The following is a 72,089-nucleotide window of genomic DNA, read 5'->3' as shown; positions in this document are numbered from 1 at the left end:
GCGGTGTTGACGAGGCCGCATCATGGTACGTGCTGACATTTTTAAAAGACTTGGCGAAGAATGAGCCTAGGTTCTTGAGGCGACAACTAGTGGTTGTTGTGGGTTCAATATTGGATATAGCAAAGGATGAGAAATTGCAAGAGGAGACGAGGCATGGGGCGGTTGAATTTTTGGTAAATTTGGTTGAGGCAAGCTGGGAGAAGACACCTGGGATGATGAAGAGGTTGCTCTCGTTTATTAGCAGATGTTTAATGGTGTTAGTGAACTTATTAGCCGATACAAATGATGACCCCGGTTGGCATAGTGCCGAGACCAAGTATGATAGTACAGGGACTACAAGTAACCACAGCTTTAGTGTGCACTTCTTAGAACGGTTTTCTCGTGCATTAGGAGGTAAGTCTTTTGTTCCTATTGCTAAAGAGCAGCTGTCTGCTTACTGGGATGCCCCAGAGTGGGAGAAGCGCCATGCAGCTCCCTTTGCACTTGCTCAGATTGCTAAAGGTTGCTCGAAGCAGGTACTTTGTATTAGTTGTGTATTCGTTATGGCTATATGGTTTGATTATAAGGGATATAATATTATTTCAACTCGTAGCATTTTAGAGGTGTTTTTTTCTGGCAAACTGCTTAAATGTATAAGATATATTTTGCCCCCTATTACTCTACCACTATGCTTTACACCGTTTAATTATTTGAAGTTTTCTCTTTGATTTTTTTTTCTTAGGCAATTATGTACCTCGAAATCATGACTCTTTTTGCTATAATAGGTGATGATTAAGGATCTGGAGCAACCAGTGAAAAAGGTTTTAAATTGTCTCCAAGATCCTCATCCTCGAGTCAGATGGGCTGCTTGCTGCGCAATTGACAGGTTGTCGACTGTCTACCATCCAGATTTTCAAGAACAATACCATAACCAAGTAGTTCCTGCATTAGCTGCAACTATGGATCATGTTCATCCACGAGTGCAGGTTTGTCCTATGTGATATATACTATTTAGGGATGCTGCAAGTTTCCCAAAGAATAGTTGCCAGCTAAAAGAAGATTAGATGATCATTGATACATGAAACAACTAACAAAGTTTTTGTTCTTGCTGCACGTCTACAAGGTGGTCTCATGTACCATACAGTTGAAGTTCTTTAACCTTGCCTAGGTCTACCCCTTTATTTTCTATTTTTATCCATAAAGATAATAATTGAGTATTAATATACCTTTTATATTCTAGTATATCTGATTCCTAAGAATCTTGGGCTTAAAACTAAATATTCCACAACTGTCGGAGTTGGCTCTTTATTGATCCACTCATCTTATTGCATTCTGCTTGATTTCTTGATGTAATTTTGAGATTACTCTAAGAAGTCTCTTCACTATATATTGCTTCATTTGCTTAGTCGCAACACTTGTTACCAGTTGGTCCTCAACAGTCACTTTTGCTTTTCTGCAACATGACACAAATTAAGGATGTATTGTGTAACATCCCTTCTAGAATTTTGTAATACAAACATTTATTGGCTTCGGCAGTGTGTTTCTGAAAAATCTATTTTGTGACTTTATTTTATTTGCAATAAGATCTTTCTTCTGACTTACAAGAACGTTGAATGATTGTAATAAACTATGAGATTATAGGGGAAGTAATTATTACTAAATGTCAGGGAAGGTATCTAAAGTGCACCCGTAAATAAAGTTTGGAAATAAGCATAAGCCTAAAGATTTGGTAGATGTGAATCCATTCAGTTGCTGATGCCAACTAATATGGTCCTTTTACCTTTTTGGCATTTTTATAGGCATCTGCTGCTGGAGCTCTATCCTTCTTCTGTGTCCAACAAGTCAGATTTTTTGATACCTTACCTAGATGGAATAGTTAATAAACTGCTTGTACTTGTACAGGTGTGCAACTATAGAGGCCACCAAATTACGAAGGTATGTTACTTCTGACAAGTGCAAGAGACTAATGATGTCTTTTTCGGCATTTTGTTGCTTTAAATGCAGAATGGCAAACAAATGGTCCAACAAGAAGCATTATATGCATTGTCTCGTATAACTGAATCTGCTAAGGTATTAACTGGGGCTTTTATTCCTGACTAAGTTCTATTTTTGATTAAATTATCAATCATGAAGGCTGATATATTATATGTAAATAGGAGTACTTCCGGACCTATTATGACACTGTTATGCCACAGTTGAAAGCTTTCTTGAGAAATGCAGATCTTACATCCGATCTCATTCTTCGTGCCAGAGCGATAGAGTGCATGAGCTGTGTTGGGTCTGCTGTTGGCAGGGAGAAATTTAGAGAAGACGCAGAGCAGGTCTTCTTCCAACTATGCCCAGTACTGAGCTTCGATGCCATTGATTGAACACATATATATTGATGCCATGCTCATAGGACACATCTCTTTTAGTTCCTTACTCATGGAATACTGAACACGTATATAGATGCCATCGATTGGGGTTGCTTCGTTCTTGTTTCATTTGTTATGCTTTGTTTCATGGCTTTACCGTGGTCAAACCATAATATAGATTACTCTTGTTTGAGTTACTATTTCTTTCAACAATTATGTGCAACAAAACGTATGACAGTGATATCTCTCCGTTATCTCTTGGCATTCTTTTTCTTGTCTTGGCCTGTGCTGGTGTCACAATTATAGAGCTTACTTTTTTCTGTTGTCATTAAAGGTCATCAAAGTGATTATGATATCATTACAAGGAATACAAACGAAGGGGGATGATTCTCCAACTGAATACTTGCTAAGGGTATGTGTAAATTACTTCATTTTAAGATCAAATTTCTTTCTAGATTGGCCTCTTTTTATTTTCTTAATTTCATTGCAGGCATGTGCTGCAATTTGCGATTGCCTAGGACAGGATTTTCTTCCTTATATCCATAAAGTCATGCCCTTTTATTCAATGTGCTCAACTTGAACCTGCTATAACCATCTCTGTGAAGCGGAACCAAGTTGCAGCCTGTTTTATGCTATGCCTCTTCGCTGAGACATTAAAGGGAGACTTCTACCCATGGGTTTCCCAGGTTGGCCTGAATGATCATCTGCACGTTTTCGTTTTTGTCATGTGCTGTTGAGTGATGTCAAATTAAACAGGTCATATCAATGGCTTAATGCATTAAACAGGTTGTTCCAGTCTTTATTCCACTTCTGAAATTCTATACCCACAATGGTCTCAGGAAATGTGCTGTTATTTGTGAGAATTCTCGTGATTTCATATGGTTTTTAATTTTCTAATTTTTCAATTGCTGAAGCAATTTTCTAAATTTTTGCTGTTTAAGCCATGTATATTTTGTTGCGTTCTGCTAAACTAGCTGTTGAGAAAGGGATCGCACAAGGTGCAAGTGAGACATATTTCACAAAGTTGTCAGACCATATAATGCAGTCTTTGCTAGATGCTTTGCATGAGGTTGTTCTTGACCTATTATTTTGCTTCTTTTTTTTTATAAATTATTTTGGTTCGGAGATTGTTTAACTTCGGTCTATTTGGATAAAAGAGAAGTGACACTTGACTTGTTATCTCATGCAGGAGCCTATGACGGATATATCTGCAGTCATGTTGAGTACATTGAACAATTGCCTGCAGGTTCGGTTATGTCGAAGACAATTTCCTTAATATTCTTGATCCAAGTTTGCATTTTTTCCTACTGTGGTGGTATGTTGCCTTTTAATTTCTTATGTTCCAACTTGATCATAATGTTGGCCTTTACGTAATCACACAGTAAATAACTCCAATTTCTTTTCCTTCAATAGAGATCTACAAAAACACTCAGCCAAACTCATATCAGTTATATTATACCAGAAACAAAGAAAGCTTAGTACATCTCTTATAAAGAGGAAGACATGGGAACAAAGAGCACGCGATGGCTTGCATGCTAATATGTTCAGGGGATCAAGTAAAGTAGGAGCTCCTTATTCAATTCTTACTAAGTGTGCATTTATACCTACAGTTTACAAAGACATGGTCAAACTTTATAAAATTCTTAAAAAATTGAAATGTGGAATCAAATTTATGACAGATAGGGAAATCACAAAAGTTATCTTGACCAGGTAAGACTAGTGAGTCTGACAAACAGCTTAGTAACTTTGTATTAGATCGACTCCATTGGGAAACTTCTTTCTAGTAAACCCCCTGTTAATCCAGCTTCTAGCTATTGCTTGAAATGTTCTATTAGTATTATAAAAGCGAGAAACAGCAAGAGTGGCAGAAAGTGAGTTAGAAGAGCAAAATAGGATTGTCATTCTTGTCCTTATGTTTCTTCTTTCAGATCAGTCCACTTCTCAATGAAGGTCAGCTTCGTAGAATAGTGACTGAGGTAAGGCATGTCATTACAGAAAGTTCAAACAGAAAACGAAAACTCAAAGAGAGAGCTAAATCAGAAGACTTTGATGCTGAGGAGGGAAAAATGGCAAGAAGATCATATTTTGTGGCAGGTATGTTCCATTCTAAGAATGAAGTTCAGATATAAATGACACCCTGTTGTACTCTTTATGCAAGCTTCACTTTGATTCTACTTTTACTTATCGAATAACCTGAGCTTTTTCTTTTATCAGCTTTGTCGAATATTAAAAACATTGATCAAAATGGTGAAGGCAGCATTCTTGCCTTTCTTTGACGAGCTGGCATCATTTCTGATTCCTTTGTGGGTGAGTTCAGGACATGATAACCACCTTCATTCTAACACTCTACTTATTTATTCATATCTTTATCTTAATTTTTTAATTTACATTTTGAATTTTTCCTGCTTCTATGAAGGGCAAAGATAAAACAGCTCAAGAGAGATGTGCACCAACTGTTATCTTTGCTAGCCTAGTGAGGGAGTGCCCTGAAGCGGCTCTAAAGTGGGTTTGTGTGTATGAGTTTTTCTTAAATGGTTGGGATTACTGTTTTGATAAAAATTATTTCCTTTGTCAACTAGGTACTGTGATATATTTCTACCTTTGTTTTTGGATGCAAGCAATGACGAAAATCCAAGAGTTAGACAGGTTTGACTATCTTAGTGGTTGCTGTCAGGTTCTTTATTCTAGTTGCTCACGATATCATTTAACCAAACACCATCGATGACGTGTCCAGAATGCTCTTTATGGGCTTGGGCTTTATGCGGAATATGGTAGTTCTGTTTTCAAACCTGTTGTTAAAGGTATAATACCGTTGAATATGATATTGAGATCCTTCTCATTATGAAAAGTGGATGAAAAATGATACTACATTTTTGTACTTACTACTAAATCTCATGACATGATTCAGAGGTTATTTCAAGGATCAATGTAGTGATAATGCATTTATGCGCTCGTGAACCTGAGAATGAATGTGCATATGATAATGCTGTTTCTGCACTGGGTAAAATATGTCAGTTCCATCGGGAAAGTATCAACTCGGCCCAGGTTTGTCCTTCTTGAAATCCCTAACATTTATTTGTCTATTCTTTCTTAAGCCTACAGGTCATATATGCTTGAGTTGGAATTCTGATATTTAAGGTGTACCTTTAGGTCTTAATTGCAAACTTCCTTGCATGCATCAAATAGTTTGAGAGCTGCAATTATTTTTTTATGGTTCATCCTAATCTTTGTCTCATAGCCGCTGATTCAGTTCGATAAGTTAAATTGCACTAGAATGGGAATATAGTAATGTGATGACCTTCTTCATTATTATACACATGGAGACTTAAAAGAGGTTCCAGTAATTCCTGTCTTATTTATTTATTTGTTTATTTCATCCTTTATTTGAAAAGTGTCTACTTAACCCGACCAGAATATTTATATACTATGCAACTTAATTTGATAAATAAGGTAATTAATGATTGGTATGCTTGTACTTTCCACGTTTCCTAAAAATTAGTTCCTAATTGCTTCAGTGTTGCCATTTCCTTAGTTATTAAGCCTTTTTTATTTTCTCTCTTTCTGTTATTCTCCGGACTATTTAATACACTGGTACTGATACTCCGTGCAGAGTCCTTTTCCTTCATTTCATTAAAAGGGGAAAAATATCTATTACTATACATGTATACTGAGATTCCTCTGTTTCCTTTTTAAGTTATACTTGCTAATGGAGATCCCTTTGAGTTTATTTCCTTTTTGACCTACTCCTTTTGTCTCATATTGTGTGACAGTAATTGACTTGTCTAGAGTTTGAAATGTTCATTTGACTTATGGTAGTGGAAGAGAATATTACTCCAACTAATAGTCGAAAATCTAGTTTGGTTGATATAACATCGTATGACGTATCAAAAATTTAAAAATTTAGTTTTAAATGAATTTGAAATCTACAAAATTGTGAAAGTTGTATGGTAAATATTATTAGTCAAATGGTGTCAAACATTTTAAGATGCCCTTCAGATAAATTGGGTTGGAGAGAGCATTTGATTTAGCCTTACCTTAACATAAGATACTTTACTAAGCTCAAAAGTGTTTAAAAAAGGAAAGAGAAGAAAATACTCAAAGACACTTTTACATTTTCAGTACCTTTTAAGAAGACTGCAAACAATTGCTAACATGGTCGTTGGTGCAATTGTTTGTGCCTTTTGTTAATACCTTCTGATAAGAGTCTGTTTCATTGTGCATGCGCTCACATGTCGAAATATGGTAAAGCGTATAGCTTTTGATCTTCATAGATAAAGTGATGTTCCTGCAATGTACTATTTAACCTTGCTATAATTTCTTCACAATTCTAATTCCAAATCCTTTGGTAGATTATTCCGGTTTGGTTGAATTGCCTGCCTATAAAGGGTGACCTGGCTGAAGCCAAATATGTTCATGGCGAATTATGTTCGATGGTTGAAAGGTACTGGATTAGTTTGTTCTAGTTTCATTCTTATCTGGTTTTCACTTTACTAATTTAAATCTTTGGTTTTTATCTGTTTCACACATTTGTTTTGTAAAATTAGAAAAGGAATGATTACAAAATGGCGACATATGATTAGAACTTTTCCCTGTAAATGAAATTACAAGCGTTCTTAGTGCTAGCATGTTTTTTGATTTCACATATCGGTAAAACTAACTAATCATGAGCCAAACTAACTCTTGAAGTATTATTTAGCATTGTAACTAGTTTACAAGTTTGCAACAGTGCAACAACAACAACAACAATAACTATGACTCAGTCCCAAGCAAGTTGGGGAAGTTTATGACAATAATTGCAACAATGTTTATATTATATGTTTTAGAAATATTTCATTAGGATGTGCAATTCCAAGTGTAGGCTTTCGTGATAAGAGATCACCAGTTGCCTTCTGATGTATATTAAGTATATGATCTTTGTAGCATTTACAAGCTCTCCTGATTGTAGCAGTTAATGAGTTTTTAGTCTTCAATGTTTCACCAAATTTTCTCATTTGCAGGTCAGATATAGAACTTATTGGTCCCAGCTATCAATACATTCCAAAAATTATTTCGGTTTTTGCAGAGGTTAGTTTGAAATCAGAACTATTAGATACTAGATTAAGTTGTTCATTCTTGACTGACATAAAATTTCCCAAGAAGCTTACAGGTATTACTAATGTACTGGTAGAGAAGGAGGTAACCCTCACAATAAGAGTCTCTATCTTGCCTAGGCTGTTATGCTATTTTGGATTACTTAGTAATCTCCAATATAGCTCATTAAAAAAACATAAAAAATGCATTGGAAATCTTATAAAACGTTAAAAATTACATTTGTCACTATTTCATGTTTTTGTTCTACTTTTTTTGCATACTAATTTGAGTATCAGTTCTATAGCAGAAAATATAGTGTTAATAGCATCTAAAGTAGAGAGGTAAAAAGAAGTCCACCTACAGTCAAACCTCTCTATAACAACATCGTTTGTTCCAAAATTTTTCGGCTTTTATAGTGAATGGTTGTTATACACTTATAACAGCATTTGACATTTAAATATATTTTGGCTGTTATAGACAAAAATTATCCAAAAACTAATTGTTTTTCTTTATAATATTATATATAAAAGATTAATAAAAATTTTAAATTCAAAATATCGAAAGATATAAATATTTCACGAATTAAATGCTAAAGAAATCTAATACATTATTAAAAAATTCTTAACTAAATGCACAAATATTTAAACTCTAAGGCACACAATAAAAAAATACGAATAGATTACCTTTACATATTATTGGTAATTGTCCAATAAAAGATATATCATGTGTACATCTTCAAATGAAAAAAGAATGATATGCATATCTTCAAAAAGTATAAATAGATCTTTTAAATATCTTTTGGCATTTTTCTAATGCAAGATATCATTTGTAGATCTTTAGTTATAAAAATATTTGATGTGCATATGTTCATGGAACATATTGCTATCTTTAAGATAATACATATAGCTATTATAAGTTGTACATTAAAATTATAAAATATTTGCTTAAATATTTGGAATTATTATTAGTAATAATCTTAGAAAATCTGCATGGCTGTTATAGAGGGGTAACTTTACAAAGAGCGTATTGTCATAAAGATGGTTGTTGCTGTTATAGGCAGAATGCTATTATAGAGAGGTAAAATATAACATAAAAAATCGGTTCTGAGAAAATCTAGGCTTTTATAGTAAATGACTGTTATATAGAGATGCTGTTATAGAGAGGTCTGACTGTAATACTTTTCAAGCATCCAATGTTAAATAACATTCTCGTGTTCAAATCCCCTTTGCTTTAAATTTCATCGAGATGGTTGACTGATTATATTGTGGATGTTGCCGGTGTGAACGTATCATTATATTGTGGATGTTGCCTATTAACCAAAACTTATGTATATATAAACATTCGATAATTGAATGTTACTTTTTCTACAGGTTCTATGTTCTGAAAAAGATCTTGCTACAGAAGAAACCAAAAATCGCATCATTAATATATTAAGGCAGCTTCAGCAAACTCTACCATCAGCCACCTTGGAATCAGCATTGACATATCTTGTACCTCGGCAGGAGATGGAGTTGAAATCAATTCTATCACCTGAAGAGGATGCTGGCTTTTAATCAGTACAGTGAAACTACTAGTCCGAGGATCAAACATCTGATGCTCAATATTCCTGTAAAAATCAATTATTTGGAGTGAAGCTCTATATTTGCCTACTTAAAGGGGAACACTTGGAAACATGAACGGTGGAAACTTGTGTGTCTGTGTGTTTATGTGTAACATGTGTATAACAAAGCAAGTCCTTTCCTCAATAAGGAAATAGGTGTAAGTTATAGCTTGTGAGAGTCTGTTACTTAGATAGCTTTGGTGGTACCCTACCACTGCCCTAGAATCTTCTCTTTTCTAAAAGGGATTATTTTTATCAATAGTTTATATATAAATTATTTTTGCCCTATTTATACAGGATAATTTTCTTTAATTGAACCCTTTGCTATGCATAGCTCCACCCCTGATTGGTTTCATCTAATGCCACTTGCATATTAAAGAATATAGGTTAAGACCCTAGCTACGACCTTACTTGAACAAGATCTGTTGTTTAGGCTCGTACCACTGTATCCTTGAGTTCTAAGGAGACAGGAAATCAAGTTTGGGTACCTTTTATAATTTTGTAACCAAAAAGAGGAGTTGACCTTAATATACATAATATTGGAGAGGTATCTCTTCCCATGTCATTGATTTCCGCGAGTAAAATGTTCTGTAGTGTCCTTGATCTTACTTCATTGCCCTAATGTTACTATCCTCTGGTTTAAACTGGGACTTACTCCATATAGTTTCCTATTTAGTTTAGACATTTCACCGGTCTTATTTCTCAAAGCACTTATCATCAACCCAAAACACGCAACCATATTCCAATCCTTTCTATCTATGAAATAAATACTATTAGGTTAACCATAATAATATTTCAATGGACAAACGAATCCTGTTGAGACAGATAATATTATTTTTAAAGCTGCCGAATACCAATGTATGTTAAATGGAAGTTTTCCCAAAATGTGCAATTTGGCTACAAAATTTTATTAGTGTGTAAATTTTGTAAAAAATCCAAAAATATGCAAAATGTATATGTGAAATTCGATTTACATGCGTTTTAAGTTAACTGAGGTAATAGACGGTCAACGAAACGACGTTAGATTAAATCGCATTTTAGAAATGCAGCTAATAAAGCTATGTTATATAGATGGGCTACCCTGTGAAATAAAACGGGCACCAAGGAAGATTGCCTCAACGATCAGTGCCTGCTGCTAGGAGGCATTCTTCATAGAGAAGAGCCCTGAGAATAACTGATAAGGTTTTGCGCGTTGTATCGAATTAAAAACTCAAACTTTCTATTCTATCTCGGACCCAGCTGCTACTGAGAAAGTATCAGGAAATACGAAGGTTCAAGAGGCAAGAAAGGGATTGGATAAAGACTGGTTCCAGTAGGGGACATTTATGCCATTACTACATGATAGTAGGAAGAAGACCCCTAAAATGCTCGGTACTTTAAGGTGGGGAAACAAAGCAAGTTCAGAACATAAGGATAATGAGCTTGTCAATTATAAGTTATTAGTTTATGGAGCTATCAAATTCGTATTTCTAAAATGCAATTTATAATTCGCATTTATGAAATGCAACTTATAAGTGCCCATTCTAATAAGGATTAACTTACTTTTTAAAAATTTTAATATTCATTTTTTGTTATGTATTTTTGTGTTATTGTGTTATTTTATTAATTTATAAATTAAAATATTTAAATATCTATGGGGCTTACACCTCATGTGTCAGGACTTATATACGCCTCGGCTCGTATTAAATAAAAAGAAACGTTTTATAAAAGTATGGTACTAAATGAAAACAATAAATGAGTGAGTATATTATTCATCGAGTTTAACTAATAATATATATTTATAGTGTGAAAAATCTTTACACTAATAGTATATTTTAACTTATTGTATCAAGTAGCATGCTTATTTTTCAGATTAGTATTCTCACTTTTTATGATGTAATGTAATCTACATCTACATTATATTAAAAATACGAAGCCCTTAGCGAAAATTGTCCATCTTTTTTATCCTTTGAAATTAGATTTACATTAGATAAAATTATCATTTAAATTAATTTAAAATACTTAGGCTTTTAAATCAACTAAATTTTAGTTATTAAATCTTTCTTTATTGACCTAGCGGTAAGAATTACTAATATTTATGAGTTTAAAATCAACTAAAATTTTACCTTATATGATATAGTAATGTCCAAAAATTTTCATCCAAGCATGCATTTTGAGCTTCTTCTTTGACATGTACAAACTGGAGTTTGCTTATAGATAGTTTACCACTAAGCTTTTCTAGACAACCCAACTCTTCAATATGACAACTATTTTCAGAACTGGCATTGAAAAAGTTCAGTATTTGCAGACATGTAAGCTTTCCTATTTGACTTCGAAATAGTGTTGATAACTCAAGATAATTGATGAAGCAGAGATGTCTCTAGTTTACCAACTTTTTCATTTTACTTGGAAGCTTTTCTAAGTTGGGTATCTTCAAAATTTGCAAATGATATAATTTGGAGATGCAAGGGGGTAGTTCAGCAAATCTATTACTTAACAAATCAAAGTATCTCAAGTGAATTAACTTGAAAATTGAGTTAGGTAATGTCCTGAGGTCACCAACATCCAGAGTCAATGATCTTAGGCCTTTAGCTTTCAACAGTATGCCCTCACATCTTGTTTTTTCAGAACCAATGTGTGTAAATAATCTACTCCTCTCATTTCTTTATAACTAGCAAAACCAAAACTACGGACATGTGAGCGCAAGATGGAGTGGGCCAGATCATGCACATGATCATGCATTTTACATGAGCTTAGGTTTCCATACATATCAAATTCAGGATATTGTAATAAGGAGTGGTGCAGTAATTTATAAAATATCCATTATCTATGACTTCCATTTCGGGGTTTCCTTTTTGGAAAGGTAGTAGCTCTTCTACCATCCAAAGAATGACCATTTCTTTCCGGTCTAATTGGCAGCCTTTTGGGAAAAGGGAACAAAGAACAAAGCATCGCTTGAGAGATGCTGATGGCAACTGATCATAGCTCAACTTCAATATCTGACTAAGGGTATGTTCCGCTTTGTGTACTTGAGAAAGGTCTATTTTTAATATAGATAGCCATGCCTCTTCTCCCTGACAATGAAGAACTCCTCCAACTAGTTGTGATGCCAGAGGTAAACCCTTGCACTTTTTGGTAATTTCTTTTTTCTCCTACTTTGTCTGTTATTTATCTATTGGTTCTTTCATCTACACCTGCACCAAAAGGTAACATATTAGATCATAATTCAAGCAAAGTTCTCATCACATTAACCAGATTAAAGACAAAAAAGGGTCTAATATGTCAAGCAATATTGAGCTCATCACGATACATGGTTACATACAACCAATTTCTTGTTAATGTACTAAATAACTAATAACTTTTGATTTAAGGATTGTGATAAAATTTTCGTGACATGCTTGTCTTCCGAAGCCCTCCCATTACATCAATGGAGAGGATAAAAGAATATCTTCTTACTGGTTAGTCAAGATTTCAACTATTTAATATACACTTTTATCTCTTCCAACAAAAATTTGATCAGTAGTGAATGACACTGACTCCCTACTTCTACCTCCATAAATTGTTTGGTTGAATAAACTATTGTGTATTAATAAGAGGCCTTAAAGTTTGTATATATGTGCAAAAAGTTAGTTCTACCTTTTATTTTTTTGTTCTTATAGTTTACAGAGTGGTATTCTTACAAGACATAAACCTTTTAACTTCACAACAAACATTTATTAGTACTGTTTATTTATATTAGTAAGGATCAGTTTTGGTTAATAAAATATTAGCCATGTATTTGCGATACATTACCTTGGATCTTATTACAAAAAACTTTATTTACCAATATGAAAATTTAAGTAGTTTAATTCAAAATTCATTCTACTGTTAAAAACTAGAGAGATCGATATAAAAGATTAAAAAAGATTTAAAGTCAAGCAATGAATAAAAGAAAATAATGGTGCTTTTCAACTCATTTGATCATTCCATATGAAATTTTTTTACACCCCCCGAACTTTGCTTTAAAAATAATCTCCCCCTACTTTGAGTAATTGTCATTCTCCTCCTTATTTCGCAATTGGCATTTTAAAATACCTACTTTAACTGCTATATTATCAATATTTATCGCTTTTTTATTTTTTACTTTTTAGCTTTTTAGTATCATGATGTTTTTCTCTTTTCTATTATCTATGCTAAGAACTTACCTACATAACAACTAAATTTTATTTTCAAAATAAAAAATGAAAATTCATATTCAAGCATACAAATTAATAATGATAAAGAATGTAAAGGATGAGCGGAACAAAAAGTCAAATAAAATAATTTTCTCTTATTAATAATTTTATTAATAGCAATCAAATTTCAAAAATCTATTTATACAACCGAGAATAAAAATTTGTGAAAAGCTTATTTATATATACTCAATACAAAACAAAATTTTATAACTATTAAATAAGGTATATTTTATAACTACTACAGAGAAAATAACTTGAATATATACTTAATGCATATTATATCAAAATAAAAATCTTAAAATTATGGGTTTTCTGATAAATTTATAAAAGGACTATTCTATTTATAATTTTTATAATTTATCATAAGGTACAATATAATTTAAATTATAGGTAAAATCATAAAAATAGCATATAAAATAAAAAATTATTATAAATAAAGTTATATTCAAGGTGAATGTCTATCTTTTAGAGAGTTTTTAGAGTTTGGTACTTTGTGGCAAAGTTACTTTTCTCCTATAAACAGAGAGGTTTTATCCCATTGTAATTTATCTAAAAAATAATAGAATTTTCTCTCTTTCTTTGCAATATTCTTCTTTTATTTATTATTTTATTTTACGTTATCAGCATGAGACTCTACCGTCTCAAGAAGCTCTTTGAGAAGACTAAGGTATAATTTTTCTCCTCTTTTAATTATGACTGATATTATGAAACGAAAGTTCGTTGTCCCTTGAAATTTCGGGCAAGAACTATATGTCATGGGTGTTGGATGTTGAAATCCATTAGATGCAATGGGTCTTGAAGACGCCATTAAAGATAAAAATAAAATATCTACCCAAGACTGTTCTAAGGCCTTGTGTAACGATCCGATCGGTCGTTCCGAGAGTTTTAGCCCCCCATTTCTTCTTCATTTTGTGTGGTTCAGCTCTTTTATGTGTGTTGAGTTAGTTGGATCGGGTTCGGAATGATTGTATAGAGGAATGAGACACTTAGTCTCTTAAGTTGATTATAAAGTTGGAAAAGTCAACCGAAAGTTGACTTATGAGTAAATGATCTCGGAACTTGGTTTTTATGGTTCGGATAGCTTTGCGAGGTGGTTTGGGACTTAGGAGCGTGATTGGAATGTATTTTGAAGGCCCGTGGTAGATTTAGGCTTGAATTGGCAAAAATGAAATTTTGGCATTTTCCGGTTGGTAGTGGAGATTTTGATATAGGGGTCAGAATGAAATTTCGGGAGTTGGAGTAGGTCCGTTGTGTCATTTGGGACGTGTGTGCAAAATTTCAGGTCATTCGGACGAGGTTTGATAGACTTTTTGATCGAAAGCGGAATTTGGAAGTTTTAAATTCTTAGGCTTGAATCCGAGGGTGATTTGGTGTTTCGACATTGTTTTGAGTGTTCCGAGGGTTGGAACAAGTTTAAATAGTGTTATGTGACTTGTTGGCGTGTTTGGTTGAGGTCCCTAGGGTCTCGGGATGGATTTAGATGGTTGACGGAGAGTTTGGATTTTTGGAGTTGTGCTGCAGATTTTCTGCTTCTATTATTTCCGCACCTGCGGATTGGGTACCTCAGGTGCGACACCGCGAATGCGTAGAGGAGACCGCAAAAGCGTATTTGGGTTAGCTGGAGCTTGGCCGCAGTTGCGGTGCATTGGGCGCATCTGCGGGACCGCATGTGCGGTTCCTGGACGCAGATGCGACCCTCGGGTATTTGATGAAGAACCGCAGATGCGGTTGTCTTGATCGCAGGTGCGGTCCGTAGAAGTGTGATTTAGGCCGCTGGTGCGGAATCCCTGGGCCAATACCTATATAAGGTTTCCTTCGCGATTTTCAGTCTTATTTCACCATTTTTAAGTCGGATTGAAAGCTTTTTGGGAGATTTTGAAGAGGGAATTCAAGGGAACTTCGTGGAGGTAAGATTCTTGGAACTAAAACTCACTTATATGGTGATATTTTACTGATTAGGCATGGAATTTATGGAAATTAGTGACTAAAATTTGGGGTTTAAGGTTTGAAATTGGAGACTTTGATTTAGGGATTTGAGGGGTCGTTTGTGGTCGGATTTTGAAGTATTTGGTATGTATGAACTCGTGGGAGTGTAAGGATTCTAGTTTTGTGATTTTTATCGAAATCCGAGACGTGGGCCCGGAGGTCGGATTTGGTCAATTTCGGGATTTTTGATGTAATTTGATTATTTTCGCGTGAGATTTGTTCCCTTAGCATAATTTGATGGTATGAATCTGATTTTGGTTAGATTTGGAGCATTCGGAGGCCGAGTCGAGAGGCAAAGGCATCGCGGGCTAGAGTTTGGACTAGATTGAGGTAAGTAATGATTGTAAATGTTGTCCTGAGGGTATGAAACCCCGGACTTCACATCATTGTGCTACTTTGAGGTGACACACATGCTAGATGACGAGCGTGAGGTCGTGTACCATTGGAGATTGTGACTTGGTCCGTCCCGTACACTGTTAAGTTGCATATTTGTTTAAAACCTATTTGATATCATTGTGTTTTGGAAATTATTACCATATTTTGGGCTGAATGCCATATTTGGGCCTCGTGCCAACTGTTTTGGACCCTTAGCGGGGTTTTACTGCTATTCCTCACTATTTTGACTTAATATCTGTACTCAGTCATGTTGTATTCTACTGTTTTCATAACTCAGTTGTATTTACTCCATTTTGATATTTTAAATGATATTTTGGCCTGAGCATCATGTTTTACCGTTGCCCCGAGTGGCTTGAGAGGTTTCTGACTGAGTGAGGCCGAGGGCCTGTGTTGTGAGAATATTATTGGATCGGGCTGCACGCCGTAGCAGGTTGTTACCGATTCATGATATTGTGAGGCCAATGGCCTGATTGATTTATGTCACGAGGTGTCTTGTTGTTATATGAGGCCGAGGGCCTGATGGATTATGCCACAAGATGGCTTGTTATAGCACTTGGGCTCTAGGAGCCCCTCCAGAGTTTGAACACCCCCAGTGAGTGTGGGTACCCAGTGTGAGTGATGTGATATAGCCCGATGGGCTATTGTTGTTTCATATTGTTGCCTGAGGGGATGTTCTTGATTCATGTTATGCTCGAGGGGCTGATTACTAGTAATTGTGAGGTAGCCCGAGGGGCTGGTTCTGTTGATATTATGCCCGAGGGGCGGTTTATGGTACATGTTTTTCCCGAGGGGATGTTTACATTTCTATCATTTTTACTCACTGTTTTATCATTCATTCGAAACTATTGGAAGATGTTTTAGAAAGGAAAGAGTTTTTTTACCGAAACTGAGTTTGATTTACGAAATAAATAATCTCTGTATTGTTTTGGAAATGTACTGTATTTGCTGTAGCGTTATGACGTGGTTTACATGTTTTCTTACTGCTCAACTTTCATTTACTTTTATTACTTACTGAGTTGCCGTACTTACATTATTCCCTGCACTCTGAACCCGGTAGCGGGTGTTAATCACTCAGTGGTAGATTCATCGGAGATAGCAAGGTAGCTGCCCGGTGTTCGCAACCTGCTCTCTCTCTCTCTCCCTCTTATCTTCCTTAGCATGTTATAGTATATTTTCAGATTCTTCGTTGTATTCAGACCTTAGTAGATGCTCGTGACTTGTGACACCCCGATATCGGACTTGTGATATATTTTCCACACTGGCTATTTAGACCTTTATTATGGGATTTTCTTGTTAAATTAATGGCTTAAAATGACTTTTATAGAAAAATGGTTTGATTTGAGAATTGTGTCGGCTGGCCTAGTTTCACGATATGTGCCATCACGACGGGTCGATTTTAGGGTCATGACACCTTGATTTTCTTGCGCCATCATCATGATGAAGGATTAAAAATAAAATATCTCATAGTCAAAGATATACTTGTTTTGTGGAATGGCTTAAAGGAAAGATATGACAACTTTAAAGTTGGTCACACTTCCACAAGCACGATATGATTGGACTCCTATGAGGCTCCAAGAATTTAAAAGGGTGTTTGGATTGACTTTTAAGCTAGTCAAATCAGCTTTTAAGCTCTTTTTAGTTTTTTTTTTATGTTTAACAAAGTCAAAAAGTACGTAAAATAAGTTAAAAACTGCTTAAAATAGGGCAAAATCAATAAGCTGGGCAACCCCAACTTATTGCTTTTCGCTTAAAAGTTATTTCTGTTGAAAAGCCACTTTTTAACCTATCCAAACGACTCTAAGTCTGTTTCTAAACGTAATTCGGCGATGTTCAAAATTAATTCTAAGTTGAAGCTCTGTGGAGATAATATTACTGAATATGATATACTTGAAAAAACGTTCACAACGTCTCATGCCTCCAATATGGTCCTAAAATAACAATATCGAGAAAAAAGATTTCAAGAAGTACTCTAAGTTGATTTCTTTTCTCCTTGTGGTTGAACGAAACAATGAGTTGCTCATGAGAAATCACGATAATCGACCCACTGGGTCTACACCATTGCCCGAAGTGAATGGGGTGTATTCCCGTTATGCTAAGCGTGGAAAAAGTCATGGCCCTATTCGTGGTCGTGACTATGGCGAAGGAAGAAATTTTCCCGGTGTTAATGATCCCCCGAAGAAAAATAATCACCAAAAGTAGAAAAGGAAAGATGAGAAGCCAAAAGCAAAAGGTTCAGAAACTGAATACTATTGTTGCGGTGAAAAAGGGCATTGGGCAAATATTTATCGTACACCAAAACATTTGGTTGAGCTTTACCAAGCATCTCTAAAGAATAAAGGTCCTGAATCTAATTTTGTCTCTCATAATAAATTTGACATCACCCATTTGGATGTGGAAGACTTCTTTGAGCACCCTGATCGAAAAATAGACCACTTGATCGGTGCCGGATCCGTAGTTAAAGATGATTGTGTAGTTTTTTTTTTTTTTTGCCTATTTGTAGTAGCCAGTGAATAAACATCATGTAATCACAATTCTTTACATGAGTAATAGTCATTAGTGTGAATTAGTATTATTTGTTCTATGAATAGTGTTAGTTTGTTTTTATTAAATACAGTTTTAGTATTTAAATCATGTTCCCTTGTTTATTACCATGCAATTAAAGTTGGGTAATGAGTCCCTCTTCTAAATCTTGAATTTCTGGTAGTTGTTATGATAAATTTTTTCATTAAAAGTTTCTGCCCACCTATATACAATCATTAAAGTCGTTGAAGCATATTTAAAGTCGATTTCTTTTGATTGTTGATTTATTTATACAATTGCATATATACAATCATTAAATATGCCTCTTATATATCGACTTCTATCGATAACAACTTCTGAACTATATTTTTATGAATTTTGGTTAATATTTAGTTGACAATATTTGTATCAGCATATTTTGCTCCAGTCTTGAGAATAGATGTCTTACAAGCTACAATTTGTTTTTCACTATGCAAATACCAGCGACATTCCGCGTGAAAAATTCTAGCACTACTATTTACATTAAAAGTATTTATCTAAGTCTTGTTACGTTCTCTGTTTTGCCCTAAAGTATTCTTAGGTTTCTTATAGATAAAAGTTTAGCATCTTGTTAGGCTACTTGCAAAATATTGTGCACAACCTATTCAGAGTTATATGAAGAACTAATACTTTTGTGGCTCATAAGCTAGAAGAATAGATAGTAAATAACTTATACATGCAAATAAATTTGCTGCAGTTGTATTAGTCATATGTGTAGTGTAATTATAATTGAATTATTTTTAGCTACATAATTATTTGTATCTTAATCAAAGTTTACTCGAAATTGCATTAAAAAGTCATTATTGAATCATTGATTTAACTTTGTTTTTTTTCCTTTTCTCTGAAAATACTAATATTTATTCGTATATTTCTTTTTGTATGTCAAACCATAGAAAGCGAATATGGATATTTCTCAGAGGAAACTTGGATCAAAGTTCAATTGTAAAAATATTTGTTTAATTGCGTCATGTACGATAAATACAATATTCAAAGACATGAAATATTTCTCTTATTTAAGTATGTGTAAGGCAGATGTTACTATAATTTATGATAATAGTAATTTAATTGAAGGCTCTGGAAGAGCTACTATTACTCTGCCTAGGAGAACAATACTTATCACAGATAATACAATATTCTCCTCCAAGTCCAGGAGGAACTTGTTGAGTTTTAAAGATATTAGCCGAAATGAATATCATACTGAGATAATAGATGAGAATAATCTTGAATATCTCATCATTACAAAGAATGTCTCACGCCAAAAAAAGGTTATTGAGAAGTTCCCTTCTTTGTCTTGTGGCCTGTAATGGACATGAATGAGTGCAATTGAGGCACATTCTATCATAAACCAAAAGGTTACTGATTCCAATACTTTTGTACTTTAGCATGATCGATTGGGACATCCTGGATCAATTATGATGAGACAAATTATAGAAAACTCAAATGGGCATCCATTAATATAACGACCTGACTGGTCGTTTTGAGCAATTGCACTTTACTCGGTTGTTTGAGGGCATGAGTATATCCGTATGATGTATATGACTTATGTGAATCGTCGGTTTTGGTTTTCAGGTTATCCGGAATTTGATTTGGGAGAATGATTCTCAGCTAGAAGCTTTAAATTTGAAAGGTTTGACCAAGTTTTGAATTTTTAGTATTCGATCTCGGATGTGAATTTTGATGGTTCCGTCAGCTCCGGTCGGTGATTTTGGACTTGGGAGCGCATCTGGAATGTAGTTTGGAGGTCCGTGGTAAAATTAGGCTTGATTTGGCCAAATTGAAAATTTGGTGATTCCCGGACGGAAGTGGAAAATTTGATATCGGAGTCGGAATGAAATTCCGAGAATTGGAGTAGGTTTGTAGTATCTTTTGTGATGTGTGTGCAAAATTTGAGGTTATTCGGACAAGGTTTGATATGTTTCGGCATCGTTTGCAGAACTTGGAAGTTTAGAAGTTCTTAGGCTTGAATCTGAGGTTAATTTGGTACTTTGATGTTGTTTTGAGATTCTCGAGGATTCGACTACGTTCGTACATTGATATATAACTCGTTGTCCTTTGATTGAGGTTCTAGAGGCCTTGGGTGTGTTTTAGGTGAGTTTAGAGGGAGTCCGGGCATTTTCGGAACTCCGGCATGGTTCTGGTGCCTTGAAAATGCGAACCTAGGCAAAAATTCACGAATCCCGGAGGAGGGGGCGCGGACAGCGAAAATTTGGTCGCGGAGGCGCTCTAGGGAAGTTTTGCAGATCCGCTGGTCCGACTTTGGAAGCCTATATCTTTTGATCTATAAGGAATTTTGAGATGATTCAAAAACAAAAATTATAGCCCTTCGTATCTAGTTTCTAGAAAAATAAATAAATAATCGTTTTGACATATGTAGAGAAAGTTATGGCCAAAATACTAAGGCCTGTCAGTGCAGCCACCAGAAGCGCGGACCGCGCTACTTTTTCGCGATCACGGTGGTTGAATTTTTGCAACCGCGCTTGGATTTTCGCGGACCGTGTAGTGGAGATTAGAGAGTGCACTTTATAAACGTGGTTTAGGGTATTATTTCATATTTTGGACCTAGGGAGCTCGGTTTTGTGGCGATTTTTCGAGGTTTTTTTAAGAAATTCATCGGGGTAAGTGATTCTAGCTTGAATTTGGTTAATATACATGACCATATCACTGATTTCATCATTTAGTTAGTACTTTGAGGTGGAAATTTGGGGAAAATTATAGAAATTTCATAAAATAAATTTTTGAGATTTGAATGTCGATTTGGAGTCGGATTTGAGTGAAACTAGTATGGTTAGTCTCGTAATCGAATGGGTTATCGAATTTTATGACTTTGGTCGGATTTCGAGACATGGGATCGGGGCCCAGTTTTTTAGTTGACTTTTTTTTTACTTTTAGTCTTAAGCTTAGCATTTTTTATGGGATTGATTCCTTTAGCTCGTGTTGGTTGTATCAAATTGTTTATGGCTAGATTCGGAGCCTCCGGAGTTCGATTTGGAAGGCAAAGGCGTAGCATAGTAGGAGTTTGCTTGGTCAGAGTTAAGTAACTCTTCCAAAATTGGTTCTAAGGGTTCGAAACCCCGACCTATGTGCTATATGATGGTATTGAGGTGACGCACATACCAAGTGACTGGCGTGCACCGTAAGAATTGTGACCTGGTTCATTCCATGGCACCGATTAGTAATTCTATCTTGTTGATATCTATGTTTCTTCATGTGATGAAGTAAGTGGACTATAAATCATGCTATGGCTTTACGTCGATACTGTTGGGACACCTAGTGGTCGTTTCTTGCTGTCATCTCGCTGATTTTATTGATATTTTGTACTCAATCATGTTCATGCATTTCATATCACATCTCAGTCTCAACTGTTATTTATTTGCACATCATATCATTGTCCTGGGCTAGTTTTCATGGAATTGTGAGCCCGTGGGAGAGACTGGAGAGTGATGACTAAGTGAGGCCGAGAGCCTGATTATGAGTGACAGTTACGGGTCGGGCTGCACGTTGCAACGGATTATTGATATATGCCTTCGTTGGCTTGTGATAGCGCTTGGGCTGAAAGAGCCCCTCTAGAGTCTGTAACACACCCCCAGTGAGTGCGGTTGATTATATTCAGGGATGGATCTTCCCTTGGTATGGAGATGGATCTTTTCCATAAGGCTGGATTGGCCTATTCCTCGGTACTGGAGACTGATGGTCTATGATGTGTATATATTCCGGGATGGATCTTCCCTGGGCCTTGTGAGCCATATACATTACCGAGTGATTGTGAGGTTGTTATTATTATTATTATCTAGAGATGGATCTTCTCCATAGGCTGGATTGGCTGTCCTCAGTACTGAGTGATTGCTGTCAGAGATGTATATATTCCGGGATGGATCTTTCCTGGGCCGCATGAGCATATACAATAGTGAGTGGATGAGCATATGAGATTGTAGTCACATGAGGCACTCAGCATGGTGCATTTCATACAACATGTGCATTGGCATGTAGATGTAGCAGAGCTACACTTCTTTACCTTATTCATACTTGCTTTGTTTTACTGTTCGAGCTATTTATTTAACTGAAATCATGCCTATGTTTTTGTACGTTATTTCTGTTATCTTTGATGAGGTTGAGTTCGTCACTACCTATTAGTCCGTAGGTTGGACTTGTTACTTACTGAGTTGGTGTACTCACGTTACCCCCTACACCTTATGTGCAAATCCAGGTACTTTCGGCCCCAGTGGCAGCCATTGATCGAGGTTGCAGGCTTGGGAGATTGTTGAGGTATCTACATGACGTTCACAGATCTTGACCCTCCTTCTTTATTCTAGTTGTGTTTTAGTGGTATTCAGTAAACATTGCAGTAGACTATGTTATTTTTCTAGACGCTCATGTATTTCGTGACACCCTGATTTTAGGCTAATTTAATCGTGTTATGGATTTTGCTTATGTTATGAATAGTCTATTTTTTAAATGATAAAAGTACTCTTTCACAAATATTCTAAATTTTAGTATTGTGGTTGGTCTTTCATTGAGTTAAGGCTGGCCTAGTTCCACGATAGGCGCCATCGCGACAGGTTGGGTTTGGGTCGTGTCAAGTTGGTATCAGAGCCTAGGTTACATAGGTCTCACGAGTCACGAGCAGGTTTAGTAGAGTCTTGCGGATCGGTACAGAGACGTCTGTACTTATGTTCGATAGGCTGCAAAACCTTTAGGAAACTTCACATTCTTGAATTCTTATCGTGCGACATTGATTTAACATGAAGTGTAACCCTTTGAATTCCTTCCACGCATTCGTATGTGCAATTAAGCGCTAGGTATCAGTTGTGCATCGATGGCTTGTGAGTTTCATAGTTGAGGTGCGAGATGTGATTTTGGCATGTCGATGATGGGCCGTTTTGGAGGACTTGAGGCCGGGTTTTGTCTTTGGCTTGAGTACTGAGATTTCGATTGTGTGAGCATGTGCATTAGGGACTTATATGTCTGTTTGTGTTCTTATTGGTGGGATTTGTGATTGGATGACTATGGGGTGAGTATGATTTGATTGCGAGATGTGTTCAGATTGTTCGAATGTGATAAGAAGAGTTTGATGGAGATGTAGCAAGGATTATTTGGGTGTTTGACTCCTGTCTTGAGTTGGCGTATGGCCTCGAGCTATGGGGGTGTTGAAGGACCTCTCATGTAGTTTAGTTGTGGAGTGAGGTAGATCTTCATGTTGTGTTATGAGTTCAGACTCAGGAGGATTAAGTGATTGCCTGATGTTTATGACAGTGGAAGGGTATAAAGAGATGTTAGTTTGAGGCAAAGCAGGTGGGTTATCTTCTGCAGGGTGTCCTGAGGGTGTGTGATCCCTATGTTGTTTTGTAGTGAGTCTTCTTTTACCAGTGAATTATATGTGTTGCAGTTCGAGTTTGGATCGTGTATGAGAGTTGGCTTGACTGTTACGAGGGTGAATGTGAGATTTGCAAATAATTTGAGGTATTAGATGGGTTGTGTTGCATGAGCTTATGAAGGATTTAGCTGAATCTCACTATGGAACTATGGTAGTAATAGAGTATGGGCATCGTGAGTATTGTGCGTTTTGATCTATGGCTTTGAGCCAAGTGGGGGAGTCTGCTATAGATCAGTTGGTTGTACGGTTATGTGTTGTATTGGTTTCAATTTGAGGTATACTAGTAAATCAGTTGTGGCTTACAGAGGTTGAGGTCAAGGATGACTCGAGTAAAGGAAATTTTGGATAAGGGTTGTGTTATGCTTTATAGGTATATGAGAAACATTGGATGATTTAGTTGTTGTTTGAAGGGATGTAATGTGTATGAAGTAGGAAATCGCTCGGCGGCTTAGAAGAATAGGTTACTTCCTTAGGTATTGCTGTACTAATGGAACACAGTCGTTCGGTTCATTTGATCAGTTAAATGAGACCTAAGTAGAGTGGATGACTCTCGGGAATGGTTCTAATGGATTCAAGATTTATTGTAACAATCGGGGATCGTCAGGATGTGTAATTGGTTAGAAACTGAGGTTTACATTGGATGGTGTCAAGACTTGTGGCATTTTTATATCATTATAGATTCTACATATCAGTATCAGGAGGGTGAAGGTGATGACTTTAGATTCACAGGAAGTCTCTTCATGGTAAGTATTTTGAATGTGGTACTTTTGGAGATATTTAAGAGAGTATTCAACAACTTATGAGCCTAGGGCGGTATGGTTTTATTTTAGGGTCTCGTGTGGTGAGTCGGGGTTGAAAATTGTGGTATTATTGCGAAAAGAAGTATCAATTTGGAGGTAATTCAAAAAGGACTCGGATAGATAGGACATCTTGGTAGTAGGTTGGATCGGCATGATAATGGGTATGATTAGTTCTTTGGGTGTGTATGAGGTAATGAGTTTCTACAGGTGTTTTGTGGCAATGCCATTGGGTTTTTAGTGGCCTGCATAGCTTGGCTGAGTTAGAAGGATTCAATCCTGACGGTTTGGTTTTGTGCCAATGGGGTTCAGAGAGTTCTTGATGGTTTCTACCATGGTTAGAGATGCGTAGTTTTTACTGGCGTGAGGAGCATGTGATGTATAGTGATTTTCTCCTTGGTGGGATCAAATGGTAAGTTCTTGGTTAGGTGAGTACGTAGTTGCTTGTGACTCAGAGTGGATTTATGAAGTTCTCACATTTATCATAGGATGGGATGGTATATGCAGTATATTGTGTAGAATTGAGATTTGCATGAGTAAGGTCACGATTCTGTTCTTAAAGGAAGGTCATAAATTCTTAGGCAATATAGACAGTTTCAAATGATGAGGTAAATGATATTACTAATTGGTATGGTTTAATGAGAGTATACATTCAGAAAGGGGAGAAGTGTTTGAGTTATGGATACTTCATTGGTATTGCGGCACTCTCTTATTTGATCGATTGCTAAAGTTCAGATTTTGCCTTGTGGCACAGAAAAATTTCAAAAGTATTCCTTGTGGGATGATCGTGTAATTGGAGAAGTATGGACATTCAGGCGGTGGAGTTGAGCCAGAGATGGTGATTCATATGTTCTATGGATTTGGAGACTGAGAGTTTTCGTGAGTAGATTGTTTCGTGGTTGTGGACAGTGAAAATATAGCTAAGGTTACTCAAGGGGTAGTGTGTGTTGTGATTCAGCCACTGTGGACTTTCGGAGGGTTATTTATCTGTTGTGGGTGACCAGAGTTGATTTAGGGTTCATTGGCAGGCCCAACATGGATGTGTGTTCTGCACCAGGTCGGATTTGTTGACTCCAAACTGCTATTGTTTAGGGATGTGCCATTCGATTGTTATTGAGCTTATTCGTGTTCTGGAGTGATCTATGAGTTACTCTTCTGTGTTATGAGGAGTTGTGATTTGTTGGTTATGTGCACATATGGTGCGGTTCAATTTGAGCTTTATAGCAGAATTTGAGCGAGATAAGTATTTGGGTATTGCATGATTGATTGTGCATTGGCTATGTTCTTTACAGATTATGGTATTGGGTTATTTGCTCCATAGTTATGGTAATGCACTTTAGGTACTTGATGTCGAATTTCGTGTGGTTATTGATTTTGAGCAAGGTGGCTCGAGGTATACAATACAGACCAACGTTTGGATAGGATCGCCCAATTTAGCGGAGTTATGTAGAGGTACTACCCTTTGTGTTAGATTCGTGAGTTTTAGTTCTACAGATGTGTGCTAGGCTCTTAGCATGGTTGTGTTGGTACTTGTTAAGCTGGCGGGGCAGTTTTCTCGTTTGAGTCATTTTCATGTTATGGCCCTGGGTTGTATTGATGCGTCATGTCACCAGGGTGGTCGTGTTGGATGAGATGAGGTCATTGGACTTAGAATGAATACTATCAGAATTGACTACAGCTTGGTTAGAAGGATTATCTCGAAAGTCGGCTTAGAAACCTACTATAATTCCTGTCGGAGAAGAGGGAGCTCTATGACTTGTTGATATGACTAATGGTTATGAGTTTTTGAGTGTTTTTTTCATCATTTGGCAGTATATGAAGGTGTTAGAACGAGGCTTTATTTGATAAGAGGTTTATTACCGGTATTGGGTTGTCTTGAGCAACTACTGTGATTAGAAATTATCGCTATGAGTGTTTGAATTATGTGGTATATCATGTGACTACATCTTGGGTTATGATTCCAACTTGTTCAGACTTATACCGTGTGTGGATGCGAGATTCTAATCTTATAGGAAATTTCGGATGTGGAAATTGGATTTTAAGGTTATGGGCTAGGTTGGATTAAGAAATTTCAGTCATGCTGTGTTATCAGACCTATATGGGATAGGGTGACGTGGGATCACCCCAGGGTATGCACAGAGTGAGAATATACAGCAATTTGATGGCTTTTGAAACCACTCTGGGCACGTTCGAGGATGAACGTATGTTTAAGTGGGGAAAGATGTAACAACCCGATCAGTCGTTTTGAGCAATTGCACTTTGCTCGGTTATTTGAGGGCATGAGTATATCCGTATGATGTATTATGACTTAAGTGAATCGTCGATTTTGGTTTTCAGTTTATCCAGAATTTGATTTGGGGGAATGATTCTTAGCTAGAAGCTTTAAATTTGAAAGGTTTGACCAAGTTTTGACTTTTTAGTATTCGATCTCAAATGTGAATTTTGATGGTTCCGTCAGCTCCTGTAGGTAATTTTGGACTTAGGAGCGCGTCCGGAATGTAGTTTGGAGGTCCGTGGTAGAATTAGGCTTGAATTAGCCAAATTGGAAATTTGATGATTCCGGGCGGCAGTGGAAAATTTGATATTGGAGTCGGAATGGAATTCCACGAATTGAAATAGGTTCATAGTGTCTTTTGTGACGTGTGTGCAAAATTTGAGGTTATTCAGATGGGGTTTGATATGTTTCGGCATCGTTTGCAGAACTTGGAGGTTTAGAAGTTCTTAGGCTTGAATCCGAGGTTAATTTGGTATTTTGATGTTGTTTTTAGAGTTCTGGGGGTTCGACTAAGTTCGTATATTGATATATAACTTGTTGGTGCCTTTGATTGAGGTTCCGGAGGCCTCGGGTGTGTTTTGGGTAAGTTTTGAGCGAGTCCGGGCATTTTCGGAACTCCGACATGGTTTTGGTGCCTTGAAAGCGCAGACCTAAGTGAAATTTCGCTGACCGCGAAGGAGGGGGCATGAACAACGAAAATTTTGTCGCAGAGGCACTCCAGGGAAGTTCTGCAGATCTGCTAGTCCGACTTCGGAAGCCTATATCTTTTAATCTACAAGGAAGTTTGAGATGATTCAAAAAATAAAAATTGTAGCCCTTCGTGTCTAGTTTCTAGAAAGGTAAAGAAATCATAATTTGGACATCTGTAGAGAAAAGTATGGCCAAAACACTAAGGCCTGTCAGTGCAGCCACCAAAAGCGCGGGCCGCACTACTTTTTCGCGACCGTGGTGTTGGATTTTCGCGGTCGCGCTTGGATTTTCGCTGACCACGTAGTGGAAATCAGAGACTGCACTATATAAACGGGGTTTAGGGCATTATTTCACATTTTGGACCTAGAGAGCTCGGTTTGTGGCGATTGTTCAAGGGTTTTTTCAAGAAATTCATCGGGGTAAGTGATTCTAACTCGGATTTGGTTAATATACATGAACATATCACTGATTTCATCATTTGATTAGTACTTTGAGGTGAAAATTGTGGAAATTTCATAAAATAAAATTTTGAGATTTGAATGTTGATTTGGAGCCGGATTTGAGTGAAACTAATATGGTTAGTCTCGTAATCGAATGAGTTGTCGGATTTTGTGACTTTTGGTCTTAAGCTTAGCATTTTCTTATGGGATTTATTCCTTTAGCTCGTGTTGATTGTATAGAATTGTTTATGGCTAGATTTGGAGCATCCAGAGTTCGATTTGGAAGGCAAAGGCATATCAGAGTAGGAGTTTGCTTGGTTGGAGGTAAGTAGCGCTTCCAAACTTGGTTCTGAGGGTTCTAAACCCCGAACTATATGCTATATGATGGTGTTGAGGTGACTCACATGCCAAGTGACGGGCGTGCGGGCGTGCACTGTAAGAATTGTGACCTGGTTCATTCCATGGCACCGATTAGTAATTCTATCTTGTTGATATATGTGTTTCTTTATGTGATGACGTAAATGGACTGTAAATCATGCTAGAGCTTTACGCTGATACTGTTGGGACACCTAGTGGTCGTTTCTTGCTGTCATCTCACTGATTTCATTAATATTCTGTACTCAGTCATGTTCATGCATTTCATATCACATCTCAATTCTCGGCTGTTATTTATTTGCACATCATATCATTATTCCGGGCTAGTTTTCATGGCATTGTGAGCCCGTGGGAGAGACTGGAGAGTGATGAATGAGTGAGGCCGAGAGCTTGATTATGAGTGACAATTATGAGTCGGGCTGCACGCCGCTGGATTGGCCTGTTCCTCGGTATTGGAGACTGATGGTCTGTGATGTGTATATAATCCGAGATGGATCTTCCCTGGGCCTTGTGAGCCATATACAGTACCGAGTGGTTGTGAGGTTGTTATTATTATTATTTGGAGATGGATCTTCTCCATAGGCTGGATTGTCCTTCCTTAGTACTGAGTGACTGCTGTCAGAGATGTATATATTCTAAGCTGGATCTTCCCTGGGCCGTATGAGCCATATACAGTACTGAGTGGACGAGCATTTGAGATTGTGGGCACATGAGGAACTCAGCATGGTGCATTTCATACAGCATGTGCATTGGCATGTAGATGTAACAGAGTTACACTTCTTTACCTTGTTCATACCTGCTCTGTTTTACTGTTCGAGCGGTTTATTTAACTGAAAGCATGCTTACGTTTCTATACGTTATTTCTGTTATGTTTGATGAGGTTGAGTTCATCACTACCTATCAGTCCATATGTTAGATTTGTTACTTACTGAGTTGGTGTACTCACGTTACCCCCTGCACCTTGTGTGCAGATCCAGGTACTTTCGGTCCTATTGGCAATCATTGATCGAGGTTGCAGGCTTGGGATATTGTTGAGGTATCTGCATAGCGTTCGCAGATCTTGACCCTCTTTCTTTACTCTAGTTGTGTTTAAGTGGTATTCAGTAAATATTATAGTAGACTATGTTATTTCTCTAGTCGATCATGTTCTCCGTGACACCCTGGTTTTGGGCTGGTTGAATCATGTTATAGATTTTGCTTATGTTATGAACAGTCTATTTTATTAAATGATAAAAGTACTCTTCCGCAAATATTCTAAATTTTAGTATTGTGGTTGGTTTTTCGTTGAGTTGAGGCTGGCCTAGTTCCACGATAGGCGCCATCACGAAGGGTTGGGTTTGGGTCGTGACAATTAAAGAATGTAAAGATTTTTTTAAATAATAAATTTTCTTGTACTACTTGTTATCAAGGTAAATTAATTATTAGACCGTCACTAATAAAGGTTAGGATTGAGTCCCCTGCGCTTTTTAAACGCATACAATGGAATATCTGTGGACCTATTCACCTACCTAGTGGGTCGTTTATATATTTTATGGTTACAGTAGATGCATATTATGGATGGTCTCATGTGTTCCTATTGTCATCTCGCAACCTCGCATTTGAAAATTTAATGGCACAAATAATTCAATTATGGGCACAGTTCCTCCAATTAAGCCTAATGTTTAGGCTGCTGAGTTTTCATCCCAAACATTTAATGATTATTGCTTATTAATTGGGATAAAAGTGGAACATCCTATAGCTCATGTTCACACTCAAAATGTCCTTGCAGAGTCTTTGATTAAACGTCCGCAATTGATAGCAAGACTGGTACTCATGAAAACGAGGTTGCCCACTTCTGTCTGGGGCCATGCCATTTTGCATGCAGCAATGCTAGTTCATCTCAAACCGACAAATTATCATAAATATTCTCCATTGCAATTATTTTTGGGTCATGAACCTAACATATCCCATTTAAGAATATTTGGATGTGTAGTATATGTGCCTGTAGCATAGTCATATAGCACCAAGATGGTTCTCCAAAGAAGATTATGCATATATGTTGTGTTTGAATCACCCTCCATTTTTCACTACGTCGAAACATTAACGGGAGATTTGTTCACTGCTCGATTTGCAGATTGTCGATTCTATGAGATATTTTCCCCAAAATTAGGGGAGAAAATAGTGAGACCAAATGAAAAATTTTGTGAAACAATCCATCATTATCTCATCTTGATCCACGTGCCTTTATTTATAAAAAAGATGTGCAAAAGATTATTCATTTAGAGAAAATAGCAAATCAAATACCAAACACATTTATGGATCTGAAAAGGATAACAAAATTACATATCTATGCAGAGAATATTCCAATTCGTACTGATGTCCTTGCTGGCCATTCTTCTAGTGTCATAGCTAATGAGTCAAAAGCACGCCTAAAGCGTGGAGGACTATAGGGTTCTAAGGATTGAACTCCTAGAAAAAGAAAAATAAATGATTAAGATTGTGAGCACGTGATTTTTGCCCTATGAGAACTACTCCAAAAAATTCAAAATAAAATGGTTTTGTGTTGTTTATAATTTATTTGTATTTTTTCTGTGCATGTTTATTTCTACTTTAATTAAGAAAAATACAAAAATATGTGTTGCATGTGCATTTAGGATTTAATTTTACAATTTAGGAATTAATTAAACAATCAAGTTTGTTTTTCAAAATGGAAAAATCACAAAAATATGTACTTTGCATTTTTAGCATTTAATGTCCAAATTGTACGATTTTATCTTTATGGGTGTTTAATTTCGTGTGACAATCATTATTAAGAGCTAATATTTTAAGTTAATTGTCGATTTTATGATTTAATTAGGATTTTGGTTGTAATTTAGGAATTAAAAAGGAAATAAGTAGAAAAGAACAAAAATAGAAAAAGAAATCGGAATTGGGCCCAAATTGATTTAAATCCCCAAGGCTCAAATCCTTACAGCCCAACTCGGACACCCCAATACCCGGCCTTTACCCCACCATCCGCTCAATCAAAACGACGGTGTTTCAGGATCAACAAATCCTAACCGTTGAATCATTTTGATCAAACGCCTCAGCACAATCCCCACAACCCGACCCATTTGTCCCCGGATCGACCCAATCCCCCAACGAAACCAAACGACGTCGTTTCCTATAAGGGAATTGATCCAAGCCATTGATCTCACTTGATCGAACGGCTTGGATCCAATTCCCACGTATGTATATAAGGGATCCAAACCGTGCCCCACCCCCCAAACCAAACCCCCCCCCCGCCCCATCGTCTCTCTCAGACCCTTCAGAGACGACCCCCCAAACCCTAGCCGCCCCCGTTCCCTTCGTCTGAAAACCCGATGGCGCCGGCTCCGATGGCCATGAAAATAACACCCCTGAACTACCCTGCTCCCCCCTCTCCGATTCCACACTCCATTAACCTCGAATCATACTACATCTTCTCGAATCTTCAATCAAAGAATCAGCCAAAAACCTCACCTTCTTTGATGACCGCCAAAATCACACCCCACAACCACCTTGACCTCCTCATACACCATCCATCATTGTTTTACCTCGAATATTACTATGTTCTTTCGAATCTCAAATCTGAGTCTGAGCCTTAAAGTTTCAAAATCGGTTCTCGATGAGTTGGTGGCATACGTCGACTCAGGACTGTGTTCCCATACCAAGAAGATTCGACTCACTGCAGGAACTGATGCCGGTCATTTTTATTTGTTCTTAACAAGAACAAATGATTATCCTCAGTTCCCTACGAGTCAAGACGCCAAGTGAGTTCAAAGTTGAATCGGTGAGCCCCTGTGGCACTTTCTTCCTGTTTTACTCGATTCACCTCTGCTTCTCCCTCTTTTCTTCTACATGTATTTGATTGTTTCATTTTTCTGGTTAAAATTGCAATTTACTTCGAACCACATTTCTTTGCTTTAGATTAGCTTAGCCATTCGTATTTTGTTAATTTTAGTTTTCCCTGTCCAATTTAGTTGTTTCTGTTAGTTCTTATTTTCTGATTTTGGATATGTTAATCAACCCCTGTATTTAATTACTGATGTTTGCACCTGCCATATGAATCATTAAATTTCTAATTTTTCATTTTCATGGTTTATACAAATCAGTTAACTTGTGTTTTAATCAGCATGTTCGTGTCTCGTGGTGTTCTGATTCCTCGTTTGAAATAATTATATTAATTGTTTCGGAAGTCGAATATCAAATAGGTTTGTTTATTGAATGTTTCTTGCTAATGTCATGACAAGTATGTTTTAAAGAATCGTTTGTCCTGGTTATAATAATTCAAAGCTTTATGGGGCTTTAGGGGTTTTTAATTAAGAATTGAAAAGGCAGTAGAGCTGACACCCTGTCTGGCACCTTTAGAGAGTGGAAATCAGAGAATAACATGGGATTTTGATTAAAAAACTGAAAAGGAAATACAACTGAACCATGCCTAGTGCCTTTAAGGGTGAAAAATTAGAATAGCATGAGGAGAATGATAAAAAATTGAGGGATACATGTGCAAGAGTAGGTACAACTTGGAAAGGTGAAGGATAGATCTAAAAGGGATTAAAATATACTTCAAAAGAGGATCCGCAACAGGATAAATAGGACCTTAAGGAGAGAATTTTGGGAGGAAGGGAGAAGAACAACATTTGGGAGCTTTGAAAGTGATCAGTTTCTTTTAAAGAGTGCTGGAGAGTTTAAGAACAGAAATAAAAAGAAAGATACTGTTTCATTGCATCCGTAGATGTAATTTGAATTCTGGAAAGTGATTCTCATTCCTTTTGATTGCTTAAGTGGTTCAGTGGTCTACTGGTTCAGTTTTTGGTTTAATACAAGCTTGGTTGAGTCTGTTTGTCTTGGTATTTGTTGTTGCTGTTAGTTTAGAACCTTTCTGGGTTTTTTTGGAGTATTGATTGAGTTGCTGCTGCTGGTGTATTGCTGTTGTATTGACTGCTGTTGACTATTCTTTCTCCTCTTCCTGTGTTGCATTTTTCCAGGTACACATTTGAACCTGTTTTGATGTAGTTTCTTCAGTGGAATGGAAAAGCAATTGCTGTTTGACTTCCATTAAAGCTTTATTGTTTTTTAGTTTATTATGATACAGTTAGCTTTAAGATTTATATGATAAATTTGTGTATTAATGCGCCTGTAAGGAACTAGTTGGATTATTAACATGCTATGTACTGTTTTATCACTTGTGGACAATAGGCACATGTATAATTAAGATTGTTGTTTAATCGATTTGAGTTGTTTTGAATTGTGATGGACTGTTAACTCTAATATGTAGCTCATTTCTATTGAAATCAAGTCCATAGTGTCAAATAGTTTCATTGTTTGGGTTAATTGCTCGCCACACTAAAAATCAAAGGCAAATCACAGCAAATAGGTGCATATTCACGTTAGTCCAAGCCACGTATGTTTAGTTTCGAATTTGAAATTATCCATGACTCCATATGTGATTTAAATCATTATTGGATAAGTGATTCGTTAAAGTAAGTTATAGGTAATACCATTTTTACTCTAATAGGGATGAGCAAACAATTGTGAGTTATGTGCTAAACAAAAATGAGAATTGAGCTGTGTGTTAAAATCAGTGCTACAATAGCTTAAAAATGATGTCAAGCTCGAGTGCAAAAATTAGAAATTATGAGTTTGATGCAAGTAGGATTAATTCTGCAAATTAGCTCCCCCCTACAACCATTGATCAAGTTGGATTGTCATGATCCCTGAGGCCTAAATAATTCCTGCCTTGGCTACGGAAGTTCCATTGATAGGATGCTAGGTGTATGAGCCGTTGTGGGCTCAGGTGGCCCATTTTCTATGAAATGAAACTTTAGTCGTATACTGAAAATGTCCCGCCCTCTTCATTCAACTCTGGGGCTTAACTGTTGAAATCGAGTTATGTAATTTCGGATCTTTCACGCACATTAATTAACTAGGACTGCTTTCATTTTAGAGATGAATTAAATAGAAAATTATAGATTGTTTTAGGATGGACCTTTAAAATAATAAAATAAGGCGAGCCTCGCCTAAATGCCTAAATTGCGGGGCCCTCGATAGATGTATATATTTAAATCCTTAGATTTCAGGAACGGGTCGTTTAGTGAATTTCACGGTCTTCCCCAAATAATAACGCGTTAGTCTCTTTAGGCGCGTATTTTAATAATGTTACCTCCCTAAACTCGGGTGCACATTTATGTGACCCAAATCCAAATCTCAACAAATTCGGAATGTGTCAAAAACGACGGGTGCATTTATGTGGCGCAGTTCGAGACGCATTTTCATGACGTTGCAATTCTCTTTTAAAATAAAAATGAATAAAAATGGTTAAGGTTAAAATTCGCACGTAGATTCATAATTGTTAAAATCAGATAATTTAAGCCAAATATAACAGTTGAGCAACCGTGCTAGAGCCACGAAACTCGGGAATGCCTAACACCTTCTCCCGGGTTAACAGAATTCCTTACTCAGATTTCGGGTTCGTGGACTGTAATACAGAGTCAATCTTTTCCTCGATTCGGGATTCAACCGGTGACTTGGGACACCATAAATCTCCCAAGTGGCGATTCTGAATTAAATAAATAAATCCCGTTTCGATTGTCCTTTAATTGAAAAAACTCCCCTATGCCCCTGTGGGCGCAGGTGAAAAAGGAGGTGTGACAAAGATGACATTGCAAAAGAATCTCATAAAGAAATCCATAATTTTACCAATCCTAAGATTCATGAGGAAATCACTAAGTCTGAGACTCAAGAAAATAAGGAACTATCCACGAATCCAATCGATATTGAGATGAATTTGAATCGATTGTATATAGTGATAGATTATGTCTTTGCATATAATATTGCATCTGGCATTATATAAGATAGTGAGGATATGAAACCTCAATCTGTTGGAGAATGTCGATAAAGACGTGATTGGCCAAAATGGCAAGAAGCAATCCAATCCAAGTTGGATTCACTTGCGAAACCTGAAGTTTTTGAGCCTGTAGTCCAAACGCCTAATGGTGTTAAGCTTGTTGGTTATAAATGGGTCTTTGTACGTAAGAAGAATGAGAAAAATGAGGAACAAAGATATCACGCATACCTTGTTGCACAAGGATTTTCACAAAGGTCTTGTGTCGATTATGAAGAAACATATTTACCTATTATGAATATAATAACGTTTATTTATCTCATTAGTTTTGCTGTCCATAAAAAGCTTGACATGTATTTAATGGATGTAGTTACAGCCTACCTTTATAGCTCACTTGATAATGAGATATACATGAAACTTTTTGAAGGATTTAAAATGCCCAGCGCACATAATTCAAATTTTCGGGAAATATTTTCAATCAAACTACAAAGATCTTTATATGGTCTAAAGCAATCAGGAAGAATGTGGTATAACCGTCTTAGTGAGTATTTATTAAAGGAATGTTATATAAATGATGTCATTTGTCCATGTATTTTATATAAAGAAAACAACATCGGAGATTGTTGTACTTGCCATATTTGTTGATGACATAAATCTTATTGAAACTCCTATAGAACTCCAAAAGACAATTGATTATTTAAAGAAGGAATTCGAGATGAAAGATCTCGGAAAGACAAAATTCTATTTCGGTTTGCAAATTGAACATTTGACAAACGAAATTTTTGTTCATCAATATGCCTACACAGAAAAGGTATTGAAACAGTTTAACATGGATGAAGCATATCCGGTAAGTACTCCGATTGTTGTTCGATCACTTGATGTGAATAAGTATCCGTTCCGATATCAAGAAAAGAATGAAGAGCTTCTTGGTCCTGAAATACCATATCTTAGTGCAATTGGTGCACTAACGTATCTTACTACAAGGCCCGGCATAACTTTTTCAGTTAATACTTTAACAAGATATAACTCTGATCCTACAAGGAGACATTGAAATGGAATCATACACATATTTCCATATCTAAAAGGGACTACCGATATGGGCTTATTTTATGAAAATTATTGCAATTCCGATCTTGTTGGTTATGCTGATACTTGGGATTTATCTGACTCACACAAGGATAGATCTCAAACAGGCAATGTGTTTACATGTGGAGGTATTGCCATATCTTGGTAATCGGTTAAGCAATCAATCTTGGCTACTTCATCTAATCATGCTGAGATAATTGATATTCACTAAGCAAGTCGAGAATGTGTGGGTTGAGGTCTATAATATATCTTATTCGAGAAAATATGGTTTGAAGCGTGACAAATGACCTACAATTTTGTACGAAGACAATGCATCATGCATAGCCCTATTGAAGGGAGAATTCATAAAAGGAGATAGGACAAAGCACGTTTCACCAAAATTATTTTTCACACATGATCTTCAAAAGAATGGTGATATCAATGTGTAATAGATTCGTTCAAGTGATAATATGGCTGATTTGTTCACCAAATTTCTACTGACGTCGGCCTTCAAGAAACTAGTGTACCAGATTGGGATGCGAAGGCTCAAAGATGTGAATTGATGCTCTCATCAGAAGGAGTTAATACGCATTGTACTCTTTTTTCCTTACAAGATTTTGTCCCACTGGGTTTTGCTTGCAAGGTTTTTAATGAGGCAACCAAAAGATGTATTTCTAGACATGCGTACTCTTTTACCTTCACTAAATTTTTTTTCTATTGAGTTTTATTTTATTTAAGGTTTTAACAAGGCACATTATTTGTTGAATAGACATTCAAGAGGGAGTGTTATAAATAGAGTTGTATTCGAAGTGGATGTCTATCTTTTAAAAAGTTTTTAGAATTTTTTACTTTGCGGTTAAGTTAATTTTCCCCTATAAATAGAGGGATTTTATTCCTTTGTAATTTATCTCAAAATCAATAGAATTCTCTCTTTTTGAAATATTCTTTCTTTTCTGTATTGATTTATTTCAAAAATAGTATTACATAGAGGAGAGAATTGAAAATGATAAGGTGAAATAGACATTGTGTACGTACGATAATTTGGGGGGGGGGGGGTGATAATTGCTTGAAGTTGAGGGGAAAGTTTGATCTTTAAAGTAAAGTTTAGGGGTATAAGTGATTTTCACAAATCTTTGATAATTAAATCACGTAAATTTGAATTGTCTAATGTTAAAAAGGTCCAAATCACTCTCGGAATTTAAACATTACTAGATGACTTGCTTCTAATAATAAACATGGTGAAATAAAATATGTATTCACTGCTCATTTTATTAGGATTCGACAAAACCAGTACGAACAGTAAATAAACATGAAAGAAACCAAAACCAAAAAAAAGTGAGAAACTTTTATGCTACAGTTACACTTCTCTATAACAGCATCCCTATATAACAACACTTCACTATAAACGCTAAGTTTTTTCCGGAGCCAACATGTTATGTTATAATATATGCTCTCCATAACAGCACTTCGCTATAACATCCAAAAATATTCGGAACAAACGAGGATGCTATAGAGAATTTGACTGTATCTTGCCTGAATTACTAACATATCTATCTACACCTATCTATCTGTACTATATTAAAAGCAAAAAGCCCTTAGCAAAATATAGTTTACCTTTTTTACCCTTTAAAAATAGAGTTCACACTAGATATAATAGTCATTTGATTATTTTTCCTAATATGTAGGAATCATCATTTAATAATTTGCTAATAATTACGAATAGTCATTTAGTTATTTCCCTAATATTTAGGAGTTCGAAATCAACAATATTTTGTGCATTAAATCCTTGTATAGCTTTTAAAATATATTTAAAATTCTTTATTTAAACACCCCCTCTTTATTTAAAATAAATAAATACTTTAATATTAAATACGTTTTATAAATTTCTCCTTATTTATATTATGTAACATAACAATTTTATCAATCTTTTCCATCACGTCGCAAACCGAGATGTAAATGGCAAATTGCTACCACCTAAGCTCCAAAATCCGAGATGGTAAAAGAAGAGTCGCTACCACCAAATCAAAAAAAATTCAGATTTTCTCTTTTAAAAATTATCTAGATAGTTAATTATGAAAAATAAATAATCTGAAAATATAAAATAACTATTGAAGTTCTAGAACCGAATCTAACCAAAAGTAAGAATATTTGACCTACCTAACGACCAAACAGTTTATGGGGTAACTTATATGAAATTAGTTGCCACAGAATTGAAGTTAGACGATTCACTTTTATAGCTTTAAAAACTAAACTAAACTATCGCTATAACAAATAATTCTAAGGTAAAAAATACTATTAACATGTAGGGGTTTGTTACAACTTATAATTTTAAAATTAACTAATTAAATTTTACCATAATTTTGTTAGAATGTGATTTGAGGACAATGTTTGCACTATAAACTTTTTGACATGCGAGTCTAATTTATCTATTTATCGACACTATCATAAAATAAAAAATTCTACCATAAATGTTGATCAACTTTCGCCCTTCATAAGTGTAGTTCATGTTGAATTATACCACAATAGTATTTGTTGTTCGTTGGGGTACAACTTATATATATTCTTCCTTCGTTGATTAATATTTACAGGTTGCACATAATTTACCTACATATAGTACTCACCGTTATCATGGAATTGAAAGGTATGCTTAAAATTAGCAACACTATATGTTCAGTGCGATAAGTTCCTAGTTTTATAAGGATATGATAAAACAAACACTACTAAAACACAGAGGCAGCTCAACAAAAGATATGGCTAAAACCAAATCTTAATATGAGGCCTTAAATTTATTTGATAATTTTTTTTGTTTTATTTTTGTAATGAATGGGTACGAATCCTTTTTGTACATATCATGATCTCAAATTTATACAACTAAGTAGATGTCAAAATAATTTCATACATTTGACATAATTCAAGTCTGTTTTGAAATGAAAAAAATAGGTTTATTCACTCTTTGTAAGATATAATCATAAAGATACTTTATTTTTTTAATTGTCAAAGTCGTAAGTTATTCATTTTTATATATTGCATGTTTCTTATAAAATTTAGTTATTTATCTGAATAACCTTTATCATATTCAAAAAAACAAAGTATAAAATCTAATCTCTTTATTAATAAATTTATAATATATATGCAAGTATATATATATATATATCTTCAACGTTGGGCCTAAAGCAATTGCTTTAGTGGCCTCCCGTTGAGCAGGCACTGCTAAAACGACAAAGTAAACTTGAAGAAAATCAAAACCAATACTAGCTAAAATATATGTGCCATATAAAATGGAGCAGAAGAGTAAAAGATATCCTTAAAATCTAGTACCAATACTATATATTCAGTGCGACAAGTTCCTAATTCTATTAAGATCCGGTAAAACGAACACTACTAACACAACAAAGTAAACATGAATCTCGAAATCAAAATCAAAACTAGATAAAATATAAACATTGTTCTTCAGTTTAAAAAAAAACCTATCTCTATCTAGAAGCAATTTGGTCCTGGACTTTAGTAGTAGTGAGTCCAAACCCAAATGGGAAAAGTGGATCATAGTGTGAATCACCAACATTCATTGGCAATTGGTCCACAGTCTTGAACCAAGTTCTTGATAATTTTCCAGTAAACTCATAATCACCAAATAATACATCAGCAACTCCTTGTCCTTCAGTACCAGGTAACCAAGCAGCAACAAGTGCGTCAATGTTACTTAAATGTGGTTGCACAACTAATGGTCTTCCTGAAATTAAAACCACTACACATTTTATACTTCCACAGACATTGTTCATTGTTGTTATCCCTTGCTCTGGGATTGTTAAGTTCAAGTTGTCTCCTGCTGTTTCAGCATAAGGTAGTTCACCTACTACCACTATTGCATATGAGAATTTGTTGGATTCCATATATTCTGTGGTGGGGTTTTCACTGTAGACTACTTCTGTGCTTGGATCAACGGTAGCAGTTATAGCATCCACAATGGTTGTCCCTGAAATTTTCACCAAAAGATAAAATGACTAGAGATTTAAATAGTAGTATCCACAAAGGAGGAGCTTAAATGGAGCGATATGAATATTAAGTTGTCACCCAAAACTTATTTATAACTGAGGTGTAATTTTTGTTCTTGACTGCCACCACCAAAACAACTAAACCTGAATCCTAAGTTAGTTGGGGCCGATTGTTGTTCTTGACCAAAAAAGTTAAACAAAAAAGAAAGAAAAAAAGGAGGGGGTAGGGCTGGCGAAGGACAAAATCAACTTTTTATAAAAGAGTTTAAGATATATATATACCCTAAGAATGTAACAAAATTTTAACACTATAAATACAATTTAATTGGTTATTGCATATGTATTAGTCGATCTATGTTTGGTTACCATATCATGCTTAAATGGAGAATTACCTATTGTTATATGTTGACTTAATTTGATAGTGTAAAAATTCAATGTACCGAAACGTAAACTCACTACAAATCTTTATTATTATTAGAGAGAGAGGGGATGTGTGGAGAAAATACCAAGTGTGACATTGTTTCCTTCAACACCTTGCCAAGTAATAGTCCAACCACCACATTGATAGCCCAAATTGTTGGCATGAGATCCAGCCACTAATATTCTTGTTGCCTTCTTAGGCAGTGGAAGTACAGGCTCATCTGCATTTGCCCCATTCTTCAGTAATACTAGTGACTTTCTTACTGCTTCTCTTGCCAAATCTCTATGTGCCTGTTTCAACATTAATTAAATCTCTATATCACTAAATTCAGCAATTATTCTAAATATATATATATATATATAGTCTAGAAAATCTGATTATCCATATAGTATATAAAAAGAAACTGACCTGGCTTCCGAGGTGTTTAACTAATCTATAATCAGCCAAAGGATTCTCAAAAAGACCCATGGTAAATTTGACTCTCAAGATCCTCCTCACGGCATCATCAATTCGGCTCATGGGAATATAATTATTATTCACCAACGAAGTCAATATATCAATAAATTCCGTATGGTTTAGAGGGACCATAATCTGAAAATCGAGCACAACAAAATCAGATGACAATTCAAATTTTCGAACAGCAATTTCATTGTCACTCCATCTGATCCTTTTTATATGCCACTTTACGCGGAAAAAAAAAAGCAAAAAGAAAATTTTGGTCCAAAATATTATATTAATCACTTCAGAAAATGAAGAAGGCATTCATTTTTTTTCCCCTTGTAATTCTTGCTATACTACTTGAAGAAGACATATAGTTTATTAGTTACTCATTTAAGGAAGAGATAAAGGTATTTTAATGACCCAATGTTATTAAAAAATCAAGTAAAAGATTAAGAAATCAAAGAATAAATAAGGACAGTTTAATCAAGTAACTCTTACTATTAATATTTTTGTAATGGGTTTGCAGAAGGATAAAATGGCAGATACATAGGATCAGAGGGGCTAATATTTTAATTATGAACGTACAAAAACTTTAAGCGACATATAAAAAGGATTAGAGAGAATATTAGTAGCTAACCATGTCAATGCCAGCTTGAACCCCAGTGAGCACCGAATGTGTGTAATTTGCATGAGGTGGTGAAGTTATTCTGTCAATTCCTTGCCAATCTGAGATGACAAATCCCTTCACCCAAAAAAAAAAAAAAAAATACTTTTAATTTCTTAACTAAAAATTATTGAATTACTCAGTATCAAGGTTAGTGAAATGGTTAATTACCCTGAATTTTAAGGTATCCTTGAGAAAATTGGTAACAAGATTATGATGTGCATGCATCTTAACACCATTCCAACTTGAATAAGACACCATAACAGTTGAAACTCCCTTGATAATTGATTGATAATATCCAGGCATGTGAATACTTAGCAATGTATGCCAATCTGTCACTGTATTATTCTCATTGATCCCTTTTGTTGTACCACCATCTCCAACAAAGTGTTTTGCACAAGCTGCTACCTTTTCCCTAAAAAATAGTTTGAATTTGTATTAAAAAGAAAATGTTAGACATGTTTTGACGATTATATTAAAGAGTTAATGAGTAATTATCTGTTTGGTCAAGCTTTCAAAATTTGTTTATTTTGAGAATTTCTTTTCAAAAATACTACAAGATGCTACTTTTTTCCCTAAAAAAGTTGTTTCCATTTATTAAAAAGAAAATGTTAGACAAGTTCTGATTATGTTAAGGAGTTAATGAGTAATAGTTTGTTTGGTAAGCTTTCAAAATTTGCTTATTTTGAAAATTGCTTTTCGAAAAAATATGTTTGAAAAGTAGCTATCAGTTTGTGTTGAGCTTCCGAAAACAGTTTTTACGACTACTTAAAAGCAATAATGTTTTTTTTTCTTAAAAGCTTTGATCAAACATCTCAACTCTCTAAAATAAATACTTATTTAATTTTAAAAAGAAAATACTTTTGACTTCGTAGAAGCTTGACCAAACGGATTATAAGAGTCTTAGTAAAGGTAATGTAAATTAAGCTTACTTTCCAGCAACATAAGGAATGCCAGCTTTACGAGGAGGATGGTCCCCTTGTAATCCAGGGATAATTTCAGTCATTTGTTTCACAATTTCTGGATCCTCACTGTAACTCTCATAGCACCTACCCCATCTTGGATCTCTGCATACCTGTTGAGGCACACAAGTTATTTGAAATAATTTAAATTTTTTGCACCGAAAATGTATAATAATTAATTTAACACGATCAATAGATAGCGGTTTGTAACAAACATGATCTAATAATCAAAAAAAAAATTAGACTAGATAACCTAACAAAAGTAAGGTTAGGGTAAATATATATGTACCGCAATGCATGGAGCAAAAACATATTGAATGCCAGTAGCTCTAACTTCAATAGCAGTTGCTGCACCAATTCTTTTCACAAGCTCTGGATCTCTGCAAGATTTGAAAGAATTAAAAAAATAAGACCAACAAATCATGTAATGTGACAAAGTAATAATTAAAGCTGTTAATTTATTAATTTGACTAATCGTATGTAATTAATTTGAATAAATAAAACTTTTAATACTACTATTATTCGAGGAGAACTAAAACATCAAAATCTTTTAACAAGAAGTATAGCCTCGCTAAAACATCTTAATTTTTTTAATTAAGTGGTAGAAAAAGGTGTTAATTATTTTATACAACAAAAAGAAACAAGAAAATAATCCAGCTTGCTGAAAATTACTACTCTCTCTGTACCAATAAGTTAAACATTTTAATTTACCATTAATTCGGATATTAATTAAATCTTTTATGTTTTTGAAATAAAAATTTACATAATCAGAAACTATATGAAAGTATTATAAGTCACAATAATTAGCAATTCAAAATATATAAAAGACACAAAAAATTGCAATCTAATCAAAGAAAAACTTATTTGATTATCAAGATTTTCGGTGATGTCACATAAATCGGGCCGAGAGAATACAATTTTCTTAAATCTTTCAAAGGAAACAAATCCTTAAACCCAAAAAAGGCACGGCAAACATAATTTATTATTATATCCAATGACATTGTAATGATTTAGTTACCCTATTTTTCAGATTAATTGCTTTACTTATTACGGACAATTACTTTTAATGACCTTTAAAGTGACCTAACAATAATGTAATAGAGGAAAATCAAGTGAACTTGCCTGGTTGCACCAAGGCCAACATTATGAGGAAAAACAGTAGCCTTATAAACATTATTATGGCCATGAACTGCATCAATTCCATAAATCATAGGGATCCCAAGCCTAGTAGACAATGCTCCCTTTTGAAACTCATTCACCATATCAACCCATTCTCGGGCTGTCGCTTCAGGTTTTGGCACACTTCCTCCACCACTCAGTACGCTCCCTATTCCATAATCTTTCATAATTTTCGGTGTCAAAATTCTTCTATCGAGCTGTGTCATCTGCCCTATTTTCTCTGCCAATGTCATTCTACTCATTAGATCTCTTATACGTATATTTAGCGGCTTCGTAGGATCCTTGTAAAGCAAGTAATCTCCTTCTGCCATGCAGGAAGAGAATAGTATCAGAAGTCCCAATATAGGGATTGCAATTCTTGATCTCATGTTTGTCATGATTTCTGTAAATGGACATGGAAAAACAAAATTAGGGTTTTGTTCAAGAATTTAACAGATTATACAATAATTAAAAAAAAAAAGGATGCAATAATAGTATAAACATAATATACATAATCACTCAGGTCACCTATGATGTAATTTAAGTAACTCAGAAACAAAAACACAAACCTTAAGACCAAAGAAAAAGGTTAAACTCTTTGACATAAAAAAAAGAAGAAGTTAAAATCTTCAACATAATGAAAAGAATATAATGTACTACGTAAAAACAATGCAATCAACAGGCATTCTAATGATTGTGCATAATTAAACTGATACAGGATGTTGCACTACAATTTCATTCATAATACAAATAATAAAGAAAACGTACCAAGTAAAAGGGAAGAAAGTAAAGCTAGATACTACAGTTGTTATGAACCTTTTATAATAGAGTAAGTATTTGAGTGTTCGTGTTTGAGATGACATCTACAAATTAAACGAATATGATAAAGATAAACGGGATATGTTAATTAGGGGATAAGATGGAGAGATTAAATCAATTTGGGATAAGCACAAATTGCTTCCAAGTAGGATTCTCTTACCTTCTTTGACTTGTTAGAAAATACGTTTAAATTTTTCTACCAAGATAAGATTGAATCTTAAAAGGAAAACATTTAATAATATTCAACAAACATTCTCAAAATCTATAATTGCAAATTTGCTGATTTACTCGCTGTAATCATTACGATATATGATTCTTAAATTTAAAAACGAACTATTCCATATATTACCCAGGTATATACGAATTTAATTATATTACAAAGGTAAAAAGTTATTCGCATTCGGTGTTTGTACCAAACCATACTAATTAACTATGATTAAGTCATAATTTAAATGAGAATATATATATGAATAAAATGTTGGATTACAAAAATAACCTTTTAATATTAAGCATAATAACTCACAATAAAAGGACATAATCGGAATTCTAGACATTAGCCTTGTAATCCTATTAGTTTAGGACATAATATTACACGTTAGAAATCCTACATGATTACCTTTAGAATCCTATTAGTATAATTATTTTCGGGCATAGATATTATTCTTGTAATCCTATTAATTTTAGAATATACTTCTTAAAAAATTCCTATTACTAAATTAATTTAAGAACGTATTATTATTGTCCAAGTCTATTTAGAAACAGAAGATCCTATATTATTATTAAACCCAAATATAATATTGATACACCAAAATAGTCCTAAAATATTAAATTAAAGAAGTCAGAGGGAAATGCCGTAGCTATAATAACTTTTTTTTTGGACTACAATAACTTTTATGTTAATTTTTTTTAAATATATAAGATTTTAAAATTGATACAATCTTTTATATTGAATTCTTATTAAAAACATGTAGGAAGGTAAAAATTAATTTCATAAGAATCCTCCATATTGATAATACATTACCATTCTGTAATATTCAATACCAAAAAAAAATTAAAAGTAATGTTAAACGCACTGCATAAAGCATTGAAATTGAGAAAAAAATCCACACGATAATATATTACTATATTATATTTGAACCGTTTTCCTACTCAAATAACATATTTTTATTATTAATTTTTCGTGATATAGAAAAATATACCCAATTATTAAAGAACTAAGAAAATTTTTAAAAATATAAATGTGTGAGGAAAAAAAGAAAAAGTTTGTAAGCGCAATGATTTTACAAATAAAGATTTAAAAGAGGAATGTCATCGATCTTTTTACTCTTTGAAAATAAAATTTATTGTGGATTAAATTATAATCACGGTTAAATATTCAAACATGAGATAAACTAATATTAAAAATCTAAATCAACAGAAAATAAATTATATTTTACGTTAAAACCAAATAATCAAATCTTTCAATTAATTATTTAGCAAAAGAATCCAATTAAATTATTTTAAATCCAACATATGAGTAAAAGTATTTTTCAAGTCAAAAGAAAAAAATCTTAGGATACATAAATTTATTCCATAAAAAGAGTGTAGAGATTAAAAAGAATATATCACATATGGTATATAGAAGTTATATATATATATATAATATTGTCAAAACTAAGTTAAAATTGATTTTCCATTGCATATAGGTTAATTTTGAAGAAACGTATGCCCGTTATGCTACTGAAAACTTAGATCCAATGAATAGCTTATGTAATAGTACATATATGGTATATAGAAGTTTTGACAATAACGTCATGCATGCACAACTTATGATACTGGTCAATATGCTTCTAAGTATGTGTTTATCCCCAAATTCAACTTTCGTTTTCCGAAACTAAAGAATATCCTTTTAAATTTGTGTGAAAATAATTTTCAGTATATTTATGTTTTGTTGTTATAATAAATTAAAGTACAAGGACAAACATCCTAAATATTGAATTATATTTATCACAATATGTTTTCTTACACGAATAACTATATGTTTACTTTCAAGAGAGATATCAATATCGACAACAAGAGTTCTGATTATGGCAGAGTAACCAAAACATTAGAAGGAAACATATACAAAAAAAAAAAAGTCTGTAAAGAAGTGTTCGGTAAGACACCATCACATTAGATACCTTTAAACTATAATACATAATTATCTACTTAACATGACTAAAATTGATTATATGTTTAAGTTCTGATGATATCCTTTCATTTTGAATTAGTGTATTATGCTAATATAATAATATTTTTCGGTATTTAGATGATTGTTGTAGTATTATATATAAAATTTCTCTCATTAATTAAATTTTATTGTTCCTTCATATAAATAAATATTTAAACCATTATATGTTATTATTAACGTGCAACACACGTTTATAGATATTAATATATATATAAAAGAGTGTATGTAAAGCACATGTTATGTACTCATTAAATTGGTAAAAACATTAGGCATGGGTAAATTTTGTTGCATAAAGTAATCTTGTGTAGTTAATAGCTAGAATAATTAGGTCTAGGAAATTCACTATCCAAGATACATGTACGTAGATGAGACACTTGTTTGATACGAGATTCACTTATACAAAATTTAATGTGATTAAGATATTGTTTACCAGTAAAACGATACAGTTGAATTTATATGTAGTTTATAGGCAAGTGAATTAATTTGATCCTAAAATAGCAGATGAGTTAGATAGAAATATAAGACTTAGCCTTGAAATTGAGATAAATGATAGATATCTTAGTTCCGGGTGCAGAGTTACCACAGTTAGTAAGAATAGTGCAACTAAGCAAGAAAAGTAAAGTATTATTGAGCTTTTGATAGAATGTAGTGTATGCTTCTCAGAAAATTCGTGTTTTTACAATGATGGTAGAGTTCACTATTTATACATACACCTAGGGAACAAGGTCCTAGGATCAAGCCCCTTATAAAAGATAATTATGAGGGCCATTGAAGAATGTGTAACGGTAGGCAGCGAATGACATATTTTCTATAACGGATCATGTACTTAATGTTGTAGAATATTCTTCATTGAATGCTATCGGATGATAGATATTTTTTGGCCTTTTGTAACGACCCGGTCGTTCGTTTTGAGAGTTATAGCCCCATTTCCCCCATCTATGCTTATTTATGTGTTGTTCAGCTGTGTTGAGTTGTATTGAGCTGGTAAGTTTGTGTTCGGAGTAGTTTTGGAGTGAAATGAACACTTAGTCTCTTAGCTAGAAAGGTAAGTCAGAAAAGTCAACCGGAAGTTGACTTATGAGTAAATGAATTCGGATTTGGATTTTTATGATTCAATTAGATTCGTTGGGTGATTTTAGATTTAGAAGTGTGTCCGGAATATAATTTGGAGGTCCGTGGTAGAATTAGGCTTGAATTGACAAAAGTTGAAAGTTTAGAAGTTCTTAGGCTTGAATTCGAGGTTGATTTGGTGTTTTGGTGTTGTTTTGGGTGTTCCGGAGGTTCGACTAAGTTCGAGTAGTGATATTTGACTTATTGGAATTATTGGTTGAGGTCCCAAGGGTCGCGGGTGTGTTTTGGATAGGTTTGGGTTGTGTTGCGCTCGTTTTTCTTATGTTTCGATATCGTTTTTTCAAGCATAAATGATATCATATTGAACAAATGAGTTTCGATTTCTTTTTTGATTGAAGTATTAGATCCGTATCGTAATTATGGACCCGTAGCAAAAAGAATGATCAAATTTGGACATCGTATGAGGATTTTAGGGTCATTTTACTAAGAATTAGGATGCCAGATTTTTTAGATTAATTACAAAATTGCCGCTAGCAGCGTATTTAAAAAACTGCACTATTTGCAAATATTAAAACCTACATATCTCATTTATTATAACGTCAAATTGAGTGATTCAAAAGCCTAACTTGACTAGAATTTCACAAGGAATCCATTAGAGGCATAAAATATGAGTTTTGGGATCGATTGGAACAAGAAACGAGGCAAAATAGCTGGCAGAAAAATATATAAAACTAGGGTTTGTTCATTCGGTCATATTTTGAGTTGGGGAGCTCGGATTTGGGCGATTTTGGAGGCGATTTTCACCATAGGGATTGGGTTAAGTGTTCTTTACTCGATTTTGGTTATTTTCATGAATTCATTTTCATTTTTATGATTTGATTGATGATTTCAAAGTGAAATTGAGGGAGTTAGGATTTGAGTTTTGGAGAAATTTAAGTGAGGATTTGAGGGACCAAACGGAGTCCGATTTTGATAAATTTTATATGGTTAGACTCGTGAGAGAACGGGGTTTATGATTCTGTCATTTTTGACCAATTCCGAGTCGTGGGACCTAGGGCCGGATTTTGGTTTTTTGGCATATTTTGTAGTTTTTATTGTGGAATTCGATTCTTTAGCATGTGGTGATGGTATTAATTTGATTATGGTTAGATTCAGTGCTTTTGGAGACTAAGTCCAGAGACGAAGGCATCCCGGAGTAGGATTTTATGCGGTTGAGGTAAGTAACAGTTTTAATTCTGGCTTTGAGGGTAAAACCCGGAGAATTTGATATCGTGTGACTGTTTGGAGGTGATACCCATGCTAGGTGACGGGCATATGGGTGTATACCTCGAGGGATGGAGACTTGGTCCGTCCCATGAGGCCTCATGACCATCATCTGTGTTTACGTAGTTACTTGTTGTTGAACTTGTTTGCCTTCATGTTAGAGATCATGCTTAGGCTTTATTCATGCTCACATTATTTGTACTCAGTTATAGAAATTATTGCACATGTTTACCTCAGTCTCTATTAATTGCTAATATGCTGTGATACGTGATATGGGTTGTGTCTTCTTATTTGTTGATGATGGTGAGGCTAGTGAGGTACATGATTGAGTGAGGCCGAGGGCCTGGTTGTGAGGATATTAATACCATAGCACATGAGTTGTCTGTGTATCATGTGAGTTGACCGTGCAGGTCCAGGTATTGATGCCATAGCGCGTGAGTTGTCCGCATAGCACGTGAGTTGACCGTGCGGATCTAGGTATTGATATGGTAGCACATAAGTGTTTTGTGCTTAGCGCTTGGGTTTTGGGAGCCCCTTCGGAGTCTGTACACATCCCCAGTGAGCGTAGAGTGTTGAGTGTATTGAGTGTTGAGTGCTGAGTGCGAGTGATGACTGATGGAGTGACACTGTTGTGAGGTTGCATTTACTTTTGATGTTGCTTCATTTTACCTGTTAATTTCTTTTTGACAATTACTGAATTATGGAATTCACCTGTTTATTCTTGTTATATTTCAATTGTGAAAAATAAATAATTGGACTAATTTACTTAGCTCGTCACTACTGCTCAGTTCCTTAGTTATTTCTGTTACTACTGAGGTGGTTGTACTAATACTACACCCTGCACTTTATGTGAAGATCCAGGTGAGTTGGAGCGTGGCTATCGTTGATTTTAGGCCGGCTATCTGTGGAGATTGCAAGGTATCTGCCAGCGTTCGCAGGACCTTGTTACTCTTTTGTCATTTCTTATTTTGGACAGTTAGACAGTTTATATATCTTAGTTCATAGTTTTAGACGCTCATGACTTATTGACACCCCGATGTTTGGGGCTCGTTTCCGTATTTTTTTCTATATTATATTTAGAGTTGATTTAGTTTATCAAGAATTAAATTATTGGAAATGTTTTATTAATTTCTTATAATCGGTTTAGTAGTAATATTTTGGGAAGTAGGATTGCCTTGTAACACGATAGGTGCCATCACGACCATGGTTAGATTTTGGGTCGTGACACCTTTATGAATATCATTCTTTCCGATAACAAGTGAGATCATTGCTTTCGGGTTCGACTGCCTTTTGTCTTCGGATCCACGTGTTGCTTTCTCATGCGATTATTAAATATGAGCATATTTTACCCCACACAGATAGTTTTCCTGCTTTCCGGTGGCATAATTTTGTGTTACCGAGAAGTTGGTAGAGATACCTTTCTTGGCAAGAAACTCTCTGACCCCCTTTGAAAAGTTTCTAACAATTGATTAGATGCATGTCTCTCCATATTTAATGCCTTGAACATGCGTCATCCCACAATTCAACATCTCTTTTGCTGGTTATCGGGGTAACTATGGCCATGATTTTAGTCGTCTATTCCTTTGCTTATACACATCAAACTTCTTCATTTACACTTCTTAATTTATCAAACTTTCTCAAACTCTTTCTACTCAATTTCGTATTTTGTCTTCAACCTTTCTTTAACCTTCTTCTTGAGAGAAAGCTTTCCTCCCCTTCTGATAAAAAATGGCTTCTTCTTCTAAAAATCCTAGTTCCTCAAAGAACAAAGGTAAATATGATGAGGCCACCCCCCCTACGGTGAGCACCATCATCCCAAGAAGTCTTATCACAACCAAGGACTTCGAAGAGAAGTTCCCTACTTCAACTCCTCGCACTTGGGCTGTTGGCAGACATCCTTCTTCCATCCGACCTTCTAGCATTCCTATCGTGAAGGAAGACTACTATTTCCAAGATTTTGACATTATCTCTCCTGGTCTAGAGGAGCGGATAACTTACCTAAAAATGGTTTTACGTATTTTTATACGTATCCCTTCACCTTGGGGTCATTCTCTTTGAGTGTAGAGATTGACTCCATCATCGTGGAGTTCTGCATCCGCTACCAAGTATGCTCGGAGCAAGCAAGTCGTTCTGTGTGGAGGACAATCGCTTGTCTTTGGCGCCTATGCCAGGAGACGGGAGAGGAGTTAACCCTAGCTCGGTTGATGAACCTTTGTTCCCCCAAGATCTTCTGCGGGGGAATGATAAATCTCAGCAAGTGTGGCCACCATGCTCTGCTATCTAGCATGGATGATGACAATGACTGTGGGTGGATGGAACGGTTCATTGCAGTCGTCACCTGTGACATTATTCCAACCACAACTTCATACTTTCCGGAATTACGGAACCGTACTCGTAAGTTCATTATTTGTCTTTTCTTCCAACAAAGTTCGTCTCCTATCGTTATTGACCCTTGTTATTTTACTTATTTTAGTAACTCGGTGGGTACCACCTAGGGTTGAAGGCTGGGATTAGTGGGTCTATAAATTTTTGGACGTTACTACGCCCGAAACCCGCACGTCGAATGGACTAGCCCTCAAATATGGGTGGAAGGCCAAAAATCATGGTAGGTTAAACTCACCTTGATTTTTCCCTTTCGCATAAGGAAGTTGATTAACCCTTTTTTCCTTTATTGAATTCAGGTCTACCCCAGGGCTCAGTTGTTATCCCCAAGGAGGATGTTTTGGCTAATATTGTTGATGTGGCGAGGCTGCAGGAGGCCTTTACATGAATAAGTGTCTTCGAGCATGCTTTTAGTGCAAGTGCTTCTTCTCGGAATCCCCGACCGGAGAACAAGAAACCAAAAAAGAGATGTTCATCCGCGGCCGGGGGTAGGGGAAATAAAAAGGCAAGGAGTACTGTTCCCTAGTCACCTTCAGATGATATGGTGTTGAGCATCATGCTCGAGCCAACAATAGATACCATGGTGATTGTGATGATGGAGAAGCTAGCGATGAGGGAGATTCTCTATATAGAAGACGATGACCTTCATCAGCTCAACAGAATGCTTAATCTGTTGAGTTAGCTACACCGACCGAGGATAATGCCTCGACGCTCTGGGGGGAGTATGATATGGTAGAACTAACTCCCGCTTCCGCATCCCAGTTGTCGTGCCCGAAACTGTGAGGTTGAGTACCAGATGTTTTCCATCTTCGGTTGATGAGCAACCATCAACCAGTGCTGCATTTGCCGCAACCGCTTCTCAACTTACAATGCCATCAGCTTCATCTACTTTGACACCGACTCTAATTTCTCCACCAGTAACTGCTATATCATATCCACCGGCTGCAGTTGCCTGAGAGGGTGATATTCCTCCTCACCAGTTCCCAGTTCATGGGAATTTGGGGCATAACTATTCTGGCCCCTCTGAAGATCCCCAAAGGAGGAATAGGAGTGTTATCCTTTCGATATCCACCGGATGCCATCTATTATTCTGGCCGGCGGAACTTGCTAACTATCTGAAGCCTTTGGCTTCATAAAAAGATAGGAATAAAGTGCAAACTCTCTTAGGAGAATGTTTGCTGAATAATGCCAGGCACAAATGGTGATCCTTGGCCAGGAGAACGCCAGTTAAGGGTGCAATTTGAAGAAGCTAGGGCGAAATGGTATGAGGTTCAAAATGCAATTCTTGTTGCATCTGTTCGTGAGGCTGCCTCTACATAAAGATTGAATAATTTGGAGCAGTTTTACACTCCAAAACTGAATAAATTGCTGCTGCTGAGGAAAAGTATGCCCGGTTGGAGGAGAGGCATAAGAGGGTCATGAAGCACAATAAGGTTTTCGTCTCAACTGTTCGTGACCTTGATGTCAGCCTCCAGGGCACTAGATCCGCGCAAGACAGTCTTTCTTCTGAGGCTGACCAACTTAAAGAAGAACTTTAGCGCCGAACGACTTCCCTAATTTTTGAAAAAATGCATTCTTTATATCACATGAGGAGAAAAACCTTGGAAGAGGCCAAAATGGGTGTCATTGATTTTGATGCCAAAATCACTAAGGCCCGTGAACTAGAGTTAGCTGCAGAAATAGGTATTCTATCCCAGCCTGATGCTACCAATTCTTCTAGTTCAAGTTTTGAGTTCTCGCGAACTGAAGAAGAATAGGAAGATGAGGATGCTGAAGGCCAAAACGATGAGGACCAAAATATCGAGCCGACGGTGGATCTACCCGTTTCTCCTGGGGGTATTGATGTTTCCCTTCCTCTGGGTTCCGGAGATGCAACAACTTAATTTTTGCTTACTTTTTTGAACTTTTGTACTTGTGTTGTTTATCACATTTATTATAAATGGAGATGCTTTTTCGTTCAAGTATAAGTTTTTCTCTTTGAGTCTTTATTTTAGTGTTTGTGCAAGTTTTACTTTTTGCGTCCAATTGTGCAAGGATTTAGGTGTATTTCCCCTGAAAGCATTTTGATTTCGAGCATAAGTTTTTCCAAAATCAACACTTTTACATGAGGGTTTTCATAAGAGAGGGCCTTCTTTTGTTTACAGTGCTCTTGAATAGGACGTCTCCTGTTCATTACGACACTAACATTTGAAGTGCTTATTTAACTTTCAAATGATAAAATTAATTCATCGTTTAGACAAGAAACAAGATAGAAATAAAATAACTTTACTTTATTCCTTCCATTTTCAAAAGTACATAATCATTCATTGTGCTACAATGTGGCTAACTTGTACAACTTGTTTCTACGGGGTTGGCCGCATAGTCCCCGATCTTGATGATACAATTATATTTCCAAGTTTCGTATTCTGGTCGAACTGGAAGTCGTTGTTGCCGTATCATCATATCATCCCCCCAGTGTTCCAATGCGAAGAATGTGAATTTGAACACTGGAAGTTTTACATTTCGAGGACTCCACCTTTGAATTGCTAGATAATCATCAGTTCTATAACAAACTTCACTTTCGCTTAGGAATTTATGCTATCGAGCCAAAGATTATCTAACAATACCATAGTGTCTTGCACTTGCGAGCGGTCGGGTAATCTCTGTTCGATAGAAAACTTAATTTCCCGGTAGGAACTTTGCTATCGAGCAAAAGATTAACTAATACCTCCGGAGTGGCTATATGCTTGTGTGCGTTGTCACTTAAAGGTCTTATTGTTATTGTTGAAGCTTCTTCTGTAGTATACTTTTCATTGCTGCCTTGTTAAAAACTTTGCCAGAAAAAACCCAATTACGACAAAACTGGACGAAGGAAAAAAGAGTGCGGCACATACTTTCGGTAAATGTGATGTTCATTAGCAATAATATCTCTTGAGGTGTGCCACGTTCCAGTTGCTTGGAAACTTTTCTCCATTTTGGTTTTCTAACTCGTATGATCCTTTCCTAGTGACAGCTAAAATTTGGTAGGGGCCTTCCCATATTGGACCTAATTTCCCCTCATTGAGCTCTCGGGTGTTCTGAGTTACTTTTATTAAAACCAACTCTCCTTCTTTGAAATAACGTAGATTGGCCTTTCGATTGTAATATCTCTCTATTCTTTGTTTCTGGGTTGCCATCATTATATGCGCCAAGTCCTTGCGTTCGTCGAGCAGCTCCAAATTGACTATCATAGCTTTATTACTTTCTTCTTCATTTTCCCGGAAATAACTCAAGATAGGTTCTCATACTTCCGGCAGGATCAGGGCTTCTACCTCGTACATAAGAGAAAAAAGAGTCTCTCCCATGCTTGATTTGGTCGTTGTTCGGTATGCCCATTGTACACCTGGTAATTCCTCGGGCCATTTTCCTTTAGCTGCTTCCAATCTCTTTTTGAGATTTTGTATAATCACCTTGTTCGTTGATTCTGCTTGGCCGTTTGCGCTCAGATGATAGGGTGATGATGTGATCCTATTGATTTTCATGTCTTCGAGGAACTTTGTGACCTTCGCGCCTATAAATTGTGTCCCATTGTCACATGCTATCTTATTTGGTATTCCAAATCTGCAAATTATGTTCTCCCACAAGAATTTTACCATTTCACACTCGTCGATCTTCTGATAAGGACATGATTCAACCCACTTAGAAAAATAGTTGGTTAAAATCAAAATAAATCTTACCTTATCGGGGATCGGTGGTAGTGGTCTGACGATATCCATTCTCCACTTCATGAACGGCCATGGTGACAAAACTGAGTGCAATGGCTCTGCTGGTTAATGTACCAACGGTGCGTAGCGTTGACATTTATCACATTTTTTAACATAAGCATTAGCGTCTTGTTCCATCCGGGGCCAATAGTATCTTGTCCTAATTAATTTTAACAATAAGGAATCTATGCCCGAATGGTTTCTACAGATCCCTTCGTGGACTTCTCGCATAACATAATTAGCTTTGGAGTCTCCCAAACATCGGGCCAGCGGGCCTTGGAAAGATTTTCTGTACAATTGACCACCTTTGAAGCTGTATCGCGTTGCCTTAGTGTGTAGCACCCGAGATGTTTTGGGATCTTCACGAAACTATCTGTGTTTAAGATAGTCAATGATCTCATTCCTTTAGCCCCAAACCAAATTAGTCGTGTTTACCTTGTAATAGTTATCTGTGTCCAATACCGAGTGCATAAACTATATTGTACTAGAGTCTGATTTTTTCATTTCCATAGACGAGCGAAGTTAGCTAGCTCATTTGCTTCGGTATTTTCTTCCCGCGGGATATGCGTAATTGACCATTCCCGAAATCGAGCGAGCAAAGCCTTAACCTTCATCACGTACTTTGCATGCGCTCCTATTTGGCTTCAAAAATCCCGTAGACCTGATTTACCACCAACTTGGAGTCACATTTGATTTCTATGACTTCAGAGTCCAGTACCCGGGCCAATTCGAGCCCTACAATCAAAGCTTCATACTCCACTTCATTGTTAGTCACGGGAACAGTTTTTATGGCCTACCTTAGGGTTTCTCCTGAAGGCGTGGTTAATACTATGCCGATCTTGGACCCCTTTACGTTGGAAGCTTCGTCCGTGAATAGGGTCCAAACTCCTGATGTCGATTCTGATACCATCATTGCTTCTCTGGTAGCCAAAAGTAATAGTCCTGGACCGAAATCAACCATAAAATCAGCCAAGACTTGAGACTTAATCGCAGTCTTAGGCTTATATTCTATGTCACATTCACTCATTTCGATGGCCCATTTGGCTAGCTTACCCGAAAGTTTGGGTTTGTGAAGAATGTTTCGCAAGGGAAAAGTGGTCACCATGGCTATCAAACGGCATTGGAAATAAGGCCTAAGCTTTCGAGCGGCAACTATGAGATCTAAGGCCAACTTTTCCAAATGTGGGTAGCAAGTTTCTACACCCATTAAAATTTACGGGCGTAATATATAGGAGATTGCGTACTTTCGTCCTCACGGACTAACACGACACTTACCATTACTTCCGAGACCACTAAGTAGATCAACAGTTGTTCACCTTCCTATGATTTTGATAGCAACGAAGGACTTGACAAATACTTTTTCAAATCCCTCAAAGCCTGTTGATATTTCGGAGTCCATTCAAAGTTGTTCTTCTTTTTGAGCAGCGACAGGAAATGATGGCATTTCTCTGAAGATCGTGAAATGAATCTGCTTAATATGGCAAGTCTCCCTATTAGCCTTTGAACCTCTTTTACGCTCGATAGCTGGTCCGGGATGCCTTCGATGGATTTGATTTTATTGGGGTTAACCTCAATCCCCCTTTGTGACACCAGGAATCCCAGGAACTTACCGGAGTTGACCCCGAACACACACTTCTCAGGGTTAAGCTTTATGTTATGCTTCCTTAAGATGTCAAAAGTTTCTTGCAAATGTTTGAGATGATCACCTGCATTTAAAAACTTGGCAAGCATATCATCTATGTAAACTTCCATGGTTTTCCCCATTTGCTTTTCAAAAATTTTGTTCACGAGTCGTTGATAATTGGCTCTAGCGTTCTTTATCCCGAAGGGCACCATATTGTAACAATATGTGCCAAAATTCATGATAAACGAAGTTTTTTCGTGATCCTCTGGGTTAATCTTGATTTGGTTGTACCTAGAATAAGCATCGAGGAAATTCATTAACTCATGCCCGGCCATTACGTCAATCATTTGATCAATGTTTGGCAATGGGAACGAGTCTGTTGGGCATGCCTTATTTAAGTCCTTATAATCTATGGAGATGCAAAATTTATTATTCTTCTTTGGAACTACTACTACATTAGCTAGCCAATCAGGATACTTTACCTCTTGGATTGAACCGATATCAAGCAAGCGAGTTACCTCTTCTTTGACAAATTTATTTCTGATCTCGGCAATAGGACATTTTTTCTGTCTTATCGGGGGGATGCTGGGATCCAAGCTTAGCTTGTGTACGACCACATCTGGAGGAATACCTGTCATATCCGCATGCGACCACGCAAAATAATCGACATTAAATTTAAGGAATTCGATAAATCCAAACCTGAGTTTGGGGGTGTAGTATTGTCCCCAAGTGAAACTTCCTTTCCATGAACTTTCAAACAATGTGACTTGTTGAAGTTCTTCCATTGTGGATTTTGTCTGGTACCTGAAAATATCTTGGTACCTGATAAGATTCTGATGACTCCTCCCCTTGGTTGGCTTCGCTCGGCTCGGGAGCAAGCGCCAGTTCCTATAATTGCTATGCCTCACATTCCTTCCCTTTGCTCTTGAAAACTGAGATTGCATTCATTTCTCTCTATGTCAATTGGTTGCCTCTTATTTGTTTAATCCCCTCAGGAATTGGGAATTTCAGTAACTGATGATATGCAGATGGCACAACCTTCATCTCATGCAACCATGGTCTCCCTAGAATGACGTTGTAACCAATATCGCTATCCACCACCTCGAAAAGGGTCGTCTTCATCACCCCTTAGCATTTGTGGGCAGTAGGATCTCTCATTCGATTATCACGCTTGCTAAGTTGAACCCGGCGAAGCGTTTTATGTTCGGGATGATGCTTCCAGTGAGCTTAGCTTGCTCTAACACCTTCTATTATATGATGGTGGCCGAACTTCCCAGGTCCACCAAAACACGTTTAATTTTAAAATCTAAGATATGCGTGGGAGCAACAATCCATATGTGTCTTCCTCCGAGAAAGTGATGTTAATAGTCAGGCGTAGGGATCTTCTCCTACTTTTGAATGTTATTCATTATCACGATTGCGACCATAGATGTTTTTAGCCCGGTTACTTAAAAATTCCATGAGATGGCCGCTTTTCAGCAATGTTGCCACTTCTTCGCGCTGATGTTGGCAGTCCCCAATTCGGTGACTGTTTGTCCTGTGGTATTCTCACCACAAATTAAGATCTCTTTTGCTAGGATCGGGTCTCATTAGCTTCGGGAATCGTGCTTCTTTTAATGTTTCTCATAACAGACACCTGCTCCATTATGCTAATGTTAAAGTTGTATTCAAAAAGTCTAGGGTAAGAAGAGTCTGACGCTTCCTTGTTCTATAACGATCTGTTATTTCGACCGCGCTCAGTTCTCCTATCATTTGCGAATCTATATGCTGATCGGAAACTTCTGTCACATCCTTCAGCCCATTCATAGGGTAAAAACGGACCTTTTGAAGACCGTCGATCTTTGTCAAAATCATCTTTCGATTTCTCTTTATTCTTCTCTCGGTCCCAACCCTTGGATGATTCCAAAAAACCGAGTTGATCATCTTCAATCCTTATTTTAGATTCGTACCGATTGTGAACATCCGCCCAAATTGTCGCCTGGAACTCGAGCAAACTTCTTTTAACTTCCGCAAGCGTTGGAACTTCTCATGTTCAGACCTTTGGTAAATGCTTCAGCTCCCTATTCGTCTGGTACAGTCGGTAGCAATATCCTTTCCTTCTAGAATAATCTGGTCACAAACTCCCGTAGCAACTCGGACTCTCCTTGTGCAATCCTGAATATGCCGGCCTTTTGAGCTTGTACTTTCTGGACAGACATGGGCCTTGATGAAAGAGTCTGTGACCATCTCGAAGGAGTTTATGGAATGCTCGAGCAAGAGCGAATACCATGTCAGGGCTCCCTTCGTAATGGTTTCCTCGAATTTCTTCAGTAAAACCGACTCAATCTCATGAGGATCTAAATCGTTCCCTTTCACCGCCGTAGTATAGGTGGTGATGTGTTCATGAGGATCTGAAGTCCCATCATAGTTTGGCACATCTCGTATTTTAAATCACTCCGGGATCAATTCTAGTGTCGCGCTTAGCTTGAACAGCAGTTGTGTTTACTTCTTTGATTCCGGCCCTTTCAGCATAGGTGGTGCGTCCAAAATTTAATCCATTTGGGCATTTATTTCCCTTACAAACTGCATGAGTTCGATCTTAAAGGGACCATTTTCATTGTTGCTGTGGGAACTGCCACCGTTCCCCCCGGCCTTGTCAAAATCAACTTTGCCCCTTGGGGTGTTATTATCGACCCTCTGTGTTGTTTGATTCACGGGAGCATCGGGAGGAACTATACCTTCTCCATTCGCATTGTTGGAAGCACCCGACAACACCTGTTTCAGCTCTATCATGACCTTATCCTATCGTGTGAGATGGTATATAATGGCTTCGTGGTACTCCTGTAAGATCCTTACTACTTCGACGACGTGCTTTTCTTCAATGTCATCAGGAGCCGCTTCCCAAACATGTTGTGGATATCGGCCGCCATGGACTGGCGTGGCCTCGTTCCCCTCATTGCGAGTATCGCTGATGGAATCTTTATGCTGAGGCTGATTTCCTTGGGCCTTAACATTGTGTGTGTTGTTAACACCATTACTTGTCATTTTTATTGATTTTGCTAAGAACAAAGAATCAAACAAGTTAGTAATAGATGTAGGGATCAACTCAATTATACAACTGTCTATGCCTTACGGTGGGCGCCAAACTGTTTACCTGTAAAATAGTATTGTTGAATTTATACGTGGTTTATAGACAAGTGAATTAATTTGATGCTAATACAGTAGATGAACTAGACAGAAATATAAGACTTAGCCTTGAAATTTAGATAAACGGCAGATATCTTAATTTCGTGCGCAGAGCTACCGGAGTCGGTAAGAACGGTGAAAATAAGCAAGAAAAGTAAAGTATTATTGAGATTTTGGTAGAATATAGCGTATACTTCTCAGAAAATTTGTGCCTTTACAATGATGATAAAGCTCACTATTTATAGATACACCTAGGGAACAAGGACCTGAGATCAAGCTCCTCTTAAGTGACAATTATGAGGGCCATTGAAGAATATGTAATAGTAGGCAGTGAATGTCATATTCTCTGTAATGGATCATGTACTTAATACTGTAGAATATTCTTCATTGAATGCTACCGGATGACAGGCATTTATTTGGCCTTTATGAATATCATTCTTTCCGATGACAAGCGTGATCATTGCCTTCGGGTTCGACTGTCTTCTGTCTTCGGCTCCACGTGTCGCTTTTTTAAGCGATCATTAAATATGAACATATTTTACACTATACAGATATGTATGTCTTAATCACAAATGAAAGTCTCCCTCATCTTTCGCCATCTATTTAAGTGCAAAAGTTAATCAATTTACTCTGTATTAATTGTAATCTATCATGATTGATTGGATACACACTCTTAAAACTAAGGTGACATAATGGCAAAGGGGTTGGAATCTAAACCATTGATTGTATTGGACCATTTACTTGCCTTTTAATTTCTGCTACTCGTGCATTCATTTCGTTTACAATATATACTGCTAATTAATGGAGAGGACAAGAGTACGTATAAGCAGGGGTACATGAGTCTGGTTAGTTCAAATTTTTTAATTATCAAATCAAACAAATAATGTCGGATTTTTAAATCTACAGATCAAACCAACTAAGTAAGGTTTTTCAATCTTGGTTTTTTCTCGAATTTTTCGGGTTTTCGGGTTTTTTCCAGTAAAATCTTTATTGCACAAAATATATAATTTGTGTTCAAAATAGTTTTTTAGTCCAAGTAAGATATAACTATATAATGTATTTTCTAAGAAAATAACACAATAATATGAGATAAATCAGCATTATACTAAAATATTCAATAACAAAGATAATAAAATTGCATAAAGCAAATTTTGCTAATTAATAAGCCATAATAAAAATTAACATAATCTAAAAATACTATACGGGTCATGCTAAAATAAGTATAGCCAATAAGTATAATTAATTACATAACTAAGCACTAAAGAAAAAGATAGACTAAGTTATGCTTTTTCATTATAAACTAACGTAAAACTAAAAATTAGATATCCAGCACTATTGTCATTTCTAGTGTTGAATTGAATTTTTTTGTTAGCATTAGTATTAATTTGAACTTTGTTTGAGTTACTACATTTATAAGCTATAAAATTTGTTTACCATTCAAGAATGTTAAGTCCAAACTTGAAATAACACATTAAAAGATAAAAATATAAAAAAAATGTTAGTATACTGTATTTGTAAATAATTCTGGAAATGTAAATGAATATAAACAGAAATGAACATAAACAGACATGACAGAAAACCAATTCGAGCCCACTCAATTCACAGTGTTTCCTTATGGAATTTAATCTTCTCCTAGTACCGAAGGTTATGGATTATTTCCTCCCAGGATAGAACGAATTACACACTGGTATAGTGGTACTTTAAACGATAGTGTTTCAGCGAACACAAAGTTCGGTAGCAAATCACACTTACTATTGCTTTGTTTGATGCTAAAAGTATGCAGAAGAAGGAGGAGAAACTTAGAAAATCGTAGTGAAATTCTGAGCAGAATAGTGTTGTATTTATAGCCAAAGTTGGGCTGAAATATGAAGAGGTGCAACTCTTCAGAATGGTTGTTTCTGCAAAATGGCCACAACATAAATGCCATTACATAAATGACTATTTGCTAAACAATAAAGAGGGAAAATTGAAGAGGGTAGTTAATTTTCTGTTACCAAAACAGAAAAACGGATTGGATTTAATATTAATATTTAATATTAATATTTTGTTATTAAAACAAATATTTAATAACATTTCTGTTAATATTTTACTATTAACAAATAAATTTGGTCCAAAAAATTAATCAATCAATCGATCATTTGACCAAATCCAAATCCATATCTAAATCCGAATCTGAATCTGAAGCCGAAGCCGAGCCGAGCGACGCGAGCGACGACGATGACGGCGCGAGGCTTGCCTTCTTCTCAACTCTTTAAGAGCTAGAAGAAGATCAATTGCATATATACCCAGAAAAAACCCCTTCCTCTTCCAATATGGGACAATGCCCATTTACCAAGGGGAAAACTTAAAATTTCACTCAAAATTTCATTTCCCTCTATTTCCCATTCACCCTCTTTTAAGTATTTAATATATTAATTAAATATATAAAAAACTCAAAAATCCCCCACATGAATGGGGAATGTCTATATCACGGAAGTATGAATGAAAAACTGTGTGATTCGCAAGTAAGGATTAATTGTATTTGGATAAGTAGGTTTCCCTTTGAACTTTCCGTAATGAACTTATGTCGGATATACTCGATCAATCGGTAGATTTGATATCTTTGAACTGTCGAACTTTGGTGTATACCTAGACAACCACAAGTTACACAACCAACCTTTAACCATCTTTGGTTCTCATTGTTGTGTTTGTTTCAGCCATGAACACCGCTTGGTTTCATAAGTGCGTAGAGAACTGGCCTTACAAAGTTTTCCTTGAAGCGGCTAACACTTCACACTTACATAAGTGATTCCTAAATGTGTCACCCCGTAGATACACTATTTGATATACCCTGTATCAAAATTAGAAATCATTAAAAAGCCTTAAAGCTTTTTCCTTGGTACTGAACATTGTCTCATCACGAGAATGGACCAAAAGTTTAGTTGATAATGTTTGTCACACCTCCTTTTTCCGCACCCGAGGGGGGCAGGGGAGTTTTTTCCAATTAAAGGACAATCGAAACGGGATTGGTTTATTTATTTCAGAGTCGCCACTTGGGAGGTTTAGGGTGCCCAAGTCACCAATTTTAATCCCGAATCGAGGAAAAGAATGACTCCATATTACAGTCTGCGTACCCGAAATCCGGATAAGGAATTCTGTTAACCCGGGAGAAGGTGTTAGGCATTCCCGAGTTCCGTGGTTCTAGCACGGTCGCTCAACTGTTATATTCGGCTTGATTATCTGATTTTATACAAATATGAACTTATGTGCAAATTTTAACTTTCACCGCTTTCATAATAATTATTATTTTTACAAGGAATTGCAACGTCGTGAAAACATACCTCGAATCACGTTACATCAATGTACACGTGATTGTTGACATATCTCGACTCGGTTGAGATTTGGATTTGGGTCACATAAATGTGCACCCGAGTTAAGGAAAATAAATTATTAAAGGCGCGCTTAAAGCAACTAGCGTATTGTTATTTTGGGGAAAGCCATGAAATTCGCTAAACGGCATGTCCCGAATTCTAAGTATTTTTATATATATACATTTAGAGGGCCCCACACTTTGTACATTTTTGTTTGTCGAGGCTCTTCTCATTCCTTATGAAAAGAATTTGCAACGTCATGGAAATGCATCTCAGACCACGCCACAATCAATGTACCCGTGGTTAGAGACACATTTCGATTCCGTTGAGATTTGGATTTGGGTCACATAAATGTGCACCCGAGTTTAAGGAGATACCATTATTAAGTACGCGCTTAAAGAGACTATCGCGTTATTATTCTGGGAGGGCCGTGAGATTTGCTAAACGACCCGTCCTGGAAACTGAATGCTTCGATAATATACATTTAACGAGGGCCCCGCAGCTTGTGCGTTTTTATTTGTCGAGGCTCATCTCGTCTTTATTTTAAAAGGATATCCTATAGCAACTACGTTTCTTGTCGCATTTGTCTCTACTAATTGAAAGCGGAGATAGTCCTAGTTAATTATATGCTTGCAGGTCATTTATAGCAGGATTCAGAATGCTTAAAAAAATCAGAAACGAGGCTGCGCCCCACAGACAAGCGATCGAATCTCATGGGCCCAAACCCAGTTTGTGCGGGATTGGCCAGGCTTGGGCCACTGATTTTCCGACGAGGCCTGCTTGGTCTGTTTCAACTTGGGCTCGACCTTCGTGAGGTTGAGACCGTAAACTTGTGTTCTTTGTTTTAAAGGTGTGGTTTATCAATTATAATAAGGCAGTTTATCAAAAGGAAATGAACTTAGCTAACAATGGATAGCTTCATGCTTGGTATGTATTAAAGAATATGCTACACGATTAGACTAAGTCTAAGATACAACCTACTGCATTGGGAATACTTTTACCTAACAGCATACATATACAAACTAACATTCAATCACCATGCATTGATATCTACTAGGCGTGCAAGCTACCATCAGTATCCAAACAAAATGTAAACTATTATACATTACATGATATTCAATATAATAGTCTATGTATAAAAAAACATCTTCAAATCTTCTCTTTTGTATTCATGCTCAACTTTCAAGTTACATTGATACTGTTAATCGTGTACCTGGTATAGCAAAGCAAAAGAAGAAGGAGAATGATCAGCTGAGCAGTATACAGCAAGCACAGCAACAGCAGGTAAGCAGCAATCAACAATCAACAGCAACAACAATCAGCAACGAATGTCACCAACAGTCCACAGACAGCCAACAACAATTTCCACAACAAGGAAAACCCAATAGGTGGTCGAGCACCAAACAAACACTCCCAGACACAGAGTAATAAGATGCAGCCAAGAAAAATCAGAATGTTCAATGCAGTAATAGCAGAAAATCAATAACCACAAAAGCTCAGCAAACAGCCAACAACAATCAGCAAAGACAGCTTGAACAACTTGAACTCTTACACAGTTTTCAAATGATACTCATTCACAGTATTCTGAAATCTCTTTCTGTTTTTTTTTTTTCTGAAGACTAAAAAGTCCAGCCCTTTTTTAGTTCTGCAACAGCTTATTTATAAGCCAACAACCCAGTGCAGTCAAGCTGCCTGGATCCTGCTAGTTGCAATCTGCCCATACCCCTTAACTCCCCATGCCTAAAGGCATCTTTCTCGGTAAACTTAATCAGCCCCCCAGGCTTTGTCCTATTGCTCTAATCAAGGATTATGGGTGCATTTAAAGTATTCATTTTGAACCCATGCCCTCATGTTTTGTTCCCCATTGTCACTAGGTTAATCATATTTTAATTACCACTTGACATATTCTGAAATTATCCCCTAATCAGACCCTGTCTTATGCCAAGATTACCCTTATACCTTGCATATTACTGTATTACCCTAACTCTTAATAGTCAGTATATAAACCTCTCTGATTTCAGCCAATACCTGACTACTAGCTAATTAAACTCAATACTGCTTTCAGGCTGATTTGTTAGATTTCTAAAGCTGGTCGCCAATTCTCTGCCTACGTTCAGGCAATGATTCAAACTTTAAACAAATAGGGGTGCCAATCAAGTGGTATGAGTTGGCCACATTGGGAGCCAAACCTGACCAACTCACAACCAATTGATCCAATATGCAGTCAAGGGTGTAAACTATAATCGACGTGCTACTATATCAGGCTTACAAACAACATCATAAAATAAAAGAAACAGGCACAGTAATCGTACTGAATTGTAGGCTCCTGATTTTCTATCTTTCAAGTGAATTCAGTTGACGACACTTATTTAGATCACTACACAAACTATAATATACAGCAAACAATTAATAAAACCAACAAACAAACTCATCATTAACTCAAAACGTACACACATGGACAGATGAGTCACAAAACAAAACAAACTAGAACATGAACGACAAATAGAATTTAGGAGGACAAAAGAAAAAGGAAAAATACCTCAGGGAAATGAAACTAAGACTGACTCAAGCTCGAACTCGGACCAGGTTATTTGGGGTCTAATGGAATTTAACCGAAGTGTTCTCAACTGAGAACACTTTGGTAAAAGTCTGCTAGACCCTGATCCTGCCACTGATTCGGACAGACCTCCATAACTCTAAGGTCTAGGGTTTCTGGTGGTTTGATTTGGGATCTGCTCAGTTCCGGTCAGATTCGAACAGAACCAAAGTTATTCGGGGGGTGAGGGAGGTCAAGAGACGCTGTGGTGTGAGTTTGGGGTCAATCGGTGTAGATCTGGTTTTTGCTCGAATCTTCGATTGAAGATTCGAGAAGCTTCGGGGTGATTCGAGGTGAACGGTTGATAGATTCATGTTCGGGGTGGTTGGGTGCATCGGGGGTGTTATTTTGGTGGTCATCGGAATCCGAGTGGCCGGGGTTACAGAGGAGAAACCTAAGGTTTCTTAGGGTTTGAGAGGAGGGGGGTTCTGGGACGAAGGTGAACAGTGGGGCTAGGGGGGTTTGGTTTGGGGAGTGGGGGTAAGGGGTTAGGTTTATATATGTATTGAGGGTTTAGATCCTGTCCGTTGGATCAAGTGAGATCAAGGGCCAGGATCTACTCATTGAAGAGAGACTACGTCGTTCGGGGGCTGATAGTGGGTTGAGACCGGGTAGGGGATTGGACCGGGTCGTGTTAACGGGTTTAAAGGAGGGCTTGGATCCGTTGGATAAATGGGGTTGGACGGATCAGATCAACTTGCCTGAAATGGCGTCATTGAGGTGAGATGAACAGCCTGATCAGGACCGTTCGTTTGAGTCAGATCAACGGCTTCAATAGGGATGCTGATACGGCGTCGTTTGAGTCCGTGCTTGGGCAGGCTCGACTTGGACTGGATCAGTGCTTTGGTTTTGGGCCTCGTTTTGGGGCCCAATCAGATTTTCCCCACCTTTTCCCTTTTTTTGATTAACAAAAAATTGAAATAAACTTCCTAAATAAATTGTAAAAATTAAAAATTAAATTAAAACAAAATTACACACATATTAGTTAACACTTATAACAACTAACACACATTTTAACATTAAATACAAATCACTCAATACATATATTTTTTGATTTTCTTTCCTTTTGGAGTAACTTTCGCGAAGCAAAAATCACATGCTTACAGCTGCCCCTCTTTGCCCGAAGACACGAAGGGTTTTCGCGCAAAGATAAAACGGGCGATTTTTGCTCGTCCGAGTTCTCTGTGTGAAGCATTTTTTGAAAAAGATTTGATAGACCTTTGCTTCAGAGGTTTCCTACATATCCTGGGCTGAACAGGAATCAGGTCAATGTAGTTCGGGAAGTTTTGGTAGCTGGGACTACCGTATGATTGTAGTGTTCGCTGCTATTGTGTGCTGTTGCATGCTGCTGTAGGATGCTACCGCTCACCGATCTCCTTGTTACATTGTTCTAAAAGGAAAAACAAGAAGCTAAGCTAGACTATGGATCATGAGATCTCATCCATCTTCAACTTGTTCTTGTCGCCTTGCCCTTTTTTTGTCGGCTTGCGCTCTCCTCCGATGCTCTTATTTTGTGAACTTGGGGGATGACATTGGTATTTTGCTTTTCTGAATGCCAGTTTTTGTCACTTCGTTTGGTCCGCTGGGGACATGGCCTTCTTTATTAAACCTTTCAGTGGTTCCTCTGGTGGTACGACTCTCTTCATCAGATCTGTTGCGCGGGGCATGATTCGATGTTCCCAAACCGCTTCTTTCAAGGCGCGACCTTTCTTCCTTTTGAATTGCGCGCTTGCCTTTGCAGCTTTCTGCTTCTTGGTGCTGGGGATTTTATTGTTTCCTGCTTGGGGGATCTCTGTTGTAACCTTCCGTCTTCAGGTGGGGTTACTGATTCCAAAATCTAGAGCTAAAAGTATTCCCGCATTTTACTGGTGGGCGACCTAGACCTTAAATGTATTCCCGCATAATACTGGTGGGCGACCTAGAACTTAAGAGTATTCCCGCATTTTACTGGTGGGCGACCTAGAACTTAAATGTATTCCCGCATTTTACTGGTGGGCAACCTAGAACTTAAATGTATTCCCGCATTATACTGGTGGGCGACCTAGAACTTAAATGTATTCCCGCATTTTACTGGTGGGCGACCTAGAACTTAAAAGTATTCCCGCATTATACTGGTGGGCGACCTAGAACTTAAAAGTATTCCCGCATTATACTGGTGGGCGACCTAGAACTTAAAAGTATTCCCGCATTATACTGGTGGGCGACCTAGAACTTAAATGTATTCCCGCATTTTACTGGTGGGCGACCTAGAACTTAAATGTATTCCCGCATTATACTGGTGGGCGACCTAGAACTTAAATGTATTCCCGCATTATACTGGTGGGAGACCTAGAACTTAAATGTATTCCCGCATTATACTGGTGGGCGACCTAGAACTTAAATGTATTCCCGCATTATTACTGGTGGGCGACCTAGAACTTAAATGTATTCCCGCATTATACTGGTGGGCGACCTAGAACTTAAATGTATTTGAAATTGTTTCCCCGTTCTTCCGAGAAAATTTTTGACAATCGGCAGAAAATTTTCTGCCCCGGTTTTTGGTGACTTCCCTGGCGTTGCATCTCGCTGCCATCATCAATCCTTTGTTTTCCTGCAGCAGACAAAAGGATTTAATTAGTTTTAATCGTGGTGGTAGAGGGTGTCTTTCCGGCGGATGATTTTTCCTCTCTTCCCCTTTTCTTGCTCTATGTCCCCATAATTGGTTAGTGGACAAAATTGCCTGCTGTGGGTCTCTAGCCTTCTTGGGCTGGTTTTCAATTTGTTCCCTTTTCTGCTTTTTCTTTAAGCACATGCTGTGGGAATTTGCTTTTACTCCCGAAACCATTCCCTTTGGAGCTTACTTCCTCCAAAACTGCGAGGCACGATTATTGCATTGCCTAGGGCAGGCTTTTAAGACTGTTTGTGTTATCCTGCATTGGATGAATTCCCCTTCGGTCTCTGGTAGTAAGCTTTGAAAAATCCTTTTCAAGACAAATTTTTAGGAAGAGAAATAAAAGATAGAAAAGGAGAAAATCTTTCTGAAACAATATTTGGTGGGAGAAGAAACTCAGAAGAACTTATCTGGAGGACATGACTGGTCCTCGTGATCTTGACGTGCACCATAGATTCCCGACCCAGTTTATTTGTATCAATCGATTTGCCCGATGGTCGGACTTGCTGGGGATGATAAATGAGTGTCCATTTCGTTGCGAATGTGGTAGCTTTTGTTGATCTGTCTTGTCGCCTCATAGTGCCCTTCGAGGGGTTTTCACTAATGAGACTCTCTCTTTTCTCTCATCTCCCGGCGCCTTATGGTGCCTGTGAAGGTTTTCACCAATAAGACTCTCTCATTTCATATTCCTCATCTTACATCGCCTCTCGGTGCCTGTGAAGGTTTTCACCGATAAGACTCTCTCCTTTTATTTCTTTCGAGGAATCGGGGTGTTGTAGATACGACCCTCTCTTCTGGAGATTATTTTGATCATCGATTCATTCCCAGTCTTATGATCCTCTTCTTTGCTGGGGATCGGTGTATTATTCTCGGCCTTATTTGCCTGACTTGGCATCTCTTGGACATTGATCGGGAGGTCTTTTGGACGTTGATGTTGGTTTTGGTGTGGGGTTAAAGAAAGGCTATAAAAATGAAAATAATTTGATGGGTGATGTGCTACAACTTTTGGAATCAAACCTTTGTTGGAACTTAAAACATAACCTCTGCTCCAGTTTTCTTGCTTGTGGAATTTATTTTTTACACTTATGTTGCGCTATGTGCGTTACGCACACTGTGCCTATTATGCACACTATGTACATTATGCATCCTATATTTACTATGATGCATACTATGACCGAGCCGTGAGGCGCCTACGTATCCTTTTTGAGGAATCAGGTCAAACGTAGTTCCCACGGTTTTGCATTTCTTATGATTTTTATCTTCTTTTTCTTTTCTTTCTCCTCTTTTTTTCATTTTCCTTTAATGATTTTTTTTCTTTTTCTTTCATATCTTTTCCATTAGTGATTCCAAAAGAGAGGTATGAAAGAATAACTTAAGGCTCAAAAGGGGAAGCAAGGGTTAAAAGTGTTTGGATAGAAGAAAGAATTGCCTTCGTCATCTCATTATCCAACAAATGCCAAATACAAACAAACGAACCAATAATTGCCATAATTAAAGAAATTACGCATAATATCTCTTGACTGCATCAGAATTGATAGCCATGTCGACACATCTCCCCTCGATATCTGTCAAACACAAAGCACCGTTGGACAACACTCTGGTCACAATATAAGGCCCTTGCCAATTTGGGGCGAATTTGCCTTTTGCCTCAACCTGATGTGGGAGGATCTTCTTCAATACCTGCTGCCCAACTTCAAACTTCCTAGGGCGCACCTTCTTATTATATGTTCTCGCCATTCTCTTTTGGTATAGCTGACCATGGCACACTGCTGCCAATCTTTTCTCATCTATCAAACTCAACTGTTCCAATCGAGCTTTGACCCATTCATCATCATTAATCCCGGCTTCAGCGACAATCCGGAGGGACGGAATTTCGACTTCCGCTGGTATTACGGCCTCAGTTCCGTACACCAACAAATAAGGAGTTGTGCCTATGGAAGTTCGGACGGTAGTGCGGTAACCCAACAAAGCAAAGGGTAATCTCTCGTGCCATTGTCTGGATCCTTCCACCATCTTTCGCAGTATCTTTTTGATATTCTTATTGGCTGCTTCGACCGCTCCATTCGCCTTGGGACGATATGGGGTGGAATTGCGATGGGTAATCTTGAATTGTTGGCATACCTCTCTCATCAGGCTGCTGTTAAGATTCGCACCGTTATCCGTGATGATCACTTTTGGGATTCCAAATCTGCAGATGATATGGGAGTGAACAAAGTCCACCACTGCCTTTTTGGTTACTGACTTGAAGGTTTTAGCCTCAACCCATTTGGTGAAGTAATCAATGGTCACAAGAATGAACCTATGACCGTTGGATGCTGCCGGCTCGATGGGCCCAATGACATCCATGCCCCATGCCACAAACGGCCAGGGTGCTGACATCGTATGTAACTCTATTGGCGGAGAATGAATCAAATCTCCATGTATCTGGCACTGATGGCATTTCCTCACGAAAGTGATACAGTCGTGTTCCATGGTGAGCCAATAACACCCTGTTCGAAGGATCTTTCTTGCCAATACATATCCGCTCATGTGTGGTCCACAAACTCCAGCATGTACCTCTGCCATAACCGTCGTTGCTTGACTGGCATCTATGCATCTCAACAATCCCAAATCCGGGGTTCTTTTGTACAATACTCCTCCGCTGAGGAAGAAACCATTCGACAAACGCCAAAGGGCTCTTTTTTTGGTCTCCAGAGGCATGTTCTGGATATATCCCCATTCTGAGGTATTCCTTGATATCATGAAACCAGGGTTCGCCATCTACTTCTTCTTGTATGGCATTGCAGTAGGCGTGCTGATCACGGACCTGGATGTGCAGAGGATCAACATACATTTTGTCAGGGTGGTGCAGCATTGATGCTAAGGTGGCCAAGGCATCCGCAACCTCATTGTGAACTTTCGGGATGTGTTTGAACTTCACCGATCGAAATTGCTTGCTCAGATCATGCAAGCATTGTCGGTATGGTATGAGCTTTAGATCTCGTGTTTCCCACTCACCCTGAATTTGATGTACCAAGAGGTCCGAGTCTCCCAAGACCAAGACATCTTGGACATCCATGTCGGCAGCCAAGCGCAGACCCAGAATGCAAGCCTCATACTCGGCCATATTGTTGGTGCAATAGAAGCGTAGTTGAGCCGTAACAGGATAATGCCGTCCTGTTTCAGAAATGAGTACTGCTCCTATTCCAACCCCTTTTGCATTTGCAGCTCCGTCGAAGAAAAGCTTCCAACCCAGTTCCTCAGTTAATTCCATCTCATTTGTATGCATTACCTCTTCTCGGGAAAGTACGTTCTTAAGGGCTCGTACTTTTCATCAACGGGATTCTCTGCCAAATGATCGGCCAGCGCCTGGGCTTTCACGACTGTCCTCGTCACATAGACGATATCAAACTCTGTGAGCAGAATTTGCCATTTTGCTAACCTTCCCGTGGGCATAGGTTTCTGAAAGATATACTTCAATGGGTCTAAACGGGATATGAGATAAGTAGTATATGAAGACAGGTAGTGCTTCAACTTCTGAGCTACCCAAGTTAGGGCGCAACATGTTTTCTCGAGTTGAGTGTACTTGACCTCATGTACTGTGAATTTCTTGCTAAGATAGTAGAT

General features: G+C 36.8%; 2 protein-coding genes across 2 annotated transcripts in view; one reads left to right on the top strand and one right to left on the bottom strand.

The window, feature by feature from the left end:
* Window positions 1-9,293, top strand: part of LOC107783012 (uncharacterized) — a 10,917-nt gene extending 1,624 nt beyond the window's left edge. Inside the window, 20 exon segments of the mRNA XM_075237153.1 lie at window positions 1-515; window positions 765-965; window positions 1,795-1,881; window positions 1,984-2,049; window positions 2,136-2,300; window positions 2,668-2,745; window positions 2,824-2,885; window positions 2,887-3,019; window positions 3,120-3,189; window positions 3,275-3,402; window positions 3,523-3,579; window positions 4,262-4,431; window positions 4,532-4,640; window positions 4,750-4,835; window positions 4,913-4,979; window positions 5,068-5,134; window positions 5,242-5,378; window positions 6,683-6,774; window positions 7,331-7,397; window positions 8,774-9,293. The exon segment at window positions 1-515 is cut by the window's left edge and continues 240 nt beyond it. Coding sequence (XP_075093254.1) covers window positions 1-515; window positions 765-965; window positions 1,795-1,881; window positions 1,984-2,049; window positions 2,136-2,300; window positions 2,668-2,745; window positions 2,824-2,885; window positions 2,887-3,019; window positions 3,120-3,189; window positions 3,275-3,402; window positions 3,523-3,579; window positions 4,262-4,431; window positions 4,532-4,640; window positions 4,750-4,835; window positions 4,913-4,979; window positions 5,068-5,134; window positions 5,242-5,378; window positions 6,683-6,774; window positions 7,331-7,397; window positions 8,774-8,956 — 2,540 coding nt within the window. The 3' untranslated portion in view covers window positions 8,957-9,293.
* A 30,000-nt stretch (window positions 9,294-39,293) lies between these two features.
* Window positions 39,294-44,493, bottom strand: LOC107783011 (uncharacterized). Its single transcript, XM_016603966.2, has 9 exons — window positions 44,401-44,493; window positions 43,597-44,035; window positions 42,764-42,854; window positions 42,445-42,587; window positions 41,684-41,927; window positions 41,486-41,590; window positions 40,816-40,998; window positions 40,493-40,697; window positions 39,294-39,967 (listed from the first exon to the last, which is right to left on the bottom strand). Exons 2-9 carry the CDS (start codon window positions 44,028-44,030, stop codon window positions 39,468-39,470), a joined length of 1,905 nt encoding a protein of 634 aa, XP_016459452.1. The 5' UTR covers window positions 44,031-44,035; window positions 44,401-44,493; the 3' UTR covers window positions 39,294-39,467.
* Window positions 44,494-72,089: the final 27,596 nt, after the last annotated feature.

This window comes from Nicotiana tabacum, chromosome 18 (genome assembly GCF_000715075.1).
Source record: "Nicotiana tabacum cultivar K326 chromosome 18, ASM71507v2, whole genome shotgun sequence".
Lineage (NCBI taxonomy): Eukaryota > Viridiplantae > Streptophyta > Magnoliopsida > Solanales > Solanaceae > Nicotiana > Nicotiana tabacum.
The sequence above is the reverse complement of the archived record's forward strand: the minus strand, read 5'-3'. Positions and strand labels throughout refer to the sequence as shown.

Coding starts and splice junctions, on each gene's coding strand:
- LOC107783011 (XM_016603966.2), bottom strand. CDS start 44,030: ATGACAAACATGAGATCAAGAATTGCAATCCCTATATTGGGACTTCTG. Junction 42,588..42,763: donor TTTTTGCTCCATGCATTGCG/GTACATATATAT, acceptor GTGCCTCAACAG/GTATGCAGAGATCCAAGATG. Junction 40,698..40,815: donor TTAAACACCTCGGAAGCCAG/GTCAGTTTCTTT, acceptor ATGTTGAAACAG/GCACATAGAGATTTGGCAAG.